The sequence below is a fragment of the Microtus pennsylvanicus genome, chromosome 17, assembly GCF_037038515.1.
Source record: "Microtus pennsylvanicus isolate mMicPen1 chromosome 17, mMicPen1.hap1, whole genome shotgun sequence".
Lineage (NCBI taxonomy): Eukaryota > Metazoa > Chordata > Mammalia > Rodentia > Cricetidae > Microtus > Microtus pennsylvanicus.
This window is the reverse complement of record NC_134595.1, coordinates 41,189,852-41,261,739: the sequence shown is the minus strand read 5'-3', so window position 1 is coordinate 41,261,739 and position 71,888 is coordinate 41,189,852. Positions and strand designations below refer to the sequence as shown.

Sequence of the window (71,888 nt, the reverse complement as noted above, 5' to 3'; positions counted from 1 at the left end):
AAGAAAGAAGCCTTGTCACAGGAGAACTTGCAGAAAACTAGGTCAGCATAAGGGCTGCTGGAGGAATCAGCTACCTCAACAACAAACACCCGAACATCCCCAAGGTCACACGCTGGAGGACCTCAAAAGTTCCCAGCTTGCCTACTGCCTCTGTTTCTGCGATCAGTTTGATAACATAGTGGTTTTTATGTCTCAGCTCACCTGGTCCATCAACCCCACCTCACTTTGGCACAATGGTCCTCAATCCTCCTAGTGCTGCGACCCTTATGTTGTGATGGCCCCCAAACATAAAATTATTTTGGGTGCTATTTCATAATGTAATTTTGCTACTGTTATGAGTTGTAATGTAAATATCTGATATGTCACCTCTAAGGGGTCGTGACCCACAGGTTGAGAACCACTGCTTTGGCAGGTATGTTAAACTTTTTTTTTAATTTTCTTTCTTTCTTTCTTTCTTTCTTTCTTTCTTTCTTTCTTTCTTTCTTTCTTTCTTTCTTTCTTTCTTTCTTTCTTTCTTTCTTTCTTTCTGACAGTGTTACAGGAAAGAATGGAATCTGCCTCTGGGTGGAGACCTTCTATGTTCCCTTCCCTTAAGAGTTAATCCAGTTGAACAGGTCAAACCTCTGGCCAGCAGACCACCCCTCAGAGAAGCACCCCCCCCCTTAAACCATGCTAAAGTGATAGAAGAAATAATTACTCCTTAAATGGGACCGCAGCTCAGCCCACAGCAGCTTGTGATCTATCTCCCTTGAGATCTGACTGGCTTTGCCAGCTTTTCTGATTTTTGGCTCGGAAAGGTGTAATCATTCTTTCGTTCTTTTCTTGTCATTTTCTTTTGGTTGCTGGCCAAGCCCAAGTGTCTTTCTCTGCTACTTTGAGCAGGTACACTCTTTGCCGAAAGCCCCCTCCCAGCCCTGTGGCTGTTTAACATCGTGGGTACTGGCTGACCTCAAATGCTGTGGCTTCTCTTCTTTGTTCTCCTCCTCTGCACGGTTGCTGAGGTTTATAGCTTGCCTGTTCTGGGGTTTTTCTTTTAATATTTAATATGGCTCTGGAGTGACAGACATGGTGCTACTTACCTTTGATCCCAGCATTTTGGAGGTAAAAGCAGATGAATCTCTGAGTTTGAGGCCAGCCTGATCTATACAGCAAGTTTAGGATAGATGGGGCTACATAGAAAGACCCTGTCTCAAAACAAACAAACAAACAAACAAACAAACAAACAAAAACCCTGGAGCTTCTGTTTGAGTCTGTTCTTAAATTCTTTTATTAATGAGACTAAGAACCAAGGAGTGGACCCTGATTTTACCAGTGTCAGCAAGGTCTCATATAGCATAGGCTAGCCTAAACTTGCTGTGTAACAAAGGCTGGCCTTGAACTCCCAATCCTCCACTCCCACCTCTGGAGTGCTGTGAGGATCACAGGGAGAGTAGAACACTGGGCTTCTGTAAGTGTTCGGACTGGTAGAATTTTGCACCATTCTGCACCCCAAAGGTCTCATGGAGGCTGACAGGAATGGCTGGGTGTGGATGGGCTCCCCTTAAATCTGTCTTTTCGGGCTGACATTAAACTTTGACCACCTGTAAAGCCATTCCTTCGCTTATTCATTCGCTTACTCAGTGACATTTCGCTTCCTTCCCTATCTCCGTATCAACACAGAAGGAGAAATTAAATGGGTAATTTGAAGACAGTTTAGGAAAAGCACTGTTTTTAAAACTTCAGCTGACTCGAGATGTCGTGTTGGCCCACACCTGTTGCCGAGTTGGGAGGTGGAGGCCATGCTGAGCTGCACACATAGCTATATTTGGACCAAAAACTTGTGCCTTGGTTTGGTGACTTGCAATCCTCTTACTCTGGAGACAGAGGCAGAAGTATTATTGCAGATAATTCGAGAGCAGTCTGAGAGAGTGCCTCAGTGGTACATAAGGGATCCTACGAGATCACAGATAACCTTGTCACTCTTATCTGTCAGCACAGGGAGCATCTGTGAGACAGCCAGTCTTCAAGATAGTCTCGCCCTGGACAAGCAGTTTCAGGAAGGAGAACCTGCGGAAGAGATGCAGTTGCGATAATTTCCTTGTTCTTGCTACACTGTACTGTGGCAGAGGGCAATGCAGGAAAGACGGGGCTTGCATGCGCCAGCTTCTCTCTTTCTTTCCTTACGAAGCTACAGATGTCAACATCAGACACCCACGCCCCACCCCGAATCACTAATTACCTCCCAAAGGCCCCCGCTCAAAACATCACTAATGTATGGATTTGGAAATTAATTTCTAACACTTGAATTCTTGGGGCACATAACCAAATTGTACTATGGTGCATCAAATATAATATATTTTTATTCATCGTGTTCATTCATATCTGTTTTCATTCATTCGTCATCTTGTCTAATGGGGGAGCAGGGGAAGGTATTTTGTTTGCAATGTCTAAAACAGCCCAGCATCTGTATGCCATCAGAGTTTGATGGGTGGCCTCTATACAGTCGAGGACATTCAGCTTCTGCCTGCTTGTATGTGGACCGTGGGCCACTTTCTGTGTCCTTTGTGTCACTTGTCACTCACGTAAAATCAAATCATTCACTGAATCCAGACTCTCCGGCCTGCCTTCTCTCCTCTCTGCCATCCTCCTGGTTCTCGCTTACTTGCCTATGGCTCTTATCCACGATGGATGGGATTCCTTTTGCTGTTATTCCTTGTGCTGCATACACAAGCTCAGATGGAGAGCAAAGTCAGGATTAGGAGGAGGGTCTTAAGAGTGACTGTGGTGTGGCGTGTGTAGACATGGGCTGTCTTAGAGTGAAGCCGTGATGGCATGTCCAAAATGAATCCATAAAACTTGATGCTCCCGAAGGAGGAATTAAGAGTGAGGATACAGAGGTCATAAACACAGCAGAGTCCAGGTGAAAGTCGGAAACCAGGACTTAGCTATAGTAAATGGTTCTATCCCTTGGGTCAGCACTCAAGAAAAGTCTCTGCACAGATATACCACTTAGCTAGATGTGGTGGTACACACCTGTAACCCCAGAACTAAGGGGTTGGAGACAGGAGGATGAGAAGTACAAAGTCATTTTTAGTTACATAGTGAGTTTGGGGCCAGCCTGGGCTACGTGGTGTAGAAATGAGCTCGATGCGGGAAATAACCAAGCTAGCTAACGGATAAAACAATTATATTTTTATTTATTATAAGGGGGAAAACTTGTGAAACAGGAATGAGAAGTCCAAGCTCAGCTGTGCCCCAGGGGAATCACAGAGAGAGAGAGAGAGAGAGAGAGAGAGAGAGAGAGAGAGAGAGAGAGAACCTGGGCCTCGCACCCTGGTCCCAGAAAGCTACACCTTAACTTGGAACCACCTCTTAAAGATAATTGGCTAACAAGGTTTCCCCATCAACGTGAGACTCTGCCTCAACAAAACAAACAAAAGAAAACAAAAAAAAATATTTCTAAGCTAGATGCCACGATTCATACCTGTAATTCCAGCACTTGGGAGGGAAGTTGAGGAAAGGAGATAGCCTGAGCTATGGAATGAGACCTCCCAGTCTCTAAACAAAAAAAGGGGAGGGGGATCTGAAAAGATGTTTTGTCAAAAGACTCTATCACAAAACAGAGGTCCCTTTTGTGCAGGGAACCGGCATGGTTGCTTGTTTGCACAGGAACGAATGAGTATGGATGGCTTTGGAGACTGCTCCCCCAGAGAGGAGAAACTAAAGAGGGATGTCAGGGGCAATGAAGAAGAGACCACACCTGGTTCATCTGGGCTCCAGCCCCCTGCTTGGAGCCATGAGTGCTAGAAGCCAAAGAACTGAATTAAGGAGGGAACATTTAAGATTAGAGCATGGGCTTGGCGGCTGTGTACCACAGGGGAAGCAAGCAGACCTGCAAGAAGTGGGGGCAGCTCTTCCTGCATCCCCATTGACCTTGGTAAAATCAGCATCCTATAGTGTAGGGCCAGAGCAGAGCAGGAGTCAGGTTCTTTCTGGAACTTTCTTGGGCAGTGTTCCTTGAGAAGCAAAGAAGAGAAGTAAGGCAAGTGACCACCCCTGAGATGTGTGACCTTGGGACCAATGGGGCTTAGAGAAAGGACTTGTAGTTACTGCAACTATGGCTTAGTAAGAACACTGAGATTTGTTCTGTCTGTTTCCCAGGTAGGAGAAGACCAAGATGCAGTCTGTTACTTCTGGTTTACCAGGGTGTAACATGAGGGTAGGCTTGTTGGGGTTTCTGTCCTGCCTGGTACCCCAGAGCCGGCAAGCCCCAAAGAAAATCACACAGAGCTCTCCATAAGTTACAAACTGATTGGCCCGTTAGCTCAGTCTTCTTATTAGCTCTTGTAGCTTATATTAACCCATGATTCTTATCTATGTTAGCCACATGGCTCAGTACCTTTCTCAGACAGGCAAGTTACATCTTGCTTCTCGGTGGTCTGGGCAGGAATGAGGAGGGAGCTTCCTGTTTCCCAGGATACTCCTGTTCTCATCGCCCTGCCTCTACTTCCTGTCTGGTTGACCCACCTATACTTCCTGCCTGGCCAATCAGCGTTTATTTAAAACATGATTGACAGAATACAGACAATTCTCCTGCACCACCAGGGTTCTGTTGTGTTGCTTGGTTTGTGGAAGGGAAAAAAAAATCAAAGCTCAAAGGATGAAGAATGTACTCAGGTATAAAATGAGGGGCACCCGGGAAGAAAAAGAAGGGGGTTTAAAAGCACAGAAAGTTTCCAATTATACCACCCCCCATGTTTCAGTCACATGTGAGGGACTGGTGAGGGTCTTCCCCTGATGAGTTATTCTGTCTTGTGTCAGAAGGAGATGGAACTAGCTCTATGCCTCTACCCCCCCTCTTTGTGTGTGTGTGTGTGTGTGTGTGTGTGTGTGTGTGTGTGTGAAAGAGAGAGGGAGAGAGAGAGAGAGACAGAGAGAGAGGTCTCACACTGAACCTGAAGTTTGCCGGTTAGGCTGGACCAGCTGGCCAGCAAGTCCTGGGGATCTCTCTGCTGCCGCCTCCTCAATGTCAGGATTACTTAGATGGGTGCTATAACCTTTCAAAGAATCTACTTTCGAATACAATCAGACAGGGAGATTTTAGTATGTGAATTTTGGGAAGGGAGACTCTGCCTGCAGGGAGACCTTGTCTCTGTTTCTTACTTTCCTGCACCAGTTTGGAGGGTAGGAGAAAACCTGCAGAAGGAACGTAGGCAGGAATGAAGGAGGGTTGGCTGAGAGAGAAGGGCTCTGGGCTGAGCTTTCAGCAGTTGGAGAGTGGACCGGTGGGGGAAGGAGTCTTTGTGATGTGTAACACGAGCCAGCCATGGCTTTTCTCTTCTGCTCTTTACAGAATGGTGCTAGTTGGCCCCGTACACTCCTTATATAAATCAAGGGAAGTTGTATGACCAAAAAAAAATAGGAAGGACAGGTTGTTTACTAGTAATCGAGAAACTTCAATTAAAATCGTTACCTTGATAAGTGGACCTGGCAAGGATGTGGGGAAAATGACTTCCAGTTATGCTGGTGATAGCATAATTTTTCCAAGGGCAACTAAAACTGCGTAGGAATTTCTCACGGGGAACATAGCCCAATGGGGACAAAGACTTAGTTCCAAGAGCCTTTGGCACAGGGTGTTTATAACAAACAGCAACCTCCTCACCCAGCTAAAAATAGCTTCCTCTTGAGTAAACTGGGAGCATGGGGGACCATGGGGACCATGGGAGAGGGTAGAAGGGGAGGAGAGAGGAAGGGAGGGGGGGCAGAGAAAAATATACAGCTCAATAAAAACAGTTAAAAATTTTTTAAAAATATAAAGGTAGCTTCATTCCTCCAAACAAGGTTAGCTAATGAAATTGGAGTATGTCACCCTGAACCCATGATCCTCCTTTCCTCATCCTTCAGAGGGTTGGGATTACAGGTGTGTGACACCATGCCCAGCACAAGGACCCTTGTAAGGTTGCGGGCTGTTCTTCATCTTGTTTTAGTAATGGCTACAAGACCTGTACCCGATCGCCTAAAGCCTAACCACCAGAGCTGACCCCTGGGAAACCATTTAAAAAGCCGGATGCAGTGGCTTTCATCGGAATCCAGCGTTTCACGGAAGATGCAAGGAAGAGTCAGAAGAGTTTTCCAGTAGCTTGAAGGTCAGCTAACAGAGAGTACTCAGAGTAGCAGCAAAAGCAGGAGGGACTTTACCTACATATGATGGAAAATGAGGACTCCTGGAAAGTTGTCCTCTGATCTCCACGGATGTGATGTGGCTCCCTCCCTCCCTCCCTCCCTCCCTCCCTCCCTCCCTCCCTCCCTCCCTCCCTCCCTCTCTTCCTCTCCCCCTTACTCCCTCCCTCTCCCCGTCCCTCCCTTTCTCCCCCTCCCTCCCTTCCTCCCCCTCCCTCCATTCCTCCCCCCCCACAGATAGGTCAATTTTATCATCAATTATGTCTTTGAAACAAAATAAAAAGGAAGGACTTGATGTTTTGCGAAATGAAGACATTAAATAAAATTAATCCTGAGGAATCATTGTAAAGGAGAATTTTCTGTTAAAATCACTTAAAGCAGCACCCAAAATATTGACAGTTATACTTTTCTGGATTGATGACATTATTGAGAAGTTTTTCTCTTTCTTTCTTTCTCTTTCTTTCTTTCTTTCTTTCTTTCTTTCTTTCTTTCTTTCTTTCTTTCTTTTCCAAGAAGGGTTTTCTCTGTGTAACCTTGCTGTTGCAGAACTCTCTCTGTAGATCAGGCTGGTCTCGAATTCACATATATTTGCCTGTCTCTGCTTCCTGAGGCCTGTGCCACCACCACTTTTTATTGACATTATTTTTCCTATTTTATAAGTGTTTTTTACCTGTATGTATGTATGTGTATCATGTATGTGTCTTGTGCCAGTGAAGGCAGGAAGGTGTTGGGTTCACCTGAGCTGGAGTTACAGGAGGATGTGCCCCCTGATTTGGGTGCCAGGAACTGACCCCGGGCTCATCTGCTAAAGCAATAAGGTTTCTTTCTTTTTCTTTTCTTTTCCTTTTTAAAGATTTATTTATTTATTAAGCATACAATGTACTGCTGGCAAGGAAGGCACCAGGTCTCATTATAGATGGTTGTGAGCCACCATGTGGTTGCTGGGAATTGAACTCGGGACCTCTGGAAGAGCAGCCAGTGCTCTTACCCTCTGAGCCATCTCTCCCGTCCCCAGCAGTAAGGTTTCTTCGTTGCCGCACTATCTCTCCATCCCCACATCTTACTTTTATAATTCTCTTTTGTTTGGTTGGAGACAAAGTCTCACAACTGTAGCCCTAGCTGCCCCGGAATTTACTATGTAGCCCAGGCTACTCTCTTGCCATCATCCTCTTCCTTCGGGGCTTCTGGATTTCTGTATAACACAGCTCCAGACGTGAGAAAGCGGGTCTACCTGTGGGCGAGGGTCACACTAATCTCAGAACACTCCAGACTTTTCCAGACATATTGTGATGTGGAAGTATCACCGTCACTAATGTTTATGGAGACCTTGCTACGTGCAGACTTTGTGCTAGGTGTTCATACGTGACAGCTCATGTGGTCCCAAGACACACGGGAGAGTTTGTATCATATGCTTTTATGGAATGGAACAAGAGATGAAAAACCAGGAAATGGCTGCCTCACTGAGGATACGTAAAGGGATCTGACTGACTCCAAAGCTAGGTTTTTTTAAAAATTTAGAGAACCAAGCTTGATTTAGGAACAACATTTTCCCAGGATAACCCAAAAGCCAGGTTTCATGCGGCCCCAACTCAGCCTTCAGTCATGATATCACCTCAAGGGCGGGCTTGGACGGAGAAGCAGAGAGCGCTGCCCCATTTTTGCTGAAGTGCAGTTGAAATGGCTCATTGTTTTTTCAGAACCCGGTTAGCTCCCAGTGAGTCGACAAACTGTCTGCAGACGGTGGAAAGCCGCCCCTCCACCGTGGCTACGGAGTCTGTGTGGCAGCAGGAGGTAATGGGAGCGGAGGAGGGCTAGTTACCAGCTTCCCTGCCCTAATTGCCAGGCAGGAGAACGAGTTCAGGTGAGGACACTTCCTGCTCAGAATCCAGCCTTTGTTTTCTCTCCCGGGGTTGTGAATCACCTCTTTTGCTCCCATGGTGTTTTAAAATCTGCTCTTTAGGCAGATTGAAGAGTTGATTTCAAATACTAATTTCACTATTGCCATTTAGGGCTGTATTATGCTAGTCAGATAAGAGATGAGAAAAAGCATGAAACTGTTGCTGATGTGTGTATGTGTGTGTGTAAGTATACATGTGTATACGCATGTACATGTGTGTATTTGTATGTACATATATTGTGTGTACATGTATGTGTGGTGTGTGCACATGTGTGTGCATGCGTATGCAATGCACTCATTCACCTGTGCATGTGCATCCCGAGGTTAGAGGAGCTGTTGGATGGTATTCTTACAACACTCTTCGCCTTGGTTTTTGAGCCAGGATATCTCTATGAATCTGACGCTTGCTGTTTAGAAAGGCTGACTGGCCAAGAGCCTCTGGGATCTCCACCCCACAATGTTGGGGTCACAGGCACCTACAGTTGCATTGCCTGACTTTTACAGGGTGCTGGGGGTTTGAACTTAGTTCCTTTAAGCTCAAGTTCCCTTGCTGGCAGGCAAGGGCATTTACCAGCTGAACCATCTCCCCAGCCCCATCACTGATACTTTATTTGAAGGAAACGTTAGCTCATTTGGAGCTCAGAAAGCCTCCTGTCTCTGTCCTGCTGTGTACTTCAGGAACACTATCATTCCCAGGTAAAGATAAGTATATGTATTTAAAAAGTATCTTCCAAATGCCATCTCTGGGACTTGGGGCATGTGGGGGAGGGGGGAGGGGTCTCCACCTGTGTATTTTCCTTATTCAAAAGCAAAGCTGCTACTTATGTGTCACGTTTGATCCATCTGCTCCTTCCCACAGAACCAATTCCACACAATCTGAATCATGTAAGAGAAAATGTACTGTTCTCTGTCACTTTGATTTCAATCAGAATATAACTCTTGAGTCACCCAGGCATAAAGAACAGTCAACAGCACAGAGAAGAACAAGGAATAAAGTAATATAGAAAAAGCAAAAAAACAAAAACCAAATAAACAAACAAAAACCAGGCTACCAGCCATCACTGCAATGCCAGTCTCTAGAAGGGCTTCACCATGGACTACATTTTGCTGTCTGTTCCCCTTGTAGAAGCAAATTCAGCAGGTCAGCCAGTAAACAGTTCTGGCTTTTGTCTCCCATCTCAGCACTTGACCATGTGTCAGAAACTAAGCAAAAAGCACAAATAAGAAAAGGCCATTGGCTTATTACAAATTGCTCCTTAAAAAATACAGAGAGGCGATTTTGTCAATTACCTAGGCTACAAAATAGGTTTACAAAACTTAGAACACAAAAGACACAATTAGAAGAGACCACTTGTAGACTCTTAATGACTTTCAACAATTGTTAGGAGACATTTCCAGTCTATGACTGGCTGTTGTAATTCCCATTTAGGCATAATTACGTCGGCATAAATAGTATAAGAGATCACGTGGTAACTTAAAGGCTACTGGCGGTAGGAATTCCTACAGCACCTTCCTCCCTATAGCTCAACCAGTTGTCTCAGCTTCAACAGGTTGTGTGAAACCTCCTGCTGCTCTACAGGTTCCAGGAATTCCTGGACATACAAATGTAATTAAACATGGTTTGTCTCCTGTTAATCTGCCTATGTCTGTTTAATGCATGTCCCAGATAAAGGGTGATGACAAGTTTCTTTTGAATCCCCTGCCTTGAGGGCAAATTCATCCTCAATTGTGAATCACTAGTCTAGAGATCCAGGGTCTTAGACTTGCTGTGATCTCTTCCAAATTTATCTCAAAACCTTGTGGGCTTGTCGCTGTTGTTATTCATTTGTTTGTGTGTTGAGTAGGGTCTGAAGTATCCTAGGTTGGCCTTGAACTTGTTTTTAGCTAAGGATAACTTTGAATTTCTGATCCTCCTATTGCCACTACCCAAAGTTAGGGATTACGGGCATGCGTGTACCAGCATACCATGTTCTGTGTGTACTAGCGATCAAACCCAAAGCTTTGTGTGTGGGCAGGTACTGTACCAAGTGAGCTACATCCCCAACCCATGCTGAAGTTTAATTGACGTGAAATACTACTGAGCGGACCTTACAGATGTGGTTCGGGAATGAGGGTTCTGCTTTCGTGGATGAATTCATACCGTTACCCAAATGAACTCAGTATCATGGGAACAGGCTTCTGACAGGAGGCTAAGTCAATCCCCCCAAGCCCCAGTCCAGTGTCTCTTCTGCTCTGGAGTTCCCTGTCTTTCCATTTGCCTCCCAGCATGTAACAAGGATGCCCGTAGCAGACACAAGTACCATGCTCTTGGACTTTTCTGTTTCTGGAAACACTGAGACATGTCTTTTCTTTTAAATTACTCAGTTTGTGGTACTTTGTTATAGCTATGGAAAACTGAAAATGACACCAATTCTTCACATGATGTGCATTTGAATTCCTCGGGGATCTTGTTAAATTCAGGTACATGCCTAGCAGGCCTTGGCTATGGAGCCTGAGTGTTTGCCCTTGTCACGAACTTCAAGGCAATGCCTACAATCAAACAACATCCTCAAATAACCAGATTCTAATCCTTGCCACAGCCAGTGCCAGTGTGAGTAGTGATTTGGATCGAATAAGAATTATGTATTACAGTTCTCTATGCCTGCACTTCATAACGGCCATGAGCTCTAACTATTTACAGAATCACATTTTATAGGAGCCCGCAGGTACACTGACACCGTAATCGTACCCAGGAGCTCCTGCTGCATTCGTCAGCATAGGCAATATCATTCACTTGGAAAGTCTTTTCTTTAACCGACACATCGTTAATCTTTTCAGCTATAAGGAGAATAATTACAATTTCATTTATATTGACGGAAAATGCTCTTTTTGTCATGGGATGCTTCCTTGATAAAATCATACTCTATGATCCATCCAAAGGACATTTTGGATGATAACAAAAACTGTCCCTTTAAATGGTCTAGGAGTCAAACTTACAGCCGATAAGCCCCATGTATCAGAGCAGATATGGTTTGGAAGAGTGAGCCAGAGACCATATTTCTCAAAATTAATGAATACTCTTTTGAACATATATAACTGGGCCACAATTATCCCTTGGTATCTGGGAGTGATTGAGTTTAGGACTGCAAATTCTCAAACTTGTATGTACTCAGGTCCCCTATATAAGTCCCCCCCCCCGCTTTTGCCTATAATTTATGTTCATCTTCCCTTTAAGTCGTATATAGAGTGCTTAGAATACCCAGCACCATAAAAATGTAAACGCCACGTGAGAGTTTAAACCATGCTGCTTAGAGAACGAGTGAGAGAAGTTTTGTTATAGGCAATGGAAATCTTTCAAGCCATAATGAAGAAAGAAATTATTTCATTTGCAGGAAAATGTGTGGGACCAGAGAGGATCATATTTAATTAGCCCTATTTGTGGTTCCTTGATTTTATATAAATACATATAATCATGTATGTATGTATGATGTGAGAGTAGACAAGCAACCTATCTAGGGCAATAGCGGGACTAATGGGTGGGGAGGGAGGGAGAGGAAAGGGAAGGAATGGGGTAAATATGGAGGAAGATATAGTCCACATACTCGCATACAATTTCTTAAGCGAGGAAAATATTTGTAAATGTTATATACAAATAGATTTTGTTTTATTTTATTTTTTTCAGGGGAGGGTTCTTTTGAGATTCAGTATGTAGGTCAATATATGTAGACCAGACTTGCCTTAGACTTGCCATGTAGCCCAGGCTAGCCCCAACTTCTTCTCTGTAATCCTCCTGATTTCGTCTTCCAAGTACTGGGATTACAGATGCGTGCCACCATGTCCCACATTTTTCCTGGGTATTTTCAAGGTAAGTTTGTTATGTGGATATAAAACCTATGGGTAACAGAGGGCTGGCTATACTGCCCTCTGAAGAGGCTACTCAATGTCACTGCTAGAAATCAACCCCTCAACCTACACAGTCTATGAATATTTATGGGTCCTTCCAGGAGAGCCAGAGACCCTGGCAGATAGGATGCTGGAAAGCGGCCACCACACACACACACACACACACACACACACACACACACACACACACCCTTTTTGAGCATGAGAAGATAATGCTCAAAAGACAGATAATAGTGTGCTTTTGATACATCCTCCGAAGTGTCACGTGGAAGCTGAGATAGTTCTCCAAAGGTCCCAGGAAAGGACATTTCAAAGGAAGGCAGGGCAATGTCACGGGAGGATGGTGAGCTGAGACTTCGGGAAAAGTATAAAGTCAAAGCCAAGAAAAGAAGGGACGTGTTCCCGCTCTGCCACTTACCAGATGGAAGAACATGAAGCCGTGTTCTCTGATCTTTTGTATCTCGATGTCACAAAAACAAGGGGCTGACCTAGATCTGAGGTTCTCAAACTTGGCTGGGTATCGGAATGACCTGGGCAGCTTTCCAAACACCAATGACTTCATTGGTCTGGAGTTCGGCTTTAAACCTGGGGATCGGTTAACAGTCCCCAGGTGACTCGAATAGCCCCAGCACAGTGGGGGCCCTGAGCTAGATTATCTGTGAAGTTCCTTCCCACCCTACCGACCGCTGATAAAGGGCAGCGACCCCCCTCAGCCCAACACCCGTCTGCCTCTGCATCTCTAGCCAGAATCTATCTAGCCCCCTTCACACAATTACCATTGTATGGAACGGATAGACTGTTTGCTTATGTAACTCCAAGGGCTGAAATCCCATCCCAGGCCAGCAGTCTTTTCCCAGCTGGAGGAGGTAATGGGATACTCCCTGCAGGCTTTCGGTCTGTCTCTCAGCCTCTCCAAAACAAATGTACTTTTCCAGTTCTTTCAACTGGAGCAGTAAAAAAAGAAAGATCATAGTCACAAACATTTCTTTTATAGAGGAAGGCGAGCACAGAAATAGCTCTCAGCGTGCTATCCAGGTAAGTTCAAGACAAATTTAGAAACCATGTAACTTGGACCATCATCCCAGGGCATGCAGTGAGAATCTTTTTGGGTTTTTTTTTTGTTGTTTTGTTTGTTTTTTTACTCTTTTGTTCTCCATCCTTTTCTAATTCCCTAAAATGTAATCCAGAGACATAGGTAAGGTTTGCAAAGGCCAAGGCACTGCTAATAACCAAAGCTGCTAAATTCCAGCTCACGAAGATTAGCCCAGTTAAATCCTTGGCATTAGAGTCTGGTATAACACCCAGGCCTGCTGAGACACCTCCTCCGTCCTGCTGGGAAATCCTTCCTAAACCCCAAATAGCAACTTAATCTGTGGAGGAAACAACAAAGGAAAGGCTCTAAGTATAGCCAGTGGTTAGCAGAGAGCCCAGCATCTTTAGAATAGAACGGGAGCCAAGAGGGTTAGTTTAGAATTTTCCACTAGTCCCCCTAAAGCAAGAAAAAAGAAGCTAGTGAAATTAATGTGACTTAATATTTTGTTTTTTCCCCTATATGGTTTACGATGATCTTTTAACGAATGAGATTTATTGTAGCTTCTGCTTTTTAGCAAGTCTCCAAAATCCCATGAGTCTTTTACAGCATCTTTCAACCAGAACTAGGTGAAGCTAGCTACACTTCATGAGTTCGACAGGCCACATGTGCTAGTGGCTGATGTTTCCAGTGACAGGGATCAGGGACATCGTCATGCATGCAGTGCTGACAACAGGCCAGAAGGGATGCAGGGAATGGAGGCCAGTAAACTCTTCTCTCTCTTTCTTCTTCCCTTGCGTATGGGGGCCATACAACTTACGCAATTTGGAAGGAAAAAATGCACAACGAATAACCTTAGGGGAAATGAGGCCACGTGCTACACATGGAGGAGCAGGTTCAGGATCTTAGCACCCCAGGATGTATTAGTGACTTTTCTATTGCCATGGTGAAACAGCACGGCCAAGATAACCTATAAAAAGGGTTTATTTGGGCTTATGGTTGCAGAGAGATAGGAGTCCATCATGGCAGAGAGGAGTGGCAGAAGGCAGCAGGCTTGGCAGCAGGAGCAGGAAGCTGAGAGCTCACACCTCAACCACAAGTGCAAAGCAGAGAGCTAGTTGAAAGTAGAGGGAGGCTGTCTAAGCTCACCCCCAGTGACATACTTCTTCCAGCAAGGCCATTCTCTCTAAACCTCTCTGAACACCATCACCAAGTGAGGGACAGAGTTCTCAAATACCAGATCCTGCAGGGGGATAATTCACATTCACCACCACCACGGAGGCTAAGGAAGGGTGATCAGGAGTGCAAGACAGGCTTGGCTAAAAGGATCTTGTCTTAAAATAAACAAGACCAAACGAGGTAAAAAATGAGACAAAGGGCCAGAACATACAATTTTTTTCAAAGAAGATACACACATGGCCAATGCCTATGTGAAAAGTTACAAATTGGTACTACAATGAGACCTCATGATAGTTAGGATGTCCTGTACCCAAAAGATAGAAGAAAATGCATTGATGGGGGTGCTGGTTTGAATGCTTTCTTAGTCACTGTTCTATTTCTTTGAAGAAATACCATGACTAGGCAACTCTTACAAGAGAAAACACTTACTTGGGAGCTTGCTTCCGGTTTCAGAGGCTTAGTCAATTATTGTCATGATGTGGAATGTGGTGGTATACATGACACTGAGATCTACATCCTGATCTGCAGGCTGAGAGCAAGAGAGTGGTTGGACAGAGATTGAGCTTGGCATGGGCTTTTGAGGCCTCAAACCCACGCCCCAGTGACATACTTCCTCCAACAAGGCCACACCTCCTCATCGTTCTAACTCTATCAAAGAGTTCTACTCTTGGTGAGTAAGCATTCAGATTTATGAGCCTATATGGGCCATTCCTATTCAAACTACCAGAAATGCAAATGGTCCCATAGGTTCAAATGTTTGAGTACTTGGTTCTTAGTTGGTGGAACTTTTAGGGAAGGGTTAGGAAGTATGGCCTTGTTGGAGGAGGTGTGTTACAGGGAGTGGGCTTTGAGGTTTCAAAAAAAGCCCACACCATTTTCCCAGATAGCAAGCATGCCCTCTCTCTCTGGTTCATACTTGTGGATCAAGATGTGAGTTCTCAGCTACTGCTCTAGCGCTATGCCTACTTGCCAGCCTGCCTGCCTGCCTGTTGGCATGCTCCCTGCTATGACGGTAGAGGACTCACCCTTTGAAACTGTAAACCACAAATAAACTCATAAAGATTTACTTGTTTTATTTTATGTGTACAAATATTTTGCCTGTGAGTGCATGTCTGTGCATCATGTGAATGCCATGTGCTCATTCACAGAAGTCAGAGGAGGGCATTGGATCTCCTGGCATTGGAGTTATGGAAGGCTGTATGCTACCCTTATGTGCATGGGTGTGGGGTCATCCACAGGGGCATGGATAACCTACCAGCGGCCATACCTCCAATTAAAAGTGAGTCTTACTCTTCCAGTGGTCATCAGCTGTGCTCAGCTAAGGGTAAGGCTTTGGGAGCCTCTCTACAATCCATGCTGGGAATTTCTTTTTAAGACAGGGTCTCATGTATCCCATGATGATCTCAAACTCCTGATCCTCCTGTCTACACATACTAAATATTGAGATTTTAAGTATGCGCCACTATACCACTACACCAGACTCTTTACTGCTTTCCTCTTTGCAAAATATGTCAGATATTTATTAGAAACTTGAATGTGAGGGACTGTGACTTAGGGCTCCAACAGTCACACAGGAGTAAAGTCCCAGTGATGGAGGAAGGTCATTGGTTAATAAAGAAACTGCTTGGCCTGATAGGTTAGAACGTAGGTGGGTGGAGTAAACAGAACAGAATGCTGGGAGGAAGAGGAAGTGAGGCAGCTGCCATGCCTCTCCTCTCCAGGGCAGACGCAATGAAGCTCAGACCCAGGATGGACGTAGGCTAGAATCTTCCTGGTAAGCGCACCTCATGGTGCTACATACATTAATAGAAATGGGCCAAGTAGTGTTTATAAGAATACAATTTGTGTGTTGTTATTTCGGGTAAAGCTAGCTGGTGGCTGGGAGCCGGGCAGCAGGAACGCAGCCCGCAGCTCCTTCTACATCCCAGAACAGCCAGCCTTAATCACTTTCCATTTCTTTATGTAGAAGCACTTGTTGCAGGATATTTGATTGCATTGTGATACTCCAAGACTGTGTTAATAAAGTTAACTTTGAATGGGGTGGGGGTGGCAGAGTCAGTGGCTAGGTAACTGGAATTAACCATGGAGAAGCCAGAAATATAGACAGATCTGGGAAGTGTGAAGAGAGGATCAGCAAGTTGTTCCTCTGTTATTTCTATGATTTATCAAATTTTTACCCCAACATCGGACTTCTGAGTATTTAATGGTAATGGATAAACTTAGATAAAAAGTAACAAGCATTCATTTGGGTAGCTTCCGGTTCCCTACCGTAAGATTGTTCATACGCATAGCTTCCTGTTTCCTACTGTAAGAGCATTCATTTGGGTAGCTTCCGGTTCCCTACCGTAAGATTGTTCATACGCATAGCTTCCTGTTTCCTACTGTAAGAGCATTCATTTGGGTAGCTTCCGGTTCCCTACCGTAAGATTGTTCATACGCATAGCTTCCTGTTTCCTACTGTAAGAGCATTCATTTGGGTAGCTTCCGGTTCCCTACCGTAAGATTGTTCATACGCATAGCTTCCTGTTTCCTACTGTAAGAGCATTCATTTGGGTAGCTTCTGGTTCCCTACCGTAAGATTGTTCATACGCATAGCTTCCTGTTTCCTACTGTAAGAGCATTCATTTGGGTAGCTTCCGGTTCCCTACCGTAAGATTGTTCATACGCATAGCTTCCTGTTTCCTACTGTAAGAGCATTCTCTGGGTAGCTTCTTGTTTCCTACCCTAAGATTGTTCATTTGGGTAGCTTCCGGTTCCCTACCGTAAGATTGTTCATACGCATAGCTTCCTGTTTCCTACTGTAAGAGCATTCTCTGGGTAGCTTTTTGTTTCCTTCCCTAAGATTGTTCATCTGGGTAGCTTCTTGTTTCCTACTGAAAGATTTCTCATCTGGGGTTTCCTACTATAAGAGCATCATTCATTTGGGTAGCTTCCAGTTCCCTACTGAAAGATTGCTCATCTGGGTAGTGTCCCATTTTCCACTGTAAAAGCATTCATCTGGGTAGCTAACTGTTCACTTTTGTTTTTAAACAAAAGCAAACTTATTCTCTTCCTATTCTCTATCAAGGTACAGAATCAAGGCAGAAAGGGGAACCACTATCCGGGAACTTCACATTCACAAATGTTGTGGTCTAAGGCTTTGAATCAACTCAAGCAGACACAAGAGGTTACCACAAAGCAAGATTTAATATAGCAAAGCAAGATTTAATACAGGGGGCACTGGAGAGATGGGTCAGTGGTTAAAGAGCAGTGACTGCTCTTCCAGAGGTCCTGAGTTCAATTCCCAGCAACCATATGGTGGCTCACAACCATCCATAAAGAGATCTGGTGCCCTCTTCTGGCCAGCAGGCATCCATGAAGACAGAACACTGTGCATAAAAAATAACTCTTTGTTTTGTTTTTGTTTTTTGTTTTTCGAGACAAGGTTTATCTGTGTAACAGCCCTGGCTGTCCTGGAACTCACTTTGTAGACCAGGCTGGCCTTGAGATCCTCCTGCCTCTGCCTCCTGAATGCTGGTATTAAGGCATATGCTACCTTCTCTCGACATAAAAAAAATAAAAAAAAATGAAAGAGTTGGCAGGGACTGAGCCATCAGGACTACAGAGCAGACTCAGGAGTTGAACTATGACCCCAAATGCCAGTTGAAGCAAGTACTTAAACATAAAGCACAAAAAAAATCACAAGCATCTGTGTGCCAAGCTATTGTTACAATTTTTTTTAAAACCAATCAGAATTCAAAGATAAGGGGCTTTCCTTAAGTGATCCGTCATTATCAATGGACATTCAGTGCAAGTTTTTCAGTCCAACCAATCAGATTTGTTTCTTCTTTCTGTTGTTAGGGACAATAATAAACTTTCTAGGGAATTAAAGATGCATAACGACTATTTCTGTGCTTTAAGGAGGAGGTAGGGCAGCTATTGGAAAGTTCCCAGCTCCCCTAGGGCTTGGGAACCTGCGCTTTGTTTCACCCGAAGGTAAAATGGTGTCTGAGGTCAAAATGTCAGTACTCAGACAAGGCACTTTTTTACCTATTCCCAACACGAACTCTGCCTTGACCACTCTGTGTGTATGGGAGACAGTCAAGACAGACTGACCCTGGCAGCCAAGGTATTGGAGCAGCTCACAGGCCAGAAATCTGTGTATTCCAAAGCTAAATACATTGTCAGGAGAAACAGACTGCGGATCACTGTGCAGTTCATGGAGCCAATGCAAAAGAAATCCCAGGGAGACACCTGAATGTGCGGAAATACGCGTTATGGAAAAGTAACTCCTCAGATACCAGCAACTTTGGAGTTGGGGGTCCAAGAACACACGGACCTGGGCAGCAAATATGACCGGAGAATTAGGAGTATGGCTTGAGTGTCTGTGTAGTTCTGGTTACGCCAGAATCACGGTCAAGAAGCACAGGACAGGCTGCATGGGAGCCAAACACAGAGTCAGCAAAGAGAAGGCCATACTTCTGGTCTCAGAAGTATGCTAGGATAGCCCTTCCTGGCAAATACATTTTATTCAAAAGGCAAATAAAATTTTCTCAGAGTTAAGAGAGAGAGAGAGAGAGAGAGAGAGAGAGAGAGAGAGAGAGAGAGAGAAGTAGATTTGGCTAAAGGCATAACACAGTGGCTCTCAACCAGGGGTGATTTCACACTGAGGACACACGTGACCACGTATGCAGACATTCTGTGTACACACTTCATCTCTCAAGACAAATGATTTCCTGGAGCAAGGTTCATGCTCCACCAGACAGATTATTTTCCTATCATTATTTAATCATGACCTTGAGATCAGATCTTCTTGGCTCAAATGACGTATCAGGATATTCTTTCAAATCAGTAATAGGCACCCCACAAAGAGATCGCCATAATTTCCCTAACGTTTCGTTGGCTGTTCCTACTGATTAGGTTAAAACTTGAAGTTTTATTTGACAGACAGCAGCCATAGACCTTTGCCATAGACTTTATATTTTGATTTTTAGAGATAAGGAATTTTAATACACGGAGTATATTGAAAGAGCAGCACACAGAGATCCATATCAGACTACAGGAGACAAATGGACTATTTTTTCCTGCTTTCTCCAAACAATGCAGTGTTTTGTGAAGCTGGCTTGGTTTTCATCACTGTTCTTTGTCAAGTTTTGACTAAGGGGAAGTTGTGACAAGGGGTGTGGGGAAGGGAACCGAGCTGTGTGCATCACCACGCGCATTCCTGCATGTCTGTAGTGTGGGTAGAGGGGCCCTGGGGCCTCCAAAGCTGAGAAGACTGAGAAACACTTAAAAATAGATAGGGGAATATACATATACAAGTAAGAATCTAAATGTCGAGCCCACGCCTATAATCTAAGGCTGGGGGATGAAGGTCAGTTGGTAGAGCGCTTACCTACCATGAACAAAGTCCTGGGTTCCATACCAAAACTTAGCATTAAGGTGAGAGCATTTCCATTTTCAATCCTTGCACCATTTCAAATGTATCCCTGGGGCAGTGTGGATAGAGGTCGTCTGTTTGTTCTTCAGGACTTCTGCCTGCTGACCTAACCCCCAGCCTCCTCAAGCATGTTTGCCTGCAATAGTTGACTATTAGACCCAAGTGTTTCTCTATAGTCGATACATAATCAGCATAAAAGTTAACCATGCTAGAGAGATAGCATAGTTGTTAAAGGTCTCGCCTAGCAAGCGCAAACACCAGAGTGCATGCCCAGAACCCACATAAAAGGCCAAGCATGGTGGCCGTTCCCGTTATCTCAGCACTGGGAGACAGATAGGCGATCCCTGCTGTGCCCTGGCAGCCAGCCTCACTGAGTTGGTGATTTCCAGGTAAAAGTGAGGGATGACATCTGAGGTTGACCTCTGACCTCTGACCTCCACGTGCACATGGAAAGTTAACCATACAGGATGATGGGTGACTTGCTCTGTTTTCCATCTTTTCTGACCAGGGACCAGCAACTGCTGGTTCACAAACCACATAAAGGCAGACATGAAAGGTGGCCCAGAGAAGAGGCCAGTGGGGCAGAAAACTGAAAGAGCAATCAGATTGCAGGGGGGAATAGAGAAAAGAGCAAGGAAATTGGGGGAGGGAGTAGAAAAAGAAAGTAGAGGCATCCAGACTTGTTTAGCCTGATCAAGCCTCAGCATGTGGTTAGAAACTCAGCAGGGCAGTGTTGGCACACACCTTTAATCCCAGCTCTCGGGAGGCAGAGGCAGGCGGATCTCCGTGAGTTTGAGGTCAGCCTGGTCTACAGAGCGAGTTCCAGGACAGGCTCCAAAGCTACAGAGAAACCCTGTCTTGAAAAACCAAAAAAAAAAAAAAAAAAAAAAAAGAAAGAAAGAAAGAAAGAAAGAAAGAAAGAAAGAAAGAAAGAAAAAAAGGGGGGGGGGACTAGAGGCCAAATCCCTTTCTCTTGTGGTCTCCAGACTTGAGACTGATCACCCAGGGCTGCAGACAAAGCCAGAGAGACAGAGAGCTTCAGCTTTATGGTCCTATACTTGGGAAACAAGCATCAGAAACGTAGCACAGGCTAGCCAGGCTCCCAGATCCATGCATTTCCACGCTCCGCTGTACATAGAAGAGCAAGAAGAAAGGGAAGTCTTGGGGGAAAGAGGAGACAAGGAAACGGCCTCTTTGGTCAAAAGCTGGGAGAACAACGCTGTCTGCCTCTGCTTTCATTATCTACACGGCAAAGGTCTCGACTAATTCCATGTTTCGAGAATCTCCACCATCGGCTCAGCTTTTCTCTGTGTGTGTTGTACAGGAAGCCTGGACTAAAGATGCTTTGGGCTCAGATCCCACAGTGTGAACTGGGAAGGACTGAGGTAGTGGGTTTCACGGGGCTCTGCAGGATTCCCCAGCAGGATGGCAGGGTGCTGTGGCTGCTCACGGAGTCCTCAGGGCTGCACCTCAGAATCACACTGGATTTCTGTCTCCTCCACCTAGAGGCTCGCAGGGAACTCCTTGTGATACTGCCTTGTGGCTGCGTTAGGTGCACAGGTACAATGAGCTTTAATCCCTTAATGTTAGACTCAGCATGAAGATGAGGGAGAAAGTGGAAAGGGGTAATTACATCCATCACTCCCGCGCCTGCTGAATGCCTGGCATTGTTAGAGGCTGCAAATACCTGTCTTCCAGACTAAGCTATTCTTGACTAATTACAGCAACAGAAAAGAAGATGTTTTCTTCTTAAATTTTACTTTATACTTTTTATTACGCAGGCTTACATAAGGCCATTTTTACTCAATTATATAAAGCACGTTGAACATATCCTCCACTTCCCCCCCCTCCCGTCCGTTCCTTTTTCTCCCCAGACAGCTTCATTTCCAGGTCCATGTCATTGGCATGTATATGACTTTATGTGTTTATGAAGTCGAGGACCTGCAAATGAAAAAAAACACGCGATATTTGTCTTTCTACGGCTGATTTAGTTCCTCCGCTATGATCATTTAGTTCCTCCGCTATGATCATCCCGGTTACACACATGTAAATGCCTTTGTTCGCTTCTCCCTGCTTCAGTCCTCCTCACCAGAAGGTGACAAGAAGCCCCTGTTCAGGGAGAGCGTTGGCCAGCTTTCATGCTTCGCCTCATCTTCAGATTTCCCGTTGCTGCAGGACCCTGAGACCCAGCCTAAGTTGCTCGCCACCGCCACTGATGACTCTATCTCTGCAGGATGAAAGCTGAGGCTCATTCAGGGGTTTTAGGGCATAAACAAACCCCACAAGTGTGAGGATGCTAACTCCCGTGGAGGACCTCGGCCCTTCCCGTTATCAGCTGGGCAGCGCTGAAACCCATTCTCCAAGCTTCCTTCTTGTTCTAACTTCCTCTATTTTTTTTTCTCCAAAATGCACACTCTTATTTGCTGAGATCTCAGCCCCAAATATACTATCTGTGTGCAGGATCTTTTCTCTAGCACTTTTGGGAGAGAAGATGCTGGAGAAGTGGGGGGGGGGGGGATCAATCTTCTCCCTAATTGTTCTCAGCTGATATTAAACGTGGGCAATGATCCTTTAGGAATGAATATCTTAGTGATTGCACTAACTGGCAGCTTTGAAATCATGGTCAGGTAAATTACATTTATAATACGACCATCAAAAGAGATGTGTGAGAAGGGGGGCGGCTACTGAAAGAAAACAGTTCCCAAACATGTCTTAAAGTCACTTGGAGGACTTGTTATCACATATCACTAGCTCTAAAGCTTCTGACTCTGCCGGTCTGGGAGGGCCTGAAGATATGCTGTAGGACAAGCTTCCAGGCAACGCTGAGGCCCCTGCTCTGAAGGTCCCTTATGAAAACCATGGTCTAGAACCGCACCATGCAACAAAAATTTCTGGGATCCTAGAAATGGTCTACATCTTCATGCAAAATGGTGCCTACTAGTCACGGCGTCCACAATAGACTCGAAATATGGCCAGTGCAACAAACAGTTTAATCCGCTTTAACTTTTATTGATTTTATTTTATGTGCATCGGAGTTTTGCCTGCATGTTATATCCATGTAGGAATACCAGATCCCCTGGAACTGGAGTTATAGACAGTTGTGAGCTGCCATGTGGGTGCTGGGAATTGAACCCGGGTCCTCTGGAAAAGCAGTGAGTGTCTTAACGGCAAAACCATCTCTCCAGCTCCTAATTTTAAATTTAAATAGTCACCGGTGGCTCCTGGTTTCAGTCTTGGGCAGCTCAGGACTAGTTTCTTGCTATTCCCCCAACTCCAGACCAGTTAGATTTTAACTTTATTTTAACTGAATGTCCAGGATATTGGCATGCGCACTTAGCTTGAGAAACAGAAGCTTGGCAACCATTGTCTCCCCAGTGCAGGACCAAATTTCCTGTACAACTGTTCCTTCTGTTCTGCCAAAACATGTGTTGCCTTAACCCAGGTATCTGTGAAAACTGCCTTAATTTGCAAACGGACTTTATGAAGTTAAGAGAAGTTCAATCATCATGGTCCTGTGTCTTTGGGGTTATTATTGCTGTGATGAAACACCGTGACCAAAGTATTAGATTCAAAACAGACCCCCAAAATGTCAATGCTGGTGACAGCGTCCTGAGCAGAGGACTCCGATCAGGGAAACAGAAGGATTGCTGTTGGCATAAGCGGAACCATAAATTCAGCATTCGTCTGGAAGATAAGGCAGGTTTCTATTTGCCAGGAAAGCAGATCTCACGACGTGGGTTTTGTTTACCAGAACCTCTCTTAATCCATCCTCAAAGATGACCTGACAAAAAGCATCTGCTTCCTGGTGACCGGGAACAGCCTGTAGTAGCTCAACAACCTCACCCTGCTGATACTGAAAATCGCTTTGCTTTTGCTTCTCTCTGCCCCACAAAAGACAGCCTCAGCAATCTGATCCCCAATAAAACCTTTCTACCCACGGAGTGGTCTAGTTCAGTGGTTTCCCTACACCCTCACTTACACAAAGCACTTTGGGGAAGAAAGGGGTTTATCTGGTTCGTGCACCCAAATCATTGTTCATGGAAGGAAGTCAGGGGAGGAAGTCTGGAGGCGTGCTGCTTACTGACTTATTCCTCACGGCTTCTTTGGCCTGCCTTCTTAGAGAACCCCAAGCACCAGGCCAGGGTGGTAGCACCCACAACGGACTGGGCCCTCTGCCATTAATCACAGAGGAGCTGGGTCACATCTGCTTGAAAGAAAGGCTATAGGAAAATACATTCTGACTTCACAAGGAAAAACAAAGTCGGGAATTAATGAAAACTATTCAAGTCTTTTGGCAACAAAAATCATATAAACTACCAGGGAAATCAGAATATCCCTTAAAAGCCCCAATCAGTGTTTGTTTGACTACAGGACATTTTTCATTGTTTAATTGGCAGAGAGGGTTGAGGAGCTTTACTGCCAACGATGAGCAAGTATCTACAAAAGTGCCTGACTTGGCTGTGGATCTGTCTACACTTAGGATAAGGTCAAAGCACTTATTGAAGACTCACTTCCTCTCGCCTGCCTCTTTTAGCCTCCTGGCTTTGCGTTGGCAGCTGGAGCCATGTAAGGGTCTATTGAACTGGTAAAGTCATTTGTTTTAGTGAGGCCTAATGCTTTTCAGAAAATAGATACTTCTAAAGAAGACAAAATTAACATTTACTTAAAAATAGCAGCTGCAAAATGCTTATTTATGTCTTTTCTTGAGATAGAGTCTCATTACATTGCTCTGGCTGCCTTGGAAATCACTTGGTAGCACCGGTTGGTCCTGAACTGAACTCAGGAGCAATCTTGCTTTAGCTTCTTGAATGCTGGGATCACAGGCACACAACACCACACTCAACAAAACACACACTGTTAAGCTCCACAATTCTGTGAGACTGGGAAAGCTGAAAGCTTTTTATCACAATTCCCACAGTTAACTATTAGCACGCAGGATGAGGGATGGGCTGAACAGAGAACTGTGGGGGACTAACAGTAGCTCAGGGCAAATCGGAATTCACCCTTGATATGAATATTCACAACCACAGCTCCCATTTCTATAGAGAAAAATTACTTGGATAGTGCCTGTGTTGTTGATAAGGAAACTCTAGCTTGGAAAGACAAATACATCTCTGGGCTGGGGTCCCAATCAGGACTCCTCTGCCAGACTCTAGGTCAGGAGGCTCAACTACAGCTACTGAGATAAAACATCCTAACAAAAGTAACTTAAGGGAGAGAGTTTATTGCAAGTTGATCATTATTCACGGCGGGGAGCTGAGGCAGCAGGAGCTTGGAGCAGCTGCTCACATTGCCCATGCTCGGAAACATGAACACAAACTGCCGAGTTCTCTGTGACCATTTATACAGTCTAGGACGCACTTCCCAGAGAATAGCCAAATCCATAATTAAGATGGGTTTTCCCATCCGAATGCCATCAAAATAACCCACCATGGGCATGCCCAGAGGATCCCCTCCCAGGCTAGCCCAGGTCCTATTAAGTTGCCCATTAATACTAAATTTCACAGGCATCATCTTTCTTATCTGTTTAGAGAACTCTGAGGCAGCTGACTGGTCCCCCAGACACCTCTGGTCCCCACAGTGCCCCCCTCAGAGTTCACAGAGCACTGGATAAAATGTCCTGGATCAGTAGCCCTAGAACTGAGTCTCAAACAAACTGCCTGGAAATTCACAACGACGACAAAAACCAAACAAAAATTCAAGTCGAAATCCCACACAAGCTTGCAAGCTCCTCAGCCTGCTCAGGGCCAACCCTTCCTCTCCACTTTCCCTAGCAGGAGCAGCTGGCACAGAGGCCCAGCACAATGACACACAGTGGAGATCAGGAGGCTAAAGAAACCAGTGGAGAGGAAGCACATTCAGCCTCAGACGGCAGGACAATGTGACCACTGTCTTCTCTCTGGATTCTCCGGTCTTGTCACATCTTTGAGACCACGGCAAAAGAGATTGGCTAAGCTATCCTTTCGCTCTTGGCTCTGCGCTGGTCAGAGCATCCTACCTCACATGGCCTCACTCACTTCCTCCTCCCGCTAGCATCTCTAGGCAATGAAAGTCCGCTATTGTCAGCCCGACTCAGAGAGAAGTGCGGCGTGAGAACCTGATTCTTCTTCCAAATCTGCCTCTATCACCTAACAGATGTGTGGATCAGGACCCTTCGTCACCTAAGGCTTACCTTCCATGTAAGAATGAGAGAGTAACACTAACTTTAGAATGCTCCTGTGAAGACCAAAAATGACAATTCACAAATGGATGGCAACTCTTATCAAAGAAAGCATTTAATCGGGCTTGCTTACAGGGTCAGAGGCTTAGCCCATTATCATCCTGGTGGGAAGCATCCATGGTCATGGTATCTCTTCACAGCAATAGAACACTGACTAAGACAAGGGCCCTCTCAAACTGTGAGCCAACCGGAGCCCTCCCTTGTTTAAGTTGCTTGCGTCAGGCACTGAGGAGAGTAACGAACGTTGTCCTGCTCACCCGACACCCTGAGATCTATGCAGGAGCCACAGAAGGCAGCTCACCTCAGTTCTTTTCACGGAGTAGGGGTTGGAGCACAGTGGTCTGCCCTAGGCATCTTCATCATGCCACCCCAGGCTTTCCCCGCTCACACCACAGCCTCAGCCATCCAAGGGCATCTATCTCCGAAAGCCCTGGAGCTGCCAGGAGTTCCCATTGCAAACAAAGCTGAAAGTAATTTTTCAGCTGGTTCCTGCTAAATAATCCTGGCAGAGGAATATCCCAGGGAGCACTTGGAATCAGCAGAAAAATATACTTAATACATGCTTCAGATAGAAGTCGAAGTCACCTCACTCTTGTGGATGTCACGAAAGCAAAAATAATTGTAGATGCAGGAGAAATTTCTCCTTTGAAATATGGTTCCAGCAGGCATGGTGGTGCATGTCCTTACTCTCAGCACTTGGGAGGCAGAGTCAGGCAGAGGTCTGAGAATTAGAGCCCAGCCTGGTCTACGAAGTGAGTTCCAGGACAGCCATGGCTGTTACATAGGGAAATCCTGTCTTGAAAAACCATGCCCAGACACACACACACACACACACACACACACACACACACACAATACTGTTCTAGAGGCAGCCTCTAAATCTCTCAAGGTATAGCAAGCAGCATTGCCCCTCACTGAGGACAGGTAAGAAGAATGTGGTGGTGACTTCAGAGATGTCTGAAAGCCCACTGTCAGCTGCTGCTTATGATGATTTCTCTGGAACACCTTGCTCCGGTAAGCCTGGTGCTTTCAGTTGAAACCCAGCCACCCTCTTGGACTGGAGCAGAAGCAGTCACATTGCTTGTGTATATCTGGCCAGCTTTTCCTTTCTGTTTGCATTTGACGGTTTGGTGTCCTGATGTCATTGGTCAGTTTGTCCCAGTATTGGAGAAGAGGGTCTTTAAGAATTTCCCATTGTTTTCAAGTGTTTCGTTATGGCAATGCAATGCAGAATAAGGCATCAGCTGAGTAGCAAAGCCCCTTAGCAATGGTGGCCTTGTAGACTAAGAGAGTTTCCGGTTCTAATCCAGGAACTGTTTCTGGAGACAGCTGGGAAGGGGCCTGCAGAAGGTTACGCCTTCCTTCACTGCAGAACCGTTTCTGAAGAGACATCTGGGTAAGTTACACTTCAGGGGTAGACTGACTGTCTAGTATTTATGGGGTTCTGGGTTCAAATGCTCAAACATGACCAATAAGGGTGCTTAAAAAATTAATTAAAATTTTTTATTCTTCCCCCATATGCTATATCCTAACCACAGCTTCTCCTCCCTCCACTCCTCCCAGCCCCCTTCAGCTTCCCTCTCCCCCACTCCTGCTCCACCTCCCCTCAGGAAATAAAAAGAATAAGAAGCAGGCCTCCAAGGGATATCAACCAAACAAGGCATTAAAAGTTACAATAAAGCTGGGCGGTGGTGGCGCACGCCTTTAATCCCAGTACTCAGGAGGCAGAGGCAGGCGAATCTCTGTGCGTTTGAGGCTAGCCTGGTCTACAAGAGCTAGTTCCAAGACAGGTTCCAAAGCTACAGAGAAGCCATATTTTGAAGAACAAAAAAAGTTACAATAAGACTACTCAGAAACCCTCAGATCAAGGCTGGACTAGGCAACCCAGTAGGAGGAAAGAGCGTCAGAGACACCCCAGCTCCCACTGTTAGAGAAGTCCTGCGAGAACACCAAGCTACACAACCATGAGGTATCTGCAGAGGACCTAGCTCGGACCCATGCAGGCTCCGTGATTGCTGCTTCAGTCTCTGTGAGCCCCTAGAAGTCTTGCTTGGTTGATTCAGTGGGCAGTTTCTCATGGGATCCTTGACCCCCTATGGCTCCTACAATCTTCCCCCCTCTTCTGAGGGGCTCCTCTGACTCTGCCCATTGTTTGGCCATGGGTCTCTGCATCTGCTCCCATCAGCTGTTGGAAGACACTGCTCTGATGACAATTGGGATAGGCACTGATCTATGAGTATATCAGAATATCATCAGGAACCATTTCATTGACTTTTTAGAAATTGTTTGTTTGTTTATGCCGGTTGTGTTTGGTTCAATCCTGGGTCTCTGGGCTGTCTAGTCTCTGGTTCCAGCCATCCAGTTAATGTCAAGGGGAGTGCTCCATGTAGCAGTGTGAGCCTCGAGTCAGACCAGTTGCTGGTTGGTAAAAAATTAAACTTCAAAAGGGAAATCAATTAAAAAGTAAAATACCATTTCACACAGGCAGCACCAAGTATGTTCCTATCATGTGTGTCTGAGAGAAAGGCCTTTGAAGACCAGGACACTGTAGAAAGAATGTGCTAGGCTCTTTAATGTTAAATGTGTAACAGTCGATGTGAAATGCATAAAGCCCAGGTACTTTCCGCTTCTCCTTAGCGGTCCTTTTCCTCATCCTCACCTTCATCGTCCTTGACTGCAGACCCCGACAGCAAAGGTCCTTTGCGGTTCATCTACCCTCTTTCCCCATTCCCCTTCCTTTCCTTTCTCTTTATTCTAGACTACGGACAGACAGAGTGGACAGAAGTGTGAAAAGAGCAGAAGTAAGTCATACGAGAAGGTAGGAGACACAGGGTGGGTGTTCACCTTTCCTTAAAGTCCTGCCTGGTTTGTAAGGTCACCCGTGGTCTCCTCTGAATGAGCGCTGTCCAGACACAGATATGTCATGAGGGAAAACATCCAGACGGTTTATTCCGGCCTAAACTAGCAATCAACCACTTACCTCTCTTTCCCCCTCCTTTCCACCCTCCCGTCTCTTTCTCCCTCCCCCTTCTTAATTTTTTTCTCCTTTGAAATTTATTTTTTTATCATTATTATTGGTCATACTTGGAAATTAAACCCAGAGCCTCAAATATGCCTAACTTTTGAAGACCGTGCTTAAAAGTGTGGTTAGAGTCAGCTAGATCCAACTAGATTTAGTCAGATCCAGCATTTAGTCAGATCCAGCTCATCATGGTAGCTCACACCCACCAGCCCAGCTTGGAGAACCTGAGGAAGGAGCATCTCTGTGCATCTGAGGCCAGCCTGGGCTACCTAGGATGAGTTCCATGACAAAGGGAAACTCTGCCTAAGAAAAGAAAAAGAAGGAAAACAAACCAAGAATTGCAGTGAGACCCTAAATGAGGCACATTTACTTTTAGTCCCAGATTTTTTGGTGTTATTTCAATAATAGTAGTAATTGTTGTATATATACAGATACAAAAATATATACCCATACTTATCTTCACCATTTTTAGTATTATATATCATCACAGTATATATAATATATAAATATATAACTGCATAATAGCATGCATACTATATAAATATGTAAAGCATTAAACCTTGTATATAGAATTATAAATATGTATGTACTTTTAAGATTTGTTTTGTTTTTAATTATTTGTGTGTGTGGGTCTAAGTGTAGGTTTGTGCACAGAAGCCAGAAGAGGACATTGGGTCCCCTGGAGCCGCAATAATAGAGAGTTGTGAGCCACCCAACATGGATGCTGGGAACTGTAGTCTTCTGTAAGAACAGTATTGTACCTGCTGAGCCATCTTTCCAGGTCTTCTAGATATACATTTAGTGTAAAATCCTTTATGCAAATCCTTCAGAAACTGTCATATCACTAAGAGTTCTATATGTGTGGACTTTGTGTTATTTAAAACTTAGAGCAATTTGAAATGACAAATTCAATGGCCCAAAACCAACTTTGAAAACATACAGCATTCCCTTAGTTTGGTGTCGCAAAACTATGTCAATGCCAGGTCAGACTGAATGATGAGCCTTCCTACCACAGAGAGCTTTTGAGGCTGTCCCTGGAAAGCAAGAAAGGGCATATGGAACAGGAGAATTCCTTATGAAAAACTGGAGCGATTGTGGAAAGGGGGTGCCAAAAGGTAATTGGAGGTACACATGTACACGGGGGAGGTAAATTGAATTTTAAAATATGAACCTTTGTGTAACTAATCGTGCAATATTGGCTACAGGAAAATCAAGACTTTTAATCAAACAAGCGTTTTCTTTCTACACGTTTAGCGTTATCAACAAATTGGTCCACCTGTGAAAATTATTCTCACCCTGTCCATTTTTGGTGGTGCACAAAACGTTTTGTTACTCAAGTGGATGACAGGTGCTATTCCCAGAGCTGAGAGGGTGGCTGCCACATCCATGGGGTTCCTAGGGTAGGAGGGGTTCAGAAACATGACAGCAATAGCCAGGCACAGGACAAGCCTCATGCAATCACACACATGTGTAAAACATGAGAAAGCGGATTTCAGCCAGGTGCATACCTGTAATCCCAGCACTCGGGAGGTAGAGGCTGGAGGATGGTGCGTTCCAAGCCAGCTCTCCTCCCCCCCCTTTTTTTTTTACTTAATCCAGGACTCCAGCTCATGGGATGGTGTCACCCACACCCTGTGGAGGGGCCAAACAAACGGCTCAGTGGGCAAAGGTGCTTCCTGATGGACTCTTGCACGTTGTTCTCCGTCCCCTACCCACGTGTGCCATGGCCTCTATACCCCTTCCCGATGCATGGCCCTTCCTCCCAGCTTGCTCTGCCCCCAATAAACAAACAAACAAACAATGAAATGTTTTAAATTATTATATTTATTTATCATATTATTATTATTCTTTTGCAAATAATGTGTTTGACTTTTGTTTGTTTGTTTTTCGAGACATGGTTTCTCTGTGTAACAGCCCTGGCTGTTCTGGAACTCGCTTTGTAGACCAAGCTGGCCTGGTTGGTGTGTTCTTCCCTGGGGAAGACTATTTCTCCAACTCTTAGCATTCCTTGGTTACCCGTCCTTTTATGTAGGGATGAAGCCTCTTAGTCTTCCTGATCACTTTGGCATGTATGTTGTCCTCATTCAGCTCCTGTTTGGGAGGCTTGGTCAGATATGCCTAGGAGACACAGTCTCACAGGAAACTCCCTGATCCGTTGACTCGTAAGCTCCTCCTGCTCTTCTGAAACATTCCCTGGATAGCTCATTCTTTAAGAGTCACAGGGCTCTTCAGGTGGACCTGAGTTAGGTAGGTGGCTCTCAACCACTTGTAACTTTAGCTTCAGGGAGTCCGACCTGATCTGGACTCCACAGGTGCTTGCACTCACGGACACACACACACACACACACACACACACACACAAACACGGTGGCAGGAGGATATGCACATAATTTAAAATAAAAGTATGCCTTTAAAACAATTATTAAACTAACCTAAAAACTAGCACAAACACACTTATCCCTTGGGCATAAACACACATTTATTAAACTTTGTTTAAAACTTTGTTAAACTTCAGTTAAATTCTTACCATCAGAGAGATTCTTACATGTACCCAGAAGCACATGAAATGTAGGAAATATAAAAGTTCATCCTTCCTAACAAGGGATTTTAACAAGCAATAAATGATGTCACAGCAATCGTCTTGTGCTGGGGTCACAGGAATGACCGCTGCTCCCGGCTTCGTGCCCTACCTTTTTGACACAAATATAAGAGCTAGCCACTTTTGGTTGCTGGGATACAAACACCTGCACAACTGCTGTGCAATAATCCTGGTGTACACTGTGAAAATGTGCTGTTCTCATTATTAATAAAAAGCTGATTGCCCAATAGCTAGGCGGAATTTTCAGGCAGGGAGAATGCGGGGAAGAAGAAGGGTAGAGTCTAAGGAGACGTAAACCAGACATGGAAGAAGTATCATGGGAAGTTCACAGATGAAGTAAACAAGCCTAGGGCCAATGCATAGATGAATAGAAACGGGTTAATTTAAGTTGTAAGAGCCAGCTAAGAGATTGGTCAAGCACTTGTAATTAGTAATAAGTCTCTGTGTGATTATTTAGGAGCGACTGCTGGGACACAGAGAAACTCAGCCTACAAACAACTAACCAACCAATCCCATCTCAGCAACTCTCAGATCAGTCCACCTCTCTTCCCTCCTCCCTCTCTGCCCCTCTCCCACCCTCCTTTCTCATCGGATGGCTCATTTATTATTATTATTATTATTGTTGTTGTTGTTATTATTATAATATCTGGGTGTTTTGCCTAAGTGTGTGTCTGTGTAACACATGTGTACATGTGTGTATCTGGTGCCTAGAGAGGGCGTCAGATCCCCTGGAAATGGAGTAACCGATGGTTGTGAGCCTCCCTGTGAGTGCTGGGAATTGAACTCAGGTCCTCTGGGAAAGCAGCCAGTGCTCTTGACCACTGAGCCATCATCTCTCCAGCTCTCCTTTGCTCATCTTACTCAGAGTAGCCCAGACTGGCTCAAATCCACTATGTAGTCCAGGCTGGCCTGGAACTCAGTGATTCTTCTGCATCAGGCTCCTGACTTCTGGAAGCATCTGCCGTCGTGCCCAGACCAGCTCTCTCTTACCACGGTAAATAACGCTGAGTGAGCGTGTGTTACACTGTTCCCACATCCACGCCGCTTCTGCAGCCTGCAGCGGTGAGAGGTAAGGCTGCAGAAGTGTGTGTGCATGCGTAGCGACCAGATTCCGTCTCCACAGAAACGAACCTTCTACTGAAAAGTGATGATTTCACTTTGAAGCCAGTGCCTATGACAAGGTCACTCCAATGCCCCTGATGTAAACACACTGTGTTTTCAAAGCAGCTTTAGACCGTTTGCACCCAAACACCCTGAACCCCTCACAGCGGTTCCCCTTTGTAAGAAGCAAGGTTGTCTGGCCTTCAGACATGCCCTCCGGGGAAACAGTAACAGTAGCTGACTAGTGACCATTCCACAGACTTCTAGCTGTAAGACAAAGTAAACGAAGGACTCAAGATGCTCTCTGCACGCAGGGAACCCCTTGGGGAAAGAAACCAAACAATACTGGTACACATTTCCCCGAGGTCATTGTCTGTCATAGTGCCCTGGGGTCCTTTTTGTTGTTCCGTTGGTTTTGCTTTGCTGCTTAAGCTTGAGATGTGGATGTCCAGTAGGTGGAACCTTTTCAACAGGAGAGACCCTTGCGAAACCACACTGGTGAGCATCACATGTGCCATTGCATGATGGCCAATTCTTCACGGAAACCTCCAGTTGCCATCTGTAGGACCATGTGGGATTTACAGCTATGCTCTACGTACCTGAAGGGCTTGAGTAAATCTTCAGGAGACCCTAAGAAGTTGGGACGCAAGCCTACCCTCTTCCATATATACTGAAGATGACCTTTTCACATGCCAAGTTTCATTCAGGTCATTGATAGCTACATTTTTAGATCAACATTTGTCTGAACGCACAAAGGAGTGCTTCCTTCAGTTTGCAAACTCTGCTTTGCCAAGCTTGGGCTTCAGTGCCTATTGGGTAATCCAGCTGACAATGGGCGACCAGCCTGGCCTCCCCACTAAACGTGGTATTAAAGATCAAGAAATCATGATCCTGGGTCTGTAATAACTTAAAGGCTCTGCTTTGGCAAAACAACAGATTTCAAAGCTTTGGGGCGGTGGATTTTCAGATTGTCCATGCAGAACAACTGGGGAGGGGCATGTTCTCCTGTGTGAAATACTTTCCTACCCTTGCTGTGGTGTGGCATGATTCGTGTGTGTGCAGTGTGCATGGTTGAACAGATGCACGCATGGGGATACGTGTGCATGTGTGTAGGATGCACATGGAGGTCAGAGGACAATCTCCACTGTCCCTCCTTCCATGGGTGCTGTCTGCCATGTTTTCTGAGGTGAGATCTCTCACTTAGTTGTCTGGCTGCTCCAGGTGTCTTTCTGGTATCCTCAGGGCTGGGATTCCAAGCACACACCACCACGCCTGGCTTTTTCTGTGTATTCTGGGTGCTGAGGGTTCAAGTTCTTGGGCTCCAAGTCTATACCCAGATTATGCCCAGAGTAAGAGCATCTCAGTGAGAGATGTCAGAGTGAAGATGCAGGATGCGGTGGGGACTGACGGAGAGGGCATCTCTGTCGAAGCCTGTCAGCCACTGAGCTGCTCCCAGCTTCCTGCCACAGACTTGGGACCTCTGAATGGGGGCATCTTCTTTCCTAACAATGCCACCACGCTAAGTTCAGTCCTGTTTCCTTCTTGTCGAGTTTTGTTAAACTTCAGTGGGTTTTCCAGGAGCTCCAATATGTCCTTTTCTGGTGAATTAATCATAAAGTCTTCTCTTGTAAGATGCCCATAGCCCACTTGTCTTTCTACAGGATGCTAGAAGTTACAACCCCGCCCTAAATGCCCACAAGGTAATATTTAATAAGCCTAGAAGTCTTATTAGAAGGTAAAAAAAAAAACCAAAAAACCCTCTCCATTGCTTTGTAGGGATAAAAAGCAGAACTTGGCGGCTGAAAAATAGGCCTAGAGGACTGAACTGTTATTGGATGGGCTTACAAGTAGCACGGTGCAGGAGCCAAAGAAGCCAACATGCAGCCGCAGGGCAGGCGTTGTTTCTGGTGCCGTTCTCCTTACCCAAAACCGTGTGACTAAACAGCAGAAACCGGACAAGCGTAGGATGATGCGTAGTCGATTATTGATGCGGGCCAGTTAGATAACAGGAAATTTTCCTATCTCGTGTGGGTCTTGTCTTACAACAGGCTTCATTACTAAGGCATAGCTTCAGAAATGTCTTCACATAATAGCAGAGTTATTTTCTATAGCCACTGGGCAAGCACTTATTTTGTGCCCTAGTGCCCCCCGCTGTGCCAGGCACCAGGGACAGACATCTCAGCAAACAGAGACGATGCAGCTCCGGTGGACAGAACTAGACAGCACCGAGAAGAGGGGACGCTTTCTTTCAGAGCTTGTCCCAAGTGAAAAGGCCACCCGGGGAAGAAAATGACAAGCGCTTCTGTTGTGTAACCCACGTCCAGCAACCCCTCCGATGTGTTCTGGAACAGGGAGGCAGCCATCTTCCAAACAAACGCTTTTCCACTGCAGATACAGAAGGAGAAATGACACAGGCTCTCACCCCTACGGGACTCCAGGTGTCAGACACGTCCTTCTTCAGAAATGGCTTCATTCTGCCCTGATCAAAACCCAAAAACCAAACAGACCCACCCCAGGCCAAAAAGCACTGATGTGATGTAAAGGATGTTCATCATCTAGTATTAAAGTTGGCATTGCTCAGTAACAAATGTGTTCAGGGGGAACCCTGTCTCTTCAGCTCTCTCTATGGCGAGTTACACAGTCTCTGAATGCTCATCTGGGGTGAATGTCAGCCGCCACGCTCGGCGAAGACCCCACCCCAAGCCGCAGTGGTGCTCAGGTCTGGAGGCTCTCTCAAGTTGATGTTTTGCTTTTGCTCCCAGCAAGTGAGTAACTCTAAACTTTTTAGGAACCTGAAGAACAATCCAGTCTCCCTAAATTCAGAAGGTTCTCAAGTCTTAGACATCTTCGACCTTATCCTATAATCATCTGCAATGTATTTTTGTTTTCCAGTGTTAAGGAGCAAACCTGGGGCCTTGCCCATGCTTGGGGAACATCCTAGCAGTGGGCTGCAACCCCAGCCCTCCATCTACTGGATTTTTATTTAGCAGTATAAAATAACAGCAGCTGGCTCCACGACTAGTTCCTTTCAGTTGCAATTTGATTCTATAGAAAAGAAAAAAAACCAAAAACCAAAAAAAAAAAAAAAACAACCCCACAGTGAACTTATTTAATATATTTATTTTCTCGACACTGTTCTCTTGTCTTCCTTTGTGCCTTGAAGGGGGAGAGTCACTTAAAAACCAGAGTTTTGTGTTCTGGAATACCGTATTTCCCTTTGTGTTCATCAAATAGTTTCTTTAGCTCCTCCATATAGGTCTGATGCAGCTGGTCAGTCTGTTCTTGGGTCGGGTGGGGAGTCCTCCGGACAGGGATAGGGCGGCCAACTGAAAAACAGAGCGTGCAATCACCCTCGAGGAACAACCATTGCTCAGCCACAGCTGGCGTCTCCAGTGGGCGTCCGAGGCCTGGGCTGCCAATCCCCACCCCTCCAGTCCCCTGGCTCCAGTCCTCTCCGCAGCTCACTGGCTGCCTGCCTCAGTCACACCATCCCACTGGCCAGCAAATAAAGAGTTTCCCTTCTCAGCAGATACTGGGCTGTCACTCTCCTCCGGGTGGTTTGCCCTCTGAGTCCAACGCGCGGCTGCTGTGCGGGCTGCAGCTGAGAGCAGAGTGGGCGTGGCCGTGTGCCACGTCACCCTCGTTCTCCCCTGGGCACCGCTGACAATCAGACCACAGTGTTCTTATTATGACTGACTGAAAGGCTCCGGTCGCGCGGCATCCCACTATTTCGGACTCATTTTTTTTTTAAATCTTTCAAAACAATCGAAAGTGTCACATATCTTTACAGAGAAGCATCTGTGCGAAAGTCATAGAATCACAAAACCGAAAGCAAGCGCAGCTCAATAGGAAAACAGTTGCATAAGCTGAGCGACATTATTCGCTGGAATCCTAGGCGCTATCTCTTCTAAATAACAAGTAATGTGGGACGCAAAACATCTAAAACGTCAAAGAAAAGTTGCAAAATAAAGTGTGAGCCTGTCTATGAAAAAAATTATATTTCTAGGTGCATCAATATTTTAAGTGCACAGGAAAAAAATCTGCGAAGATCGACATTTCCCTCTGGGGAAGGAGACAGAGATAGATAAAGGTTCATCTAATCTGGGTCATATGAGTGTTCCACAAAGAAAAAAACATTTACATCACATGTATAATTACAAAAATGCAGACTAGATGTAGATAAATCTGGCGGTTTCTGTACTTTTTTTTTTCGGGGGAAAGGGGATTGGTTTTTTTTGAGACAGGGTTTCTCTGTAGCTTTGGTGCCTATCCTGGAACTAGCTCTCTTGTAGATCAGGCTGACCTTGTGATCTCGAACTCACAGGGATCCCCCTGCCTCTGCCTCCCTAGTGCTGGGATTAAAGGCGTGCACCACCACTGCCCGGCATTCTGTACATATTTTAAAAGATGTTTATATAATAAGGAACCTCAGAATTATAGAGTTGGGAAAGACAAGTCTTTGGCGCCCGTATACACTGCGCCATCTGCTGGCCAGATGCTGCTACTGCTCCAAGGCCAGGCAGTCAACTTCAATCCTCGTTGCAAACTGCTTCTGCTAGAGTCATTAGCTTGGGCATGAGGCCTGTGTATGTGGCTGTAAGGGAGGACAATCCGGAGGAGCCCTCTTTGTCTTTCTCCAAGCTACAGACAGGGTGAACCCGTGCCAGTAACAGACAGCGGTTATTTAAGGAAAAAACTGAGCAAACGTGAAGGAATAGACCAGGCAGCAAGCGGTAAAGAGCATGAATACGGGCGATGAGGGAGGGACACAGAAGGAGGAGAGACACACCCACACCCGGAATTGCCGAGTCTCCAGATGCGGCGTCCGAACACTCATGGACGGTTTTCTTTGATCATTTGGAAGTCAAATTTCTGCACGGTGGACATCAGTCCCTTGACAACACAGCAGAGAGACCCGGAGAAAATAAACCAGGCCTGCTGACGCATGCCTAAGCTCCAGCATTCCGGTGGCAGAGGCAGGAGGATCAGGGGTTCCAGAGCAGCCTTGGAGTAGCCTGGATTTGTCTTAGCTTTCTGTCTGGCCGAAATTTTCCTTGGCGTGGGATGGGAGAGTAAAACTAGAGGTTTTACTCATAGCTTCCTCGCAGTTCTGAACTCTGCGGGTGGGGTGTACTGAAAAAATCCATACCCAGATTGACTTGCAAATTGTAGTTTCATAGAAATAGCTTTCGTCTCTAGTGAGAGCAGCTCAGTGAGTCTGAGACGTCGGAGTGAAGGTGCAGGAAGGTGTGGAGGGTACTTCTGCGTTGTGAGAAGGGCACTATAGGCTTCCCCTTTCTTCCTGAGAGAAGGAACTAAAGTTCCCTTGTAAATGATGCCCTCCTAAGACCAGGAAGAAAGTCTTTTCAGCAGACAGGGGGAGTTAGTCAGAAGAACCCCCTTCAGACCCTGAGACAAGAGCTCTTTCCCGTCTCTAGTCTCTGTGTACATTTGGGCTACTTTCCCCTAGCTGCTGTCTTTGGTAAACCCAGCATATAAATGTGTCCCCCGGTCACTTCTGTGATTCTTCATCCTTCGTGGGGCTCTGTCATACCTAGAAGGTCTGGACACTTTTCCCTGATGATCTGACTCATGCCAGTGAAAGCATGGGCCCTGCTGGAAACCCTAACACCTCAGAGGGGGAGTCTTACCTCCTCTGCATTCATCCTCAGGACCTCATTCTCTCTTTTAATGTCTCCTGTTTTAGAAATAAAACCATCTGCGGGGGTGGGAGAGATGGCTCAGCGGTTAAGAGCACTGGCTGCTCTTCCAGAGGTCCTGAGTTCAATTCCCAGCAACCACATGGTGGCTCACAACTATCTCTAGTGACATCTGGTGCCCTCTCTGGCCTGCAGGTGTACATGCAGGCAGAACACTATATACACAATAAATAAATAAATAAATAAATCTTTAAAAAACAAACAACAAAACAAAACTGCATTCCCCTCCTTTCCTTCAATTTCAGAAGTTTCTTAATCTGGGCTTCTCCCACCAGTATATAATGGCATAGAATCTAGTTTTATTAAAATAAAACCTGCTTCCTTATCTTTTTTATCTAAAAAACTCAAGGATACCATAAACACTTGCTGTCAGCTACATCCAACCATTGCTGGGTTGCTTTGCATGCATAAGCACACATATGTGCATCAAAATACGCAGGGATTATTATCTTGTTGATGCCTTTTGAGACAAAATCTCATTTAGCTCAGTTGGCTTTGAACTCATTATGGAGCAGAGAATGGCCATGAACTTGGATCGTCTTGCTTCAAACTCCCAAGTGCTGGATTTACAGGTGTTCACTATCCCACCTGTTTTATGTTGGCTATCAAATCTAAGCTTGGAGCTTCCTAAACAAGCATTCCACCAACCAAGTTACCTACCCAGTCTCTTATTAGGGCTTTTGTTTGTTTGTTTATTTGGTTCTGAGGCAGGGTTTTATATGTAGCTCTGGCTAGCCTTAAACTTGAAACAGTCTCCCTGCCTCTGCCACCCAAATGCCAGGACTGTAGACATGTACCACACTGCCAGCCTGCTTTTAATCTCTAACAGCCTCTGAGAGTAGGGGATGATGGTACTAACTCAGCCGTACAAATCATCCCTGACTATTTTGTTTTCTAAGAATGAGAAGAATAGCTTACACATCACACCCTTGAGATATACCGTCACGCGACATTTTACACACAATCCATAGTCAAACTCTGCCAACGGCTTCATGAGCCCTGTTTGCATTTGCTTTCCCAACTCATGACAGCTGTGTATCTCTGGATGTCTCCTCCTCTCTATTCTTCCAGAAACTGAGATTTTTTTTTCTAATGAACCATTTGTCTACTTGCTCACACTTTTGATGCTGGTTAACATGTTGGCAGGAATTCCTGCTCAGGGAAAGCTCAATGCATTTGAAACTCTCAGCAAGCTGGTCAGGAAGACTCTGTCCTGTCCATTTGCCTCCCTCTCCCTCCCTTCCTCATTTCTTTCTTCTTCCTTCCCTCTCTCTTTCTTATCTGTCCTTGCGGTACTGGGAACTGACTCTATCTTTCACATGCTAGATAGGTCCTTTACCACTAAACTATACAGAATCTAACCATGTGGCTTATGCCCAGGCTGCCTTTGAACTCACTCTGCAGCCTAGGTCGGCTTTGAACTTCTGATCTTTCTGCCACAGCTACCTATGGATTGGGACTACAGGCCTATGTTTGGTCTGGTTCCCACTTTGACTCCCCCTCTGTGGTCCTAAGATTGTGACAGCTGGACCTTTAAGAAATATTCTTATTATTATCTTCATTTAAAGGTTTTTTTTAAAAAATAACAGGCTTCTGGAGATGCCGTGGACTCAGAACCATTCAGAGTAGGTATGGAATGAGCCAACGGAATGTCCCCTTATTCGGAGTCCCCCAAAGAAGCGCAGTATAGAGCAGGAATGAGAACGTCTTGACAGGCAGCTCACATTCTGCAGCTCCATTTTCCTCTGACTTTGTCAGGAAAGGAACAATTTAACTGCATCACATACCAAAGCCACGCTACTTAAAACAAGTTAGTGCAAGGAGACAGTAACTGCAACCCACAGCCGCATGCCCCTTTTTCAGTATCTACAATTGCATGTGGGCATATGCACTACCTCTAATTAAACTTATCCCCCAGATCATAACTTGTAATTTCCATTATATCTCACCCTCAAATCAACAGCATAACATTACGGAACAAAAATGATTAGCTGATATGATACCAAAGAAATGAGCCAGTTGGTCATGAAAGTACAGTCATACGCTGCAATTTATCTCAGTGTTCCCTGGAGTAACCAACAGGCTGCTGCATCCCATCTGAGTTAAATATGGCAGCTAAAAATAGCGTCACGTGACTGCATTTGAATTGCAAAGCTCATATAAACTGACAGCAGAAAATGTCATGTGTGTACTCCTAGCAGAAGGGATTCCTGTGGCGGCAGGAGGATTAGAAGTTTAAGACAACGTGGCTATATAGTGAGTTTCAGGCTAGCCTGGGCTACATGGGACTCCATTATGAGAAAGAAAGGGGAGGAGGGGGTAAGAGGAGAAGAAGGAATGGAAGAAACGTTCTTCTAGTGAAACTAATCTAAAAAAAGAGAGAAGTCACTATATTCATATTTTAGTTATTGGCTCTTGTGGTAAAAGTGTTATTTCCATTTCATATAAAATGCAAAACTATGGTTAAATTCATCATGATTCAGCACCTCCTCATTTCCATCCTCCCCGCCTCTTCCAAGCCTCAGAAGGAAAGTATTTTACTCCCGCCACTTACAGACTTGTTTACTTTTCGAGACTGCTTTGAGTGTTGCCCAGGCTGGCCCTGACCCTGTGTCTCTCCTGCCTCAGTATCCCAGTAGGTGACACTACACGTACATCGCCAGGCTGGGCTCTGACCCTTTCCTTTTTCATTTCTGCTCCCCGTCTCTAGTCCTTCAAACACTCACCTTTTATAAATAAAAACATTCGCTACCAGAACATCTATGAACATAATTAGTGACACGAAGCGTGCTCTAGGGAAAACCTGACGCCATTTTGTAGTAATTTGAGCGGCGGGGCTGCGTCCCCAGCACCCCGGCCGCCTGCTAGCTTATGCCCCAAAATAATTACACGGACACTGTATTCTTTTAAACACTGCTTGGCCCATTAACTCTAGCCCTTACAGGCTAATTCTCATATCCCGATCAACCCATCTCTAATAATCTATGTAGCATCTGTCTTACCGGGAAAGATTCTAGCCTACGTCCATCCTGGGTCTGAGCTTCATGCGTCTGCCTCAGAGAGCAGAGCTATCGCATCTTCCCGGGAGAGGGGAGCGCTGGCGTGTGTGTGTGTGGCTTTGAGCCTCTGAGGTGGCTTGCCTATCAGTCACTCCTGTGCTATAGGCAGGTACAGAGAAACAGGTGCACTAAGGAGCACTAGAAACTTCATGTCTAAACTTGGACTCTAGCTCAGCAGTGGAGTTATACAGGGTAACCAACTCCCGCACAAATGTCAAGCAGAGGAAGTTCTTTAGATGTGCACACCACGGTTAAAGTTCAGTTGGGGTCTAAGAGAGCTTCTCAACCCATGGTCATGACCCCTCCGGGGGTCGAACAACCCTTTCACAGGGGTCACCTATGACCATCAGACAACACAGATAATTGCTTTATGATTCACAATAGTAGCAAAATTACAGTTATGAAGTAGCAACCGAAATAATCCTATGGTTGGGGGGTCACAACATGAAGAACGGTATTAAAGTGAAAAGTTCAGAATGAAAGATCTAAGAAATTAGCAAGTCCAAACCCAAGGCAACTTCTTTGGAATTATTAGCACCTAGACAGTAACAGCAAGCACTATATGAGGTAAGACCATTTTGTTTATTTCGTGTACATACCAACGGTGTAGATCGGTTTCCGATAGGGCAGTAGGCCAAAGTTGTACTGGAATATCCCCCTGGCGTAACACAGTGGCAAGGTAAACCCGATTGATTTCTTCAGTGTCTCTTGTGCAAATCTAAGCCATGAGCCTTCGGGGTTGTTAATTTGTTTAAAAAGTTCATTTTCACCAAAAGAAAACACTGGGACCAAGCTGGCACTGGCGGGACAGAAAGGAAGGACGCAGGTTTTAGGAACAGAGGAAAATGTTGGTTTGCTCATGTATGTCAGTGTGTGCACAGCTGTGACTGCAGACACACGCGTGTGCATGCTTAGAGGTTGAAAGAAAATGCCCCTTCCTCAGAGCTGGGGCCAAGTGTGTTTGCAGGATGCCTGGCTTGCTCTATGGGGGCTGGGGTGAAAACTCCAGCCTTCAGAATTGTACCGTCCAATCGTTGATTCGTTCATTAAATCTCTCCAGCCTCAAGGTTGTGAATTTAAATAATTTACTTTCATCCAGACTTTTCAAGAAAACCTCCCAATTCTAAAGGTGCCAATGTTAGTGACTCTTCATTGTCAATCAATTTGACTGGATTTGGAACCCCCTAGGAGACATGCCTCTGGGGGTCTGTGAAAGTGCTTCGGGAGAGGCTTTGTTTTATTTTATTTATATCTATTTGTTTGTTCATTTATTTATTTATTTATTTATTTATTTGAGATAAGGTTTCTCTGTGTAGCTTTGGAGCCTGTCCTGGAACTCTCTCTGTAGACCAGGCTGGCCTCGAACTCACAGAGACCTGCCTACCTCTGCCTCTGGAGTTCTGGGATTAACAGCTCTGGAGAGGTTTTAAATGAAGAGGTGAATATGAACCCCTCAAAGGTAACATCCCATGGGCCAGGGTCCTGGTGGATTAAAGAGGGAGGAAAGAGAACGCCAGCTGAGTCCCACGGTTCATTGCTCTCCGTCTGTAGACTGTGGGTGCAACATGAACAGTGGCCTCCTGCTCCCCAAATGCCTTCCCCACAAAGACGGACTGTATCCCCTGAGACAGGGAGCCCGAGTAAGCCCTTCCTTTCTCAAATCGCTCTAAATTTATTTTATTATTTTATTTTATGTTCATTGGTATGTTGCCTGCATACATGTCTGTATAACGGTGTCAGGAGCCGTGGAAGTGGAGATACAGACAGGCATGAGCTGCCATGTGGGCGGGTGCAGGGAATTGAACCCAGGTCCTCTGAAAGAACAGCCAGTGCTCTTGCTCTTAACTGCTGAGGCGTCTCTCCAGCCCCAAACTGCTTTAGCGGGGCATTTTTCAGCAATGGGAAAAGTAACTGCTACAGCTTCCCGTGCTGTAGCCACGTTTGAAACGCTGAAGCTGCATGAACTTCAAAACACTTCAAGCTGTGCTTGAAATCCTCAGGAAGGGCTTCAGCAAGCTAGTCATGGCCAGAATTCTGTAGGAAGTCAAGCTTGGGGGAAGCCATTCTTTCCATTGGCTTCTGTTCGTCTTGTTACAAATTTACACTGAGTATGTAAGATTTCGTGCCTACTGTTTTGTTTTGGTTTTTTTTTAATTACCAAATGCTGGGACATTCCAGCTACCTTGTTAGAAAGCTCATCCTCCATTCCGAAGACCCCGTCCCCCCTACACCTGTCTTCATTGGAACATTGACTTGGAGAATGTTCTTTTAGGATTAGAAAAGTTATCATTCTTTTTGCTCATTTAATGGCTTATCCTTTGAAAACAGACTTACCCTAAACAAAATAGCCATTTAGCTAGACCAGGCAGGGTGGCTCGCACCTGTAATCCCAGGACTTGGCAGGCTTAATAGTAGGATCACCACACCAGCCTGGGCTACATGGTGAGTTCCAGGCCAGCCTAAGCTACATAATAAGACCCTGTCTCCAACAAAACTGAAAAAAAGCCACTTACCCATGGATCAAGGCAAGCTTAACAAATCCTTTGCGATCATGCATACATAGGGTATACTTTCCTGGGTGGGCATCCAGCGATTCCCTCGCGCCCCCAAGGACAATGATGGAAATGTTCCCACCTCCATCTTTGCTCACCACGTGGGATATGCTCTTCTTAGAAACGGGAACCAACCCTTAGTGAAGCAAAGAGAAACCATGACTAGCCAACCCTTCTGAAGGATTATTTCTTTAAAAATAATATTCTACTGCAATAGTGATGCTTTATTCTGATTCCCTGCTATTAGAGAACTATAAGGCTCTGAATGAGATCCAGTCTCAAAAGATCCAGTGAATAAATATGCCAACGATGGCACACAGAACGCAGATTTAATGTCAGTATAAACACTTGTTATACAACAGGAATGGCTGCGATCTGTAGCATGAATGAATTCTAATTGGTCTTAATAATAAAAACTCGGTGAACACTGAAGGATCAGAGAAGCAGAGCAGCCAGCCACTGGAGTTCTTACCTCTACCAGTGCTCAGACCAAAGGGGCGATCCTGTCCTCAGACTGCTTCCTCAGACTGCATCCCAGACTGTCTGAGCTCTCCTCCCGCCTTCTATTCTTCTCTCCGCCCAGCCATCACTCCCCTCTCCACCCTACTGTTGAGGTCAAAGGCAGGGGATCCTAAGTGTTGGGATCACCTTTGTGTGAGCTCTGTTTTTGTTTTAGACTGGATCAAATTTGTGTAGCCCAGGGTGGCCTTGAGCTAACAGAGATCTGTCTGTCCCCTGAGTCTTGAGTTTAAAGGTGTGTGCCACCACTTCCTGGCCTTTTGTGGCTTAACTCTGCACTCTGATCTTCAGGCAAGCTTTATTTGTTAAAACACAAACAAAATATCACTACAGTGGTCACTGTATTAAGAATAACTCTGAAACTGTCTGACGTGGTCACGGAGCGGAGAATGCCTGGCTGTCTTCTGCCGTACCTGTTCTCAACTGCACAAATTTACTGGTAATTATACTTTGAATCAGTAAAAAAAAAAATTTAAATAAATTTCTGTGACTTTTTTGGAAATTTAAATTTTATCTTTAATTTTGTTCCTTTTATAAAACTCTAAGCCAATGTCAACCACACAGGAATTTTCTTTGGTAGTTTGGGGTGTTAATGCGCCCTCTAGTGGTCATATGGTAGATCACGCTGTAGTTTAAGGGGTAGGGCGCCCTCTAAAGCCCTCTAAAGGGCCTTGCAGCACTCATTGCACTGAGTTCTACTTTTTTTTTTTTTTTTGGTTTTTCCAGACAGTTTCTCTATAGCTTTGGAGGCTGTCCTGGAACTAACTCTTCTACTTTTGAGGCCACAAACTGTCACAGTTCTTGCAAAACCAGCAAGGATTCTAGTGCTCTGTATTGTGATGATTTCCGAACAGATAAATAATGGCAGAAGTGACTGTAAAGGGAGCCATGACAATCTGGACGGCCATAGAAACTCTTTCCCTAACTCTATCACTAATTGATATTGAAGATATAATTTTTCCAAAAAGGCTGCTCATTTATTTTATATACTCAAGAGCTGCAAAGGTAATTACAACCAACCACCCTCCACAACTAGTGTAAAACATTCTGTAAGGCACTAAAGCGCACTCTCAAAAAGCCAATCGAGTTAGAAAAGCAAATCGAGTCTCTTGAGTTGAAATGAAGGCTACCGACGACGCAAGCTGAGGTCACTTTATATGTTTACATAGCATCTCCGCAGCATTTCAGACTGATCCTCTTCTCAGAATTGTGATCAAAGAGTATTCCATCGACTCACAGGTGCAGCGGCACACACCTGCAGTCTCAGAATTTGAGACGTAAAAGTGATACTGTCCGGAATTCAGGGCCAGAAAGCCAGCCTGGGTAATAGAGTGAGAGGGTCTGTCTCAAAAAAAAAAAAAAAAAAAAAAAAAGAGCAAACCACAACCAGTACAAATCAAACCTGGCAGAGTAGCAGTGGCTTCTGTTTGTTTGTTTATTTGAGACAGGGTTTGTCTATGTAGCCCTGGCTGTCCTGGAACCACTCTGTAGACCAGGCTGTTGACAGGTGACTTTTATTTCTCCCTTCCATCCCGTTCTCTTCTCCTCCTTTTCCCTCCCCTTCTCTCCCCATTCTTTCTTTCTTTACAGATCTGGGGGTACAACCAGTCCTTGTTCATGCTAGATAACACCCACAGCCCTAACACTGTACCGCTGACCACACCCACAGCCCTAACACTGTACCGCTGACCACACCCACGGCCCCAGGAGGGGCGCACAACCTAGGATGACAAAGCCAGCCCACTGAGTAGTTTATGTCCTGGTGATGCACCAGACACAAAGGAGGACATTTTCCAGTTCTAATATATAATATAATAATAAAAGTGCGCAAAGTGACTCTCCAAAGTATAATTTATCCTTTATTTGACCCATGACTGTTTTCCACATTTGAGTATACCAAATGCATTTACCACTATATCCTCCCACTTAATTAGTGTTTATTGACAATGTCTATGCTGCTATCACGAAGCTAAATATCTGGGTTGGACAGAAGAGCAGACGGAAGGATTGGGTGTCAGGAAAATCCACAGAGCGTAGGTTTGTAAGATCAGGTGGGTGTCACTGAAGCTGAGGAGCGGCTTACCGAAGCTCATCAGATATTCTCGGCAGAATGGGAGCTTGAACAAGCATGCAAGTGAATGGAGATAAGGTGTAAAATCGGGAAACTGCTTCTTGAAGTCGGAGTAATTTAGGCAAAAATTTCCGAAGGCTCCAGTTGCGAATATTCCATGAGGGTGACACCCAAATATATAATTTTGTCGTGGATTCAAATCCTGGGTTTTGATGAGCTACATATAGCACATTCACATTGAGATAAGGAAATGAAATGACCCCCGTTAGTGAGAAGTGGAAGAGTTTCCTCTCTGTTCCTATTCAGCAGGACCTGACCATCAACAGTTCATCTTATTGCCCTGCATTAGAGATATTCGGACATTTTCAAACCATTCACTAAGCCCAGGTCCCATACACATCCACCCCCCTCCCCCACCCCAAACTTTGTCAACTTGACGTAAGTCTCATTTATTAAATTGGACCAAAATGCACACTTTCTCTGGAATGATTCGCATCTGTCTGTCAATCACCCACAAAACAAGGATAATTTGATCTCCAGTGCTACAGTATAGGAACGCAAGGTCTCCTGAGAGGGGGCTAGCTCACGAGAGCACAGAGAGTGGAGAGATTAGCATTCTTACTGCCAGTGTGGATGGATTCTTCTTAAAAGGACAAGTTGGCTCCCCTCTTCCTCTGCCTTCTCTATCTGTCATGAGATCATGGGGCAAGATGATAATGGCTGAATCTTGGAAACTTAGTATTGGACCCCACCCCTGCCAGACTTCAGAACTAGGAGAAATAAAATTTTTATATGGATCTGAAGATCTGGTGTTCATTATAAGAGCCCCAAATGGACTGAAGAAATAAAGTAGATACACACAAGATGAAATCACACTTCCACTGTCCCCCCCCCCCCCAACTCAAAAGAATACTTTAGAAGATAGTTCTACTCACATGAAGTGGAAAATAGTCCTTAAAATGCCTCCACACAGTCCAGCTTCTGACCCAGTTAGATCTCCTGCCTCCTTGCTCTGGAGTTTGCCAGTCAAGGTAGAGCCAGATGAGATATGGGATGTAGATGTACCAGTAGTTGTGTACGATCAGCATCACAAAGATCCCAGTGCACACCTGAACTGTAAGAGAGGGACAGGCCAGGTGGGATTGTCCACCAGTCATTTCTCCTGTAATTCACAACCACTGGTCACGGGAAGTAGAAGACTGGCTACTGTAGGAAACCTTACTGTCCTACTTCGACTGCACATCATAGTTCATGTACCCATGAAGCGGACATGTGTTGGCCACAGAGCTTCCATTTTCAAGAACTCCACACACATGAAAACACACACACAACACACACAAATAAACATACTTTTACCATGTTGTCTAGTAACAATACTTCTTGATATTTACACACAGGAGTTGAGGACTAAAGACTTTATAGTCAATGAAAGCTTACATATTGATATTTATAGAAATGTTATTCACAATTGTTAAACTTTGAAAAAGACAATGTGTTTGTCTTAGAGTTTCTATTGCTGTGAAGAGACACCATGACCACGGCAACTCTTATAATAGAAAATATTTAATTGGGTCTGGCTTAAAGTTTCAGAGATTTAGCATAGTGCAGGCTTTCTTCGGGTCGACAATCAGCTCCCAAATCATGACACAGAGACTTCTTATTAATTACAAATGCTCAGCCTTATCTTATGCTTGTCCCATTAGCTATAATAGCTTAATTTGACTTGTTTCTCTTCATCTATGTTTTGCCTCAGAGATTTTCACTTTTCTTTTAATCTGTATGTCTTATTTCATGTCTGTCTGCCTGTCAACTCCCTGGCTGACAGGCCCTGAGCATTTCCCTCTCTTTTTCCCTTGTTCTCTCTTTTTTCTTTTCTTTTTCCTCTTCTCTTCTCTCCTCCTACTTAGTCTCTCTGCCTGCAATCCCACCTATGCCTCTACTGCCTAGCTATTGGTTGTTCAACTTTTTAATTAGACCAGACAGTTGCCTTAGACAGGAAAGGTGAAACAGCAGCACATCTTTACATAATTAAACAAATGCAGCATAAACAAAAGCAACACACCTTTACATAGTTAAAGTAATATTCAACAACGTAAACAAATGTAACTCATCTTTATATAGTTAAAGAAAAATTCCACAACAGTTTAGTCTATTATTATCATGGTGGGACAAGGCAATGTACATGCAGACTTGGTGCTGGAGAAGGACTTGAGAGTCCTGCATCTTGATCTGCAGGCAACAGGAAGTGAGCTCTGTCACTTGGGGAAGCTTGAGCATAGAAGACCTCAAAGTCCACCTCCACAATGGCACACTTCCTCTAACAAGACCATATCTACTCCAACAAAGCCTTACCACCTGATAGTGCCACTCCATATGGAGGCCATTTTCTTTCAAACCACCACAATGTTTTTATAGATGAATGAACAAACAAGCCATACTCTATCTACACAATGAAAAGCTTTTACCTCTAAAAAGAAATGAATTACCCAGCCACAAAGACACTTGAGAGTCTTAAATACATATCACTGTGTAAATAAGCTACTAGGGAAAGGATGCACACTCTGACTCCAGTCAGGTGACATTTTGGAAAAGGCAAAATGATGACATGATAAGAAGGCTGTGGCTTTCAGAGTCAGGAGAGAGTAAAGGATGAATAGTTAGAGCACACAGGAGAATTAGGACTGTGAAATGAGTCAGCTACATACCCAGCTATCCCCAGACTTAAATCCTGTAGCTTCAGTAACATCACACACCCAACATCCACTCTTTCAGGAGGGTAACATGTACATCCTTCCAGCCCCCAAAACACTAAGCCACTTCACTCTCTCCTTTCTTATAAATTACCCCAGTAACAGCTGATCAGACAAGCAGATATGAGTGACTTCCTTGATGGTCAGCCATGCAATAAAGCATTGTTTCTTTGCAAAATGATGCTGCCATAGTATTGGCAGAACTCACACAGCTCCTCTTTTTTGCTCCTTTTGTGGTTTCTTCATGTTATTGCCTTGGCTAAGAATGTGCTAAGAATGTGTGGGATTGAGCAATGAAGATGGGCATCCAGTTTTAGCCAGAGCACCCAAAGAGTGATTTCTGACCCAGAGGCACCTGGATTTCAAAGACAAACAAGATTAGGGCAGAACACAGATGCACCCAGTTCACCCTCAGCAGTGCTCAGGGAAACAAAAGCAATTAAGATATTCTGTAACTTTTTCTGAAGAGATGGCACACAAATGTCTATTCACCTAGGGTAGGGCACCAGCACAGACCAAAGGAAAAAAAGATTCCACTAAAGTCCAACTTGGTGGAGCAATGATTTAGCTGGAGTTCCTCGTAGGGACAAGGTGAGTGGTGACCCACAGGAGCAAGAGTGAGGAAAGAGTTATAGTATAAGGCTTATAACAGACAATGGTTACTAGTTATCAGTTGGCTACCACTGGTTGTTTGAGATATCTAAAAATACCATGTCATTTGGTTCAACCAAATAGTTATACTTTTTATAACAACCAAGAAGAAAAAAATAGGCTAAAATTGTAGAGATGATACTCTTTTCTAAAGATTTGAAGACCTAGGGCCTTGTGCATGCTGGGCAGGAACTTCACCACTGAGCTACATCCCTCACTGTAAGAAAATTTACACATTTTTCTACTTTTCTCAAATTAGAATTGGTTTTCTTTCATTATAAAAGAAACTCTTGGTTGTTGTTTTGTGTGTGTGTCTTTGTTGCTGGGTCAGGGTCTCATTCTAAACAAGCACTCTACCACTGATCTACATTCCCAGCCCTTAAAAAAAAAACAAGCTAAACTCTGCAGAAGAATGGTCACATTTTGTAAATTTCCACACAAAACTCACAACATGAAAACAGACAAAATGACTTATTTGCATTAATGATCAATATTAAGAAATAACTAAATTTTTTATATGTGTTCTTTCCTTTCTCATTCAAATTTAAATTTATTTATTTCCCCCATAAAACTGTTTCTACCTGATCATGGTAGCATACACCAATGATCCCAGTAAAAGATGCCAAAAGTGAGGGTCAGGAGTTCAAGGCCAGCTTTGCCACATGAGATCCCCTTTTAAAATAATACAAAATCCAGTTCCAGGCCTGAAATTATATAAAACCCAGTGGTTCTGAGCCAGACTCTGGCCACAAACCACCTCTCCCTAGACCTGTAACCCGCTATGTAGATGACCTCTGCTCTGTAACCCGCTATGTAGATGACCTCTGCTCTGTAACCCGCTATGTAGATGACCTCTGCTCTGTAACCCGCTATGTAGATGACCTCTGCTCTGTAACCCGCTATGTAGATGACCTCTGCTCTGTAACCCGCTATGTAGATGACCTCTGCTCTGTAACCCGCTCTGTAGATGACCTCTGCTCTGTAACCCGCTATGTAGATGACCTCTGCTCTGTAACCCGCTATGTAGATGACCTCTACTCTGTAACCCGCTATGTAGATGACCTCTGCTCTATAACCCGCTATGTAGATGACCTCTGCTCTGTAACCCGCTATGTAGATGACCTCTGCTCTGTAACCCGCTATGTAGATGACCTCTGCTCTGTAACCCGCTATGTAGATGACCTCTGCTCTGTAACCCGCTATGTAGATGACCTCTGCTCTGTAACCCGCTATGTAGATGACCTCTGCTCTCTAATCCACTATGTAGATGACCTCTGCTCTCTAATCCACTATGTAGATGACCTCTGCTCTGTGGCCCGCTATATAGATGACCTCTGCTCTGTAGCCCGCTATGTAGATGACCTCTGCTCTGTAACCCGCTATATAGGCGACCTCTGCTCTGTAACCCGCTCTGTAGATGACCTCTGCTCTGTAACCCGCTATGTAGATGACCTCTGCTCTGTAACCCGCTCTGTAGATGACCTCTGCTCTGTAACCCGCTATGTAGGCGACCTCTACTCTGTAACCCGCTATGTAGATGACCTCTGCTCTGTAACCCGCTCTGTAGATGACCTCTACTCTGTAGCCCGCTATGTAGATGACCTCTGCTCTCTAATCCACTATGTAGATGACCTCTGCTCTGTAACCCGCTCTGTAGATGACCTCTGCTCTGTAACCCGCTCTGTAGATGACCTCTGCTCTGTAACCCGCTCTGTAGATGACCTCTGCTCTGTAACCCGCTCTGTAGATGACCTCTGCTCTGTAACCCGCTATGTAGATGACCTCTGCTCTGTAACCCGCTATGTAGATGACCTCTGCTCTGTGGCCCGCTATATAGATGACCTCTGCTCTGTAACCCGCTATGTAGATGACCTCTGCTCTGTAACCCGCTATGTAGATGACCTCCGCTCTGTGGCCCGCTATGTAGATGACCTCTGCTCTGTGGCCCGCTATGTAGATGACCTCTGCTCTGTGGCCCGCTATGTAGATGACCTCTGCTCTGTGGCCCGCTATGTAGATGACCTCTGCTCTGTGGCCCGCTATGTAGATGACCTCTGCTCTGTGGCCCGCTATGTAGATGACCTCTGCTCTGTGGCCCGCTATATAGATGACCTCTGCTCTGTAACCCGCTCTGTAGATGACCTCTGCTCTGTAACCCGCTATGTAGATGACCTCTGCTCTGTAACCCGCTATGTAGGCGACCTCTACTCTGTAACCCGCTATGTAGATGACCTCTGCTCTGTAACCCGCTATGTAGGCGACCTCTACTCTGCAGTCCATTATCCTTGCTGTCACAGCATTTTGCCCAGCTTCTGAACTTTTTAGGAAAAAAAAAAAGGATAGGAAGTCTCCCCTTCCAAAACCCATCTTTTTTTCTGTCTCTCAGGTCAAGTACCTAGGTTTTCTGCTATTCCCTAAGAGACGTGCACTCAGTCTCAGTCACAGATAGCACGGGCAGACCCTCTCATCTCCATCCACCATGGAAGACATTCTCTCCTTCCTTGGACTGGAGGGATACCTTAAAGCTCGGATTCCTTTGCTCTTCTTGATTGTCCCTCTATGAAGGACAAGGCCCCCTAACGGAGCCTCTAGACCCTTCTAAGCCCATCACAGCTACTTTTTCTCACCTCCAGGATGTACTCCTACAGGCCCCTGCCCTGGGTCTCCTTGACCTTGGCCAGCCCTTTATTCTGTATACACGACTGAGAAATGGGGAGTGGTGCTAAGGCTTTGGGACAAATGAGAGGACTCACCTTTGCCCCGTTGCCTACCTTTCTGCACAGTTAGATACAACAGTTAAGGGATGGCAGCTTTGCCTATAGGCGCTAGCAACCATCCCCTACTGGCCCGGGAGGCTTCTAAGCTCTCTTTTGCAACCCTCTCGCTGTCCTCTCACCCCACAGGCTCAAGGATCTGCTGTCACACAAGAGTCTCTCCACTCTGCCCCTTCTAAGCTTTTTCACATCACCCCCCTAGAAAACCCCAATATCTCATTTGGTTCCTGCCCTCCACTTCACTCTGACACTGTCCTTCCCGAGGCTTCTGCCCTCTCCATTCCTGCCTTGACTCACTTGAAACTCTGACCTAAAGACACCTACAACTTTCTGTTCTTCCCTCTGCCCTGTCCTGACGACAGCAGGACCTCCAAGTCTAGATGTTCCAGATATATGCCTCTCCAAATGATAAACCTCTCGCTTCTGCCTTCTGTGCAGCCTCTGGCTGCCACTCAGTGGTTGCTATAACTTTGATCCCCAAGCATCCTGTTTTCACCACTATGGAAAGGAACATCCCAGCTTCACTCTTGACAACCCAAAATACCTTGTCTTCTTCAAGATCAAACAATCCCCACCTGGACTGATGGTCCTTCCTGGGGCAGGTACCCATATTAGAGTTGTAAGCTGCTACTCTGAAGTAGGGTGGAACATACAGTCTGAACAAATCCAACACTTCCCTGAGGCCACACCAGGTATGGCCACTGTCACCACCCTTTGGGGAAGATGAACATCTGTGTGGCAGGGGCTAGCTAGTAATGCAGAGGAGCAATGATGATTCTGAGATAGCTCGTGGGAGTACCTGCCACCCTTCTAGATAATACGGTAGAGGCCATTTAGCAATCTGCAATCATCTCACAGTCCAGGCTGCAAGAGACCCCCCCTCTAAATCTATATCCATATCTGATAGGGAATCTTTGTCAGCCAATGAACTTTAAGAGGTGTGACCAAGTTAAGGCCTGACCTTTGAGTATCCAGCGGATAGAATGCTGGGTGACTCAGGGTTTGTTCTCTCTCTTTGATTCCCATGCTACATAGCTGAACTTGGACTTTCTTGTTCCTGTTTTGTGAGTTCTCCCTTATAATAAAGAAAAATATAATTGATCTATCTTGTAGTTGGCCAAGATAATTGAGCAGTTTGCGCCAAATCGTGGGGTTTGAGTTTTTTGTGGCTGGCCGCTGCTAGGCTCCATGTGGTGCATTTGGGTGTATAGCATCTCCCAGTGGCAGCCCTGAGTAGAATGGGATAATAGCTAATTTAGTGTGAAATTATTCACACTAATAATAATAGTGGGGAATAGAGTGAACACATGTGAGCTATTATTTATGGAAAATTTACATTGGTATAGTTTTTTTTTCCGAGACAGGGTTTCTCTGTGGCTTTGGAGCCTGTCCTGGAACTAGCTCTGTAGACCAGGCTGGTCTCGAACTCACAGAGATCCGCCTGCCTCTGCCTACCGAGTGCTGGGATTAAAGGCGTGCGCCACCATCACCCGGCCTGGTATAGTTTTTGTATATTGATAGAAGTTCAAAATATATTTGTTATTTCCGTTTACAATATTTGTACACCTATGCAAAGTTATTTTGACAGATTGCATACATGAATGTTTCTACCTCTGTTTAAGACATTTTATATATGGATACAATGTTTCGGATATATTATCATATTGCATTATGCTGTGGAGATACATTCTGCTCCTTCAGCCAATAGCCTTTAAGATACCCAGCCCACTTGGGTGTGGTCTCTTATACTGTAAAAGCAGCGGTAACCATGTGCCTGCTCTCTTGCTTCCGGCTCCTGCTTCCAGCTGCTAGACTCTGTTCCTGTTCACGCAGAGGACTGTTGTCTAAGACAGTGATCTGTAAGTTTTCCCCTTAAATAAATAACCCTTTCATTATTTATAATTACAAATTGGTGTGGGATTGTTTTGTGACGCCATAATCTGGCACCCGAACATTTGGTTTTAGAACCCATTGGCTCTGCTACATGCCGCTGGCTCAGAGTGTGCCCAGCTTGATTGGAGCCTTCCCTCAGCCAGCTGTTGCTTGTGCGTGGAGCCAGCAATTCATATAGATTTCTCGTGCAGCGGCTTTTCTTGCCATCAGAGTGGGCATCCAGTGGCTGGACCAGGGACTTTAGGCAGAACAATCTTGCTGGCATTCAGCTTTTTCCCCTCACTAGCTGCCTGATCTGGAGTAATTTATTTTGCCTCAGTTTCCTCTTCTATACAGACAGCATGGAGTCCTGGCCTCACTGTAACTGTGAGGATGGCGTGGCTAATAGTGGAAGGGGCTTGGGGGCTCAGTGGCAGTACTGGATGCTGGATACACTGTCCCTACGGTGTCCAGAGCAGAACAGAATGCAGTGCTGCTAGCCAAGCCCCCAGGGTTTGGGCTGTGAGGACCTAAGGAGCTAGTTAATGCCTTGAATTGTCTATTCATTAGCCCTTGCTGTGCACTTGGAGAGTTTTGTTCCTGCTTTTGTTTTTATAAGTCTCAGTGAAGGCTGCATTCCAAGACAAATGAGCTAGAAATACTAGGGCTGGAGCCTGGGCATCCCAGTGTTGAAGATCCTTTTAGAGGTCCTCATATGTAGTCACGGTGGAGATCTGTGAGTGCATGCATGGAATGAATGAAACAACTTCCAACATGCAAAACTGTAATGTGCTGAATGTTGTCATTATTACTTAGCCCAACCAGCGTGCAGTTCATTGTCTTGGCCCATATGGACAATTTCTGCATTTAGGGAAGTTTAGCCACAGAAGATCTTAGTTATTCCCCTTTTTCTCTTTTCTTCCAAGAGCATGACACACAAAAGACAGGCTTCCTCCAAGAGCTCTCCACAGAGATCTGGTTCCTGTCCCGCCTTAGCCTGAGAATACTCTGGAATGCACCTGAGTGGATTATTTCCAAAAAGAAGGCTCACAAACCCAACCCAACCATGTACTTGTTGGGTCTAGGCAGAAAAGCATGATTCTGCACCCAGGAGTAATCGGAAAACTTAACACTAAGCACGCAACTCTTTGTCCTAAGATTGAGGCGACAAAGGCTTCAGGTTTTAAACACCTAGAGGCATTACCCATTTATAAGTCAAGGGATCCAGAAACAAATCATCAGCTCCTGCAGAGCTAAACTGCAGATTTCTCAAGCACCCATTTTCTAGATGGTTCATGACTACGTTTGGGAGGGTATAGTTACCCAAATTTATGCAGCTGTATATTTAAAATCTGTGCCTTCCGTTGTAGGTAAGACACACCTCACTTTAGAAATAAAATAGCAACAGTCAGGGGTAGTGGTGCATGCCTTTAATCCTAGTACTTGGGAGGCAGAGGCAGGCAGAGTACTTCTGAGTTTGAGGCCAGTCTGGTCTACAGAGAGTTCTAGGACAGCCAGGGCTACACAGAGAAATCTCGTCTCGAAAAACCAAAAATGAAAGAAGAAAGAATGAAAGGAAGGAAGGAAGGAAAGAAAAAGAAAATAGCAGAAGGGCAATAAAGTTGGCAAAGCTACTTGTCACAAGTGAGAGAGAATCCAAAGCATGGTAGGGGAAAGCCCTCTGGTTTGGCTGACCGGAGAACCAGTAGGGTGAGAATGGTAGGTGAGTGTGGTTCAGCGGGAGTTCTTACCTATCAAGATGAAGGATATGACCCACTGAAGCACGGCAACCGTCTGCAAGCGCCGCGCCAGTGGGATGTTCAGTGGTACGAACTCGATCTTCATGGTGTCACCTGAGGATCTCACCTTCCACAAGGTCTGTGGTACTAGTACCGGACAGACCGGGAGGCGGGTCCAGCGGGCGGGGACAAAACTTCTCCTGGGGCGGGGCTGAGGCAGGGTGCTGAGGTTCCTCGATTCCTCTGTTCCTTGTGTGTGGTGCGACGCAGGACCCTGGGGACCAGTGGAGAGGTCAACCTGCCTCCTACCCACTCGCTAAGGCCTGGGTCTCCACCCGGGTTTGACCATTTGTTCATCCGATCGACCACCTTGCGCCCTTAACCCACCCCTTCCTTCGAATCCAATAACTGGGGAATGGTTTGGTTAGTTAGAGAGGCAACCCCACGGTGTGTGTGTGTGTGTGTGTGTGTGTGTGTGTGTGTGTGTGTGTGTGTGTGTGTGTTCTTTTGTATCCTAAAATTCTTACACAAGTCCTGGGTAATTTCTTTTCGTTCATTCAATCCATGTTTATTGAAAGCCCACCAAATCACCATTGTCTTGTTCTCAGAGAAAATGACTCTTGGGGAAAGGACAAATCTAAGGAAAATAACCACACAAATGAGTAGTATATTATTTCAAGACTCTATTAGGGGCACAAGACTGGACGCTCTAGAATCTGAAGGAACTTGACTTGTCTGTCAGTCCTCAGCCATTACCTGCCTCGTGTTCCGAATGTGTCTGTCCAGAGGTTATCCTCAGATATGTTTCTCAAGAATACTATCTTACCCTCCCACTTTGGTTTTTGAGATAGAGTCACTGGGATGTAGGGTTCACCCAGTTAGGTTATTCTGGCTATCCATCAACTCCCAGGAATCCTCCATTATCACCTCTCCAGCCTGATTTTTTTTTTTTTACTTGATTCTGGGCACCAAACTTAGATCCTCACGCTTGCAAGCATTTTAACAGTTGAGCTATCTCTCCAGCCCTTGACCCGAGTTTTAAACAAATAATCTGATGGAGGAGGTCTACAGAGCAAAGGGAAATGTGTGTGTAAAGGTCTTCCTAAGTAAAGGGGAGGGGAGACATTTATGACTTTTTGTTGGCAAAACTGCTTTTTTGCTTGTTTTGGTTCTGTTTTCCTGGTTGAAGAGTTACTTTCGTCTCTAGTAGAGTTACTTCTGAGCCGTCTTTGATGCTAGGTGGGGATACTGTCATTGTATACTACGTCATACACTGTGAAGATCTCTTGCTGGGTATGACCTGGCTCTCTAGCAACATTTCAAAGTATCCATTCCACTTTGCAACTAAAGAAATCAGGGCTCATAGTACAGGTCAGCCTGGGCTACACCAGACGTTGTCTCAAAAACTAAAACAACCTAAGCACACACACACACAGAGAAAGTTATTGTAAGTTAAGTGCTGTGGACCATGGTTTGCCCCAATCTGGAAGTTAGGCAGAACAGAGATGGACTGAAATATGGCTGAAAGATACAAATGATCAGAGAGGCTGAACACCTAAAACTCCTGGTCCAAATCAGCTAGAATGCTATTGGTGATGCGTTCACGATTATCCCACAGAAATCAGCTGGCAAAGAGCTGTCAGATCTTTGTTGGGTGTGGAAGACTGGCTTGAGACAGGGATTCACGTAGCTCAAGTACTCCATGTATTGATGGACTTGAACTCCTGACCCACATGCTCTGCCTCCCTAGTGCTGAGGCTACTGGCATGCAATACTGCAATCAGTAAGAACTGTCATATCTTTTAAAGACTTATTTTTATTTTATGTGTGTGAATGGATTTTTTTTTACATTTTGATTTTATGTATATGGGTGTTCTGCCTGCATGTCTGTCTGTCTGTCACATGTACACCTGATGCCCACAGAAGACAGAAGAAGGCATTGGATCTCCTGGAATTGGAGTTACAGCCAGTCAGCTGTGAACTGTCATATGGGTACCGGAAATCGGACCCAACTCCTCTGGTAGAGCAGAAGCTATTTTTAAACTCTCCAGCTCAGCCACATATCATCACAGTCCACTGGAGCCATCCCCGGAGCCAAGAGGGCCAATCAGTTGATCAACTTAGCATCACGTTGCTGTTTTGGTGTTTTGAAACAGGGTCTCACTATATAGCCTTGGCAGGTCTGGAACTCAGTAGGTGGACAAGACTGACTTTGAACTCACAGAAATCCACCTGCCTCTACCTCCTAAGTGCTGGGGCTAAAGGTGCGTACTGCCACATCCAGCCCCATCTTCATTTAATCAACAATTAAATTATTTACTTAGTCTTCGGGCATTCAGTGTGTGTGTCCCCCCCCCCCCCCGTGCATGTGCTGTGTGGGCACCGGACAAACTTGGTTACTGGGGTGAAATGAGGAGAAAGTTTTAGCTCCTCAAACGATTGTTGCTTTTAAGTTTCCTGGAACTCTAGAATTAAAACTGAAAGGCAGTTATGCATGGTGGTACATTCCTATAATGCCAGCACTTGCAAGGAAGGAAGATCAGGAGGTCAAGGTCATGCTTTGGCTGTGTAGTAACTTTGAAGCCAGACTTTATGAGATCCGGTCTCAAGAAAACCAAAACAAACTAAACAAAAAAACAAACAAACAAAAATCAACCTTTGATATTATACTTCAACAAGAACCTTTGACATTATCCTTCGAAGCTACAGATATCACAGGAGAGGGAACTGAGAGCATAGAAATGGAATCATTTGCCCCAAACAGCCAGTTACTTACTGGTAATTGGTAAACCTAGATCTCTTTATAGCCCTTCAAGCAATCCCTGTCCTTAAGGGTTAGAACTGATGAGGAAAAGCTGTGTGGCGCAAGACCTTTTTCCCCTACAGATTTTTTTTTTTTTTAACACTTGAAACCTTCCCGTTTATAACACAAAGTGGAGCAAAGAGGCCGGGCAGAGCTCAGCGGAGACACAGACTCCCACCAAATCCACATCTCCCTCCTTCTTTGGGAGACTTTTTACTAAAATGAAACATACATAAAATAAAGACCGACAGTTTCAGCTCTTCTGAGGCCAGCAAGAACCACTGCTTCCTTTGTCCTTTCTTGGGTGTTGATCTTATTTTGTGGGTGCCTCAATATTTGGAGAAATGTAGTTCAAAGAGGGGACTGCACTTCCAAACCCAACACACAAACACTGTTGAGTGCGTACCCCTCTGCGTATGATGTTACAGATTTTAGGCTGTGTGCCTGACATCAACCCTAGAGGGACCTTTAAGGGTAGATATTATTTCTTTTGTTAATGAAGAAATGGAGTCTAAAAGCCAAGCAAATTTCCACACAGGGTAGGTTAGGATAGGAAAGAACAGAATTACGTTTCTACTTTTGAGAAATAACTTTGTTTTTCTAGCACCCAGGCAAGTAGCTACCATAGTAAAGCTTTTCTCAAACACAAGAAGGAAGAGAACATTGTAGAACAAGGAACACATTGTTGAACTGTAGGTAGAAGAGTGTGTCCTCTCCTGCCACCAAGATCAACATACAGAGACAAGCACGTATTTTTTAAAGAATGAATTAATGGGGTTGGAAAGATAGCTCAGTGGTTAAGAGCACTTTATATTCTTTCAGAGGAGTGGTGTTTGGTCCCAAGTATCCATCTCAGGCAGCTCACAATTACCTTAAACTCCAGCTCCAGGAATATAATACCCACTTCTGCTCTCTCTGGTCACCAACACATATGTGACATACACACATACATATACAACATATTATAGACAATAATAACAAAAAAAGCTAGAGCGATAGCTCAATGGTTAAGAGTACTCGCTGCTCTTCAGAGTACCTGGGTACAGTGCCCAGCACACACACGGTGGACCTAATGGGCACCAGCATATATGTGGTACATACCACTCATACACATAAAAAATAAAGTAAGTAACTAAAATAATTAAAGCTTTAATGCAAAGTTCTTTCTAGGTGGAGATTTCCTAAAAGGGAGAACATAGGACAAGAGTCCCAGTTTTGATTTTGTAAAAATTAATTGCTCATAAATAATTTTGTTTCTTGTTTACGTCCTTCTACACACCACCCGCTGTGCTGGCTGTGATCCACTGAGAAAGACCATTTGGCTTACAGTCAAATGAGACATTTTCACTGTGGCAGTGTCAATGGAATGTCTTTCAGGAAACCATTTTCAAGACTCTTTTGGGAAAAGCTCAAGGAATTTGCCTTGCCTGGTTTTCTTCTTTTCGGATTCATTAGCTATCTATTTTGTCAGGGTGATGGGGCTTGGGGATGGCCATGGGGTGGCGTACAGGAGGGCAGCCTAGCAAACTTAGGCTGTGATGTCATCACTGTGCAGCAATGTGTCTTTCTGTCCACACACGAGGACTCAGGTGCACACAGTACCAGTGCTGCTTCTCACTGCTCCTCCGAAAGCCCCAGAAATCTAGCCTCAGTTGTCTCCGCCCCCGAGTGTGGTGCTAATACAGAATAAATGATGGACACTTTTCAAAACTCGTGCTTCCCCGGATGCTTTCTTTTTTGAGACAAAAATCTCTCTATGTAGCTTTGGCTGTCCTGGAACTTATGTAGACCAGGATGCCCTCAAACCCGCAGAGATCCTCCTGCCTCTGCCTCCTGATTGCTGGGATTAAAGGCATGCACCACCATGCCTCATTCCTGGTTGCTCTTTTAAATTATATATGACACTATATAATACAATATATTAATATATATGCATATATATATGTTGTCACTATAAGCTATTATTCCTAGAAATTATTATGGTCATTGCAGTCACGCGCACTAAATCTGTGAATTTGGAGCACCATCAATCCAATCAAGTCAGAGGCAAGGAGAGTCTGGGGAAGCAAGATGAAACTGTGTACGGCATGTTCCTGAAATGGGCAGCCAGTAACTGACCAGCCCCGGGACAAAGCAGCCACCATCATTTAGCTGCAGATTCTGAGACAGTTTGCTTCATGGTCTGAATATTTGCCTCTCCCTCAGAATTCACACAGAAATCCTGCTCACTAAGTTGATTGCCTTTAAGAAGTGAAGGTAGCTCTTTGTCTCTTTACCTTCCTCGTCTCTCAACTCTTTTGCCTCTCACTCCTCTTTGTCTCTTCTTTCCTCTCCTGCCTCTTCTTCCTCTTGTTTTCCTGCCTCTCTCAAGTCTTCACTCCGACAGGGCCTTTCAATCTTCCACTCTCTCCCTTTCCCAATAAACCTTTTGCACAAGAAAGAAAAGAAAAAGAAAAGAGGTGAAGGTAACTGGGAGGTGATTAGGTCTTTTTAATTGTTATTACATTTTTTTCCCGTGTATGTGTACACACATGCCATTGCTTGTGTTTGGAGGTCAAAGAGCAACTTGAAAGAAATGGTTCTTTTCTTCCACTATGTGGTTTCTGGGAACTGAATACTAGGGGTTGTCAGGGTTGGTGGCAGGTGCCTTTCCCTGTTGAGCAGTCTTACTGATTAGCAATTAGGGCAAGAGTGATTATGAATGGGGTATTGTCCCAAAGAAAGAGGCTCATTTCTCCTACCTGCTGTGAACCCTCGTCCACAAGTCAGCTCTATGTAATACACCCACGGGCTTATCAGAACCCAACAATGGCACCTTGGTCTTGAGTTTTCCAGCCTCCAGAGCTGTGACAAATAAATGTCATAGCAGCCAGAACCATCTGAGACAGTCCAATCCAGAAGGTGGGGCTTGAACTCAAGTGTGTGTCTCTTTTGGTTGTTTGTGCTTTCTTGTATACAACATGTCACCTTCTCTGATACCCCTCCATCATCAATCATCATCATATCACATGGTTGTTCCTTCTACACATATTTTCCCACTGTCTTGGTCACTACCGTGTCTCCCGTATATTACTGCAACCTCCTAACTGGTCTCCTCACTATGAAATTTTCTCTCTCAACTATTCCCTGATTTATTTTCCATAGTATTCTCACTATGGTTTGGATGAATGTCCCAGAGGTCCATGTTAAAGGATTGGCTCCCGGTGAGGGGAGGGGATACTTAGGGGAAGTGCTTTGACCTTAAAGAAGTCAGGTCTGGTAGGTCTCAGAGTATTGTGGCATAAATCCAGGAGGATTGTAAGATCTTTTGTATTTGTTGATTTTGTAGATACGGTGACAAAATCCTTAACATAAACAACTTAAGGGAGGGAAGGTTAATTTTGGCAACAGTTAAGAGGTGTCTGTCAATCATGGCTGGGAAGGCATTGCAGCCAGAGCTTGTGTGGATGACCGCTCACTGGCCCCAAAATAGAAAGTAGAAAACACAGGGTCTAACTGGGAGTGTATACCTTCAAAAGTCCTTTTCCAGGGACCTGTTTCACACCAGCCAGATTCCATTTCAGGAAGGCTCCACAGCTTTCAAACTAGTGCCATAAACTAGGGATCCATTGTCCAAAATGTGAGCCTTTGGGTGACGTTTCAAATTTTAAACAGTAGCTCCCTGTCTATTCTCTCACTGTCCCGACTCAAGATATAAACTACCACCTCAATGTAGACTCTAAAGTCTTTCCCATGAGTCACCACCCTCACCAGAAAACAAATGAGGCTGCAGGATCTTGAGCTTGATGCTCTGGAGTTGTGAGCCGATGTAAACCCACATCAGCAACCATCTTAATTACTATTCTATTTTTGTGAAGAGATGCCATGACCAAGGTAACTTATACAAGAGTTATTTGGAGCTCACAGTTTCAGAGGGTGAGTCCACGACCATCACGCCAGGAAGCATGGCAGCAGGCGGGCAGGGGCAGTAGCTGAGAGCTTACACCTTGAAACACAAACATGAGGCAGAGAGAAAACAGGAATTGGCCTTGGCGTTTGAAACGTCAAAGCCCACTCCGGTAACACACCTCCTGAAGCAAGTCCATACCTTCTAACCCTTCCCAAACAGTTCCACCAAACAGGCCAAACATGAGCCTATGGGAGCCATTCCCATTTAAACACCACAAGGACTTTGCTAGAATGATGAGAAACTAAAACCACGACCACTGTGAGTTTTTCAAAATACCAAATTTTAGTCTTGTCACTTATAAAAATCCCAGAATTTCTTCCATTTCTCTCACAATGAGGCATCAACTTTTAAAAGAAGATTTATTTGTATGTATATGTTTATGTGTGTTGTGCAAACCTCTGCAAGAAGACCCTGCCATAGTCCCTGGAACTTTACAGTTGGTTGTGAGCAGCCCAACAGTGCTGGGAACCAAACTTGTGTCCTCTGAAAGGGCAGCAAGCCTTTTTATCCTTTGAGCCATTGCTCCTGCTCTTCAACTTTTTAATATGGTTTTTGACCCCCACATTATAGGTCATCTATTTATTTCTTGACTCTAGACTGTAACTTTCCAGCTTGCAAAGCTGGAACCCTTATCCCTCTGAACATCTTGTGGAAAGCACGGGTTTCAGGAAGCATAAAGGGATACAAGTATCTTAAAAAAACAACCAGGGATTTCAGCCCTTTAAAGAGGCTCTATTCATTGGTCATTTGTCTTGTCAGCCATTTTCTCCCAGTGAGAACTAGTTTGGGGTTTACTCTAGGGTCAGGGCGTCATTGTGGTGCCTAGGCTAACACTGAAATCACAGTCTTCTTGTAGCTTCCTGAGCGAGTAGCTGGAGTTAAGGGAATGCGCATAGGTTGTTTGTATATTCAGAATGGAATGGGGCCTCATGCTTGCTGGAAAGATAGGTGCTCTACCACTAGTTGCATCCATAGAAAACAGAAAAAGTATGTGAGATTTTGATTACAAGTAAGTAAAGACACACAATTGTACAGGCTAGACAACCACAGTAAATTGTATATCTGCATGCACCATCCCACTCCTGGAAGACGTAGATCCAGTTCCACTTGACTTAACTTTAGAGAGTTTATAACAGTCCCTTGGACTGTTAGCGTCAGAGTAAGTATCTGAGATTCAAATAGCCCTTTGCAGCTTTGAAATTGTTTCGGCATACTTTATTCTGACTATCATCAGCGGACATGAAGGCCGGCAATGACAACATACACATGAAAACATACACGATATCTGTGTCACATTAGTGCCCCTGCTCTAATGTCAAAGGTACTATGTGCTCAGTCTCATGCAGACAGAACTTCATACCTGATAATATCACTTTCCCAATTACTTCCTGAGCCACAAGCATTGTGTGAGAGTTACACAGTCCTCTCAGCCATGTTCTCTGTGCATACTATAGCTCTGACAGGCAAAAACAATCAGTCCCTGGCCCTGCGTGGCAATGAGAGAGACGTCTACCGGTGATCAGGCATGGGAAAGAACCGAGCATGACTGTGTTGTGTTTCATAGCGACACTTTTACTCAAAATAAAAGCAGTAACTATTAATTATGGCTCTGTAAACTATAAAATATATAATGAAGAAAATAATTACACTTCCTACAGACAGCTATTAATAACAGGTGCACATCACGCACTGATCTATTTCACTCACATTTACACATTCATACATTTAGACAAAATGAATCATTTAAGTATAGTATTTAATAACTTTTTTTACTATTTGTTGAAGAATTTTTTTCATGTTAAAAATGTCACAGCATACATCAGGATGTGTTGGCACATGCCTTTGATCCTAGCATTTGGAAGTCAGAGGCAGATGAATATCTATGAGTTCCAGGTCACGTGGTTTATCATATCAAGTTTCAGGACAGCCAGGGCTACATAGAGTGACCCTTTCTCTAAAAATAAACCCACAGTACTATATAGATACAGTGTGTGTGTGTGTGTGTGTGTGTGTGTGTGTGTGTGTGTGTGTGTGACGGCAGACAGTTATCTTAGTTTTTTTCCCTGTTGCTGTGATAAAATATTCTGATAGAGCGACTCAAGGGAAAAGTGTTTATTTTAGTTCACTGTTCAAGATCCATCCAAGAAAGGAAGCCGAAGTAGCAAGAGCTTGAAGCAGCTAGTCACATGGAATCCCTAATCAACAACTAGAGGGGTGGCTGGAGAGATGGCTCAGAGGTTAAAAGCATTGACTGCTCTTTCCGAGGTCCCGAGTTCAATCCCCAACAACCACAGGGTGGCTCATAACCATCTATCATGAGATCTGGTGTCCTCTTCTGGTGTGCAGACCTACATGCAGACACTGTATACATAATAAATAAATATTTTTTAAAATGAGCTACAAAGGGATGAATGCAGCGCTCACCTTGTTTTCTCCACTTTATATAATTCAGGATACCCTGCCCAGGAAACAGTCCCATCCACAGATAAGATGGGTCTTTCTGCATCATAACCAACAACCCTCACCGGCGTTCTCTGGGGACCAGCTCCCAGGTGATGCTAGAGTCTGCCAAGTTAACACTGGCCATTACAACAGTCAACATTATTTTTACTTATATTTTATTTTGGGGGCATTGGGCATCAAACCAAGGGTGTGACACATGCCGGGCAAACACTCTACCACTGAGCTAAATCCCTGGCCTTCTACATTTTTTTTAATGTCTTCATATCATGTCATACTGAAATACTTTAATCAAGCCATGTTGGGAGATGTTTCAGCTGTTTCAGTTTTTTCTATATTACAAAGACATGATGATAGTTTTTTTTTCTTTAGAATAATTCCAAGATGGAAATTTCATGATGAACGAGAAGCATGCTTATGGAAGTTATTATGCATGCCGGATTGACTGGAACACCTAGGAGATGGAGAGTCACACCTCTGGCCATGCTTGTGAAGGCTCATTCCAGAGAGGGAGAGATCTGTTTTGCATGTGGGTGGCACCATTCTATGGGCTAGAGACCTGGCTGGAGTGGAAGACGGAAGGGAGGAAGCTAAGAGAGCACCCACATTTCCCTCCCTGCTTCCTGGGCCTCCATGATGTGAACTGAACCCCCTCGCCGTGCCTTTCCCACTGTGATGGACTGAACTCTCTGAAAGCATGCCAAAACTCAATTTTCCTCCCTTGAATTATTTCTGTTGGGTATTTTTGGTCACAGCAATGTGAAAAGTAACTAGAGAAGTAGGGTCATTGGTGTAACTAAATGACAATGTGGTTCTTTGGCCTTCGGAATTGGTTTCCAGGAGGGATTTGAAAAATGACACCATAATCATTAAAATAGCTTGGTACTGGCATTGAAACAGACAGTTTGGCAGGAGATCCAAATATATGTGGAAATTTAATATACAATATTACAAACTGGAGAGGGAATAGAAGCTTTTTAATAAGTGGTATTGGCATTTCTGTTTGAAAAGAAAATAAAACTGGCTTGTTCATTAACTCTAAAAACCAAAACAAATTTCAAAAAGATCTGAGATTTCAATGGAAAAGAATTCTACTCAAAGAGGAAAATGTGATCTAAAAAAATTATGTAGTGGAAGACTTTCAGAAATATAACCTAAAATCCAGAATCAATAGAAAAATTAATTTCAATTGATTGAAACTTTATAAATAACTCTCTAGGGAAACAAACCTTAAAAGTAAAATATCAAGAATTATTCCTCTTTGACTTCCAAATAGCATTACTTACAATCTTTGTTTCCAATATCCATCTATAATTTCTTAAAATATACCTATGATAGTGTATCAGGTAAAACAAAGCAGCATTTTTAAACCTCTAATGAACCATGATTGTTAATTTTGGTTGTGAGCCTATCCTTTAACGGTTGAGCCATCCCTGCTTCCCAAGGGTAAACTATATGGTCACATGGCCAAGTTAAAAAATCCATAGATGAGTGGTCAAATACTTAGTTGTGTGCTTCTTAGAGATAAGCATTAGAGCTGGTGAACTAAGTTAGGCAGATTCTCTGTCTAATGTGAGTGGGTACCATCCAGCTCGTCAAGGGCTTCCGTAGAGCATAAGGTCGAGGGAATGGGAAATCACTGTCTTCGAGACTGATCTAAGACATTGATCTTTGCCTGCCCTCAGTGTTCCTGGGCCTCAGGTGCTCAGATGAGGACCTCAGACCCTCAGAGAGGTCCTTCGCTTTCAAACCTTCAAGCCAGGTTACTCATTTCTCTGGGTGTGCAGTCTGCGGACACCAGATTGTAGAACTTCTCAGCCTCCTAATTTGTGTGGGCCACTACTTTGCTACCTGTCTGTCTATCTGCTCACTCTGTTTCTCTGGCCTCCCTTGAAGAAGGGAGTGGAAGCATCACACTCAGAACGAACTGGTTTGCATTTGTTGCTGTGGTCTTTTATTTTATCTTATACTCACCCCCCACTTATATATGCCTGAAAATACATCTTTAGGTTAGTGCGTTCACTGCCTGATACTCTAACCCCAATCCAGCTTTCAGGTTGCCCCCAAACTTCGACATCTATTTGCATTTTGTGATGCTCTACTTCAGTTTTTCCCAATTATCTTTTCTATCAGGGCTGTTATTTGTGATGAGCATTCACGTCCTATTTCTTTTTACTTCTCTCCAGTCCTCTCCCAGCTGCTTTAGCGACCAAGAAGGCACACAGAGATCGTATGTAATGAGAAAGAAGCATGACATACTCCTGGGGAGAGATGACAGGTGGAAGCAATGTGTCACGGGCATTCAAGAGCAGGCGACTGATGAAGAAAGACAAGAATAGTGATGCCTGCCCTATTGCCAGGATCAGTGACATAAGATCCTAGTTCATTAAGAGAATGATTTCAAACCCTCACGTTAATTTTCTAAGGTATGTACAGTCAGCTCTGTTTTATAGATAAGAAAATTGAGGTTCTGGCCATGGAAAATGCTGCAGTGTGCGCCCCAAAGGGCACATTAACATGCAGTAATTTGGGGTCAGAAAGCTACATATGGCCTCGCTGTAAGTGGAAATCAGGACAGAAAAACTCTTTGATTAACTGCTAAGATGGCCTCGATCTGACCCTGCTTCTGCCTCCTCAAGTGACAGACAGCACAGGCCTTTGCTGCTCGGTGGAAAGGGCAGAGTTTCCTTGAAGAACCGCTGCTTCCCAGAGTCCGTGCCTGTTTATTTCTTAAAGGGGGAGGGGTATTATTAGTACTTTGCGTTGGCGTCTATTTGTTTTTTCATGGTTGCTGAGACAAAGTACCACAAACTTTTGATTTCAAACAGAAACTTGAGCCTGGCGAGGTGACTCAAGACAGCTGTCTCAAGACAGGCTCAAAGCAGCTGGAGAATCTCTGAAAATTTCAGGCTAGCCAGGGGTACAGGACGAGTTCCAGGTTGGCTTGAGCTACGGAGTTGAGACTCTCTCTCAAAATGAAAATCCAAAAGCAATGTCAAAGGTGGATTTATTATTATTATTACTATTATTATTATTATTTCTGTGACCTTACACCTACAACAAGGCTACACTATTTGCGTTTAGGACCCATCTTAACAATCCTGGCCAAGCGTCATCTCAAAACCCGTAACTTACTCTACACAGAGGCTGATACCACACAAAGTATCATTTACAGGCTCCAGGGATTAGGTAAGTCCTGACATCTCTGTGGACCACTGTCTGACCTGCTCTCACTCAGGCTTGCTCTAAGGATGAAATCTGTTCATGCCGGCATTAGGCTGAGTACGGCATTTGATAGATACTTGACAGTTCTGAGGTCTCCAACACCGTCTACCTATACGGTTTCTGTTGTGTTCAAACAAAACTAGGGTATAAAATCTACGGAGTTTCAAGGTTAAAGAAGTAAAAACTGGCCCGTTAACACACTTTGCCTTTAGTATTTGCATTTTCTTCCTTCCAGACAGCCTTGCACCAGCTCAACCCGCTTTCCTCAACACCTCAGCGCGGGACTCTCTACCTGAAAGCCCTTCCCACCTCCATACCCGCCCCTCCAGCGCCCCGCCCACCCAGTTGGCAACTTCCTTAGGACTTTGAGAGCATCCGGGCCTCTGGGGACTGACCGTATTGTTGCCTGTCATAATAGAGAGAATTTTACCCAATTATATCTATTTTCCAATCTTTCATTTAGCATCTCAATATATTTATATTAAATGATCCAGAGAGTGGCATTTTCCTTGTGCTCGGTTGAAAAACGGGAGTTCAAATTGTTGGATTTAAACAGGCATAAGGTGAGACAGCTCAGAAGGAGCGGCGGGTCCTTCGCGCTACCGCCGCAGAGGCCCCGCAAGTGGCGCAGGCGCAGTGTCCGCGATTCGCCATGCCGACTGTCAGCGTGAAGCGAGACCTGCTCTTCCAAGCTTTGGGCCGGACCTACAGTGAGTGCCCGCCCCGTGGCCTGGGCTCGGTGCCTGGGGCAGCCTGCCTCGCCCGGCAGAAGGGCGTGCTGGCGGCGTTCGTGCCACCACGCGGGGTTTGGCCTTGCGCGGCGGGAGTCTGCAGGGGTGCGCTGAAGTCGGGCTGGGCTGAGGTCGCTTCTCAGAACCAGCTCTGCGGCGGCTGCCGTTGCATCATCCGCCGGGGTCGGGACCTCCGTGTCATTCATTCAGTGACAGCTCCTTCTGCATGCTTAGCGCCGACTTTGGTGTCGGGACTCAGACCAGGAAGAATGCCCTGGGCTGCATCACCAGTGCGGGCAGCTCTGGGGAACCAGGTTGACAGCGAAAGGGAGACGCTTGAGAACGATGTGGGTTCGCTGTGCAGCCCAGGCTGCCTTCGAACCCGCCGTCTTCAGCCTGTTGAGTGCTGGGATAGCAAGCTTTCGCCACCAAGCCCGGCATTCGCTTTACTTAGTGTTGACTGGGTTCCGGTTGCGTGTCAGGCACTGTGGGAGAGTGGAACTGTCCACATGACACGGAAGATCTCATTTCGGTGAGACAGTAACCAACCAGTACGATAAGAAGACGATTTATTAAAATGCTGAGTGTTTTCTAGGAAAGGAAGCCAGGTGGTGTGCGGGAGCAGCATTTGATAGGTGACATTAATTTGAGAACCGAACAGAAGAGTCTCTTCTATGGACTTAGTATTCACGATACACTTAATTACTTCCTCAGTTCTACAAACTAAACGGTTACGAGGAAAGGGAGGTAAATATTAAGCAAATTATCACTTTCTGCACAGATGTAGTAGTTGAAATGATATCTTCCCCACCCTGTAATTATCAACTTATATAAAGGTCATAACATGATTTAGGGGAGCCCTTTTCTGGGGTATCAGATGTATTTAGTAAGAGGTACAGGTGTTCATAAGAACATAGTACTGACATTGCAAAGAAACATTTTAAACTTTTTTTCTGAGGATGTACTCATAGATATAACCCATTTCCTGTTAATTTATGTTTAGTTGTTTGTAGATTTTTGTTGTTGTTCTTGTGAGACAGAATTTATTCTGTAGTACATGCTGGCCGTAAACTTGTGGCCATCTTCCTGACTCAGTCTCCCAAGGGACACAATTGTCATCATGAGCAGGAACTGTCCCATGTCCTTAGAAATAGAGGAAATAGCTTTACCTTTGGAATATGGCCCTAATTTCTTAGTGCCTCCAACATATACTATGCTTATTTCTGTTCCTCACCTGCCCTCCACCGTGTTCTCTGTATCTGAACTGCACAGGGTGGTGGGTGGCAAATTTAACATGTTTATAATCAGTTCCCATCCAGGGCCTTTGCTCTTCAAAAGTAAGAAATTATCTGAATTTTAAAAGAGAAAGGCCTTTATAACCTGTTTGCTATTATCAGCTAATATTTTAATAAATTCTGTCTCCTTTTCTCCCACTTTCAAATGGTGAGTGATCAAATAACCTTGATTTTCCACACAGATCGTTAACTATAGGATCTTTTGAAATTCGTTACCCTTAATATTGATGTTGAGATTACAGCAGATGAGTTAGTAATACTCTTTATTGTGTTGGAGGTCTTGAAACCTTTCAAGTGTCATTTGAATGGCGGTTGAAGTTGGAAAAGCCTGTTCACCAAGCATCTAGTTTCCAAATGAAGTGCAAATCCCTCCCGTCTCTTTCTCATTTTTCTTGTTTTCCGACAATGTGCTCTTACATTCCACTTTCTTATTTAGACCCCCCCCCAGGGCCTGCTGTCCATCTGAAATTCCGTTGCTCTTTCCAGTTGCCGCCATCACCTTCCATGTCTTGGTAGGGAGCACATTTCTCTCTTATTTTTGTTAGTCAGGGAATTTGTTTTCTCTGCCTTCCTGGGAGCAGCTCTGTCTTCTTAGTCTCCCCTTTGACTGCCTTTCTCTTCAGTTTTCTTTGCTACTCATTTTCTTGTGAACTGGTTTCTTTCATTGCTCTTCAGTTTGGGCCCTGTTCTAGTTTGGTATGGTTAAGTACTGCTGGGGCCACCTGTGTGCCATGCAGGCAGATAGTGTTTCAGGGTTACCGTTTTCTGGAGGAAATTGCTCATGATTTTATTTTTGGTTCTTTCGTTTGTCTAAATTAAAAGAATGTAGAGTTTCAAGGGATTGGGCATATTAGGATTTCATATATTTTTGTAGATCCATATAATTTATTTAATTGCTGTTTAGCTGACAAAAGTTTTGCATATTGTAACAATAATTGTTATTTACTTTCTGAAAGTCAGGAATCAAGGTTTGATGGTGCTGGTCTGAATTTACTCCAGGTTGCAGATCTGTAGTCAGTTTAAGAGCTCATTGGGACTGTAGAAACTGCTTCTAAGTTGTTGCTTGTTTTCTTTCTTTTTGGGGGAGGTGGGGGACTTGTCGAGACAGGATTTGTCTGTGTAGACCTGGCTGTCCTGTAACTCCCTCTGCAGACCAGCCAGGCCCTCTAACTCTCAGAGATCCTCCTGTCTCTGCCTCCTGAGTGTTGGG

At 44.8% G+C, this 71,888-nt stretch overlaps 2 protein-coding genes across 3 annotated transcripts in view; one reads left to right on the top strand and one right to left on the bottom strand.

Annotated features, from left to right (window-relative positions):
* Positions 1–35,675: 35,675 nt before the first annotated feature.
* Mogat1 (monoacylglycerol O-acyltransferase 1) lies at positions 35,676–56,353 on the bottom strand. Its single transcript, XM_075951672.1, has 6 exons — positions 56,228–56,353; positions 47,365–47,543; positions 46,442–46,646; positions 43,801–43,975; positions 41,887–42,086; positions 35,676–35,834 (listed from the first exon to the last, which is right to left on the bottom strand). Exons 1-6 carry the CDS (start codon positions 56,319–56,321, stop codon positions 35,680–35,682), a joined length of 1,008 nt encoding a protein of 335 aa, XP_075807787.1. The 5' UTR covers positions 56,322–56,353; the 3' UTR covers positions 35,676–35,679.
* Positions 56,354–69,263: 12,910 nt separating this feature from the next.
* Positions 69,264–71,888, top strand: part of Farsb (phenylalanyl-tRNA synthetase subunit beta) — a 65,554-nt gene continuing 62,929 nt past the window's right edge. For both annotated transcript variants that reach the window (XR_012908200.1, XM_075951951.1), the window contains exon 1: positions 69,264–69,362. Coding sequence is in view for 1 of the 2 variants with exons in the window: in XM_075951951.1 (XP_075808066.1) it covers positions 69,305–69,362 (58 nt within the window). In the remaining variant the exon portion in view is untranslated. The remainder of the gene's footprint in view (positions 69,363–71,888) is intronic.

Excerpts from the sequence above, each read along its gene's own strand:
- Mogat1 (XM_075951672.1), bottom strand. The coding sequence starts at position 56,321 with ATGAAGATCGAGTTCGTACCACTGAACATCCCACTGGCGCGGCGCTTG. Across the intron at positions 43,976-46,441 it reads AGAATATCTGATGAGCTTCG|GGTTGGTTCCCGTTTCTAAG; the intron begins GTAAGCCGCTCC and ends TGCTTCACTAAG. Across the intron at positions 35,835-41,886 it reads GAAACCGATCTACACCGTTG|TTGGCCGCCCTATCCCTGTC; the intron begins GTATGTACACGA and ends TCTGTTTTTCAG.